We start from the raw sequence: 71,554 nt of genomic DNA, 5'->3' as shown, positions 1-71,554 counted from the left end.
TGTTGCAAAGAAATGCAGAATCCTAAACAATTGTAATGTTGACTTAATGCAACAAACATTTTTGCTTGGCCAAAAGCAATTTTTACCTGCAGGTGAGTTCATCACGTATTTATGATAATGTTTAGAAAACTTCACAGTGATGAGTCTCAGAAAGTGATTTAGGAATTTGTTCTTTTCTGAAAGGCAGTTAGACTGACATCAGTTATCATAAGAAAGCCCATGTGTTGGCCACAATGAGTTGTCACATACCACATTGTGGTTCAATAGATATAGTGGGAGCCACACATGACTAAAACAGCAGCTAAATAAAAAATGAAAAGGTTGAAAAGACTGAAGTTTTGAAAAGATCTAGTTTGGTAAAGACATCTGGAAAAGATGAACCAGAACTTCTTTACTTTCAACATTTAAAAGTTAGGATTTGTCTGATCAGATTTATGATAAAAGGTTGGAAAACAAAGTGTTGCTTAAATGTAAACCAAGATCGTGGACATAGTAAACATCTCTGCATGCTTGCATCTATAACACGCCTGCATCAGTGTTTACTTCAAACAAACACTCTGCCCAGTGCAGCCTCATACAGCTGAGCCCAGACAGCAACCTTTAGCACCCATCAAAACCTTTGACTTCTTCACTTACAGGGAAATCTTGTTTATCATAGAAGCATTTACTAGCTTTTCAAAAGGCCCACCTATGAATCAAACATAGGAAGAGAAATTCATTTTCTAATGAAATCAAATCGAAGTCCAGTTTTATCTATGCAAGATCAGCATTAAATAGATGAAACTACAAGTGCTGGTTTTAATAAAATACTGAGGTGACACCAGAGATGCAGAGATAATATCCTCTGAATGGGTCATTGATGAGCCACCAATGTGCTTTACATGCAATCACATGTTAAATCCAAAGCCCTTTTCATCAGCATCTTACATGACTTCTGAGAACGCCATAACACATATATTAGATTTGTCACTTGTGCTGGACCCTGTTGAATTGACATTTGGACAAGAGAGCAGACAGTGTGTCACTCAGCTCTTTCCCCAGCTGACCCTCTGATGGGCCGACTGATAAAAAAGATGATCATAAAGCATTTTACGTAAGAAGGAGATTGGATGGGATTATGGCAGGGACAAATGTACACAGCCTTGCACATAAACACACCGATAGCAACTGGAGGGCAGCAACAATGCAAGGAGGCCACACACACGCACAGACAGATGCGATTTGGGTCAATCAGTGGTGGACCGAGGTTTTAATTCTGCTAATGACTAAAACCTGCCTGACACTTGTGTGGCCTTTAACATGGCTTGGTTCTGCCAGAGGTCACAATCTGAGGACACACTCATTAGTAGGCTGCTAGTTTGTGCTGCTGCTTTGGCTCTGATCAAAAGGGAGATGAAAGAGAGGAGGCAAGGAGAGACAGAGTGTCTTGTTTCCTCTCCGCCAGCAGAGGAAATACTGCTTGAGCAGGAGTGTGGGAACGCCAAAGCCAGCAGCTAGGGCCTCAGCAGGGCATCGAAGGCCTCCTTGGCAGGATGCAAGCAAAGGGGATTGTGGGAAATTACACGGGATTAGAGAGGGTGTCTAATGCCCTCATCCAGCAGGACATTTTCATCAAGAAACAGGGCTGTCGGACAAGCACAAAGACAGCAAGAGAGAGAGAGAGAGAGAGAGAGAGAGAGACAGAGAGAGAAAGAGAGAAACCTCAACCGACCCTTTTTTTCAGCTCCCCAGGATTAGATTTTGCAGAAACCTTCTTTCCGCTCCTTGTGTTACTTCTGCAAGTTGGCATTTCTTTGTGCAATTGTCTGCGTACATAGAGAGAAAGGGGAAGACAACAAAAAGGAGAAGCTCAAGGGTTAAAGTCTTCCTGTTTAAGTTGTGCTTGGGTTTGTGGGCCTCTGTTGCGGTTATACCTTCCTTTTTCCTCATCTCTCGATCACTCCACATGGGGTTTCTGACAAAATACCTCTTGAAACATTGGAAGTTCCAAATCCCTCTACGGATCTCCCTGAATGAATGAATGAGCTTCATTGGAACTTAAGGGTCATTTGTATGTTGCGTCTTTCCCTACAATAAAACTTCCCAAAATTACCAACCTGTTGGCTTAATAAAAGTTTCCTTATTTCTCACATAAAAGGAACCAAAAGAGCCTGACCAAGCAGTTGGCACTTGAATTTGAACCTAATACACTTTTATCAAAAAAGTTGGTCAATGCATGTGGAGCTATTTTTTGACATTTTGCAACAAAGAAATGTATTTATTTATGTCCTTGTGCTACACAATGTATTAGGAAGGTCATCCCTCTGTGGTGCGAACACAAAACAAAACATCTTCAAATTGCTGAGGCTGCGTTTTGGGTCCTACAACTCAGTGTTGACATGTTAAACATTTAAACAAACCCACTATTTACCCAATTTACCCAAGGTTTTTGTTATTTTGGAAAAGACATATTTAGAGGAGGTTGATGTCACCTACCTCTGTGCACCAATAAGGATTTAGCAGCATCCTAATTGGAGTCTGATAACAGCTGACAGGTGAGACTGCATCTGGGGCTCTTCTATCTTCAACAGCTATCACGTCTTTCCCTTTAGCATGACGGCAGGGCGTGTATCACACCTTTAATGTGATTGTTCAGAACAGACATTTTGTAAAGAGTAGTTTTTTTCAAGTGTGCCATTGCCTTCGTTAAAAATTTACTTTCGCTGATAAACTGTGCTGGTAAATGGTCAAATCTTTGTTATTGCAGAAGAATAAAATCAAACATTTTCAGAGACAGGATTGTTCCTCAAGGAGATGAGCTTCAGTGGCACATGTATGACCCTATCCATTATGTCAATGGCTTTTTGTCACTCAGTCAAAATGTAGCACCAGTCAGAGCTACCTTGTCTGTGAGGTGAAGAAGTCCATAAAAGTGACAAAAAGAGCTGAATCCCTACTGCTTTTAAAGACAGGCTGTAAAATCAGATGACTTTACTGCCACTTTACTCATCCTAATTATTCAGGACATTTTTACACACAGAGGAGTGAAAACCAGCAATCCTCAGCATACTTGGCGAGCAAGTGTAGAATAACAGGAAGCTGCTTCCTTTTAAAGGCAAAATAAAAACTTAATGGCCTTTTTAATATTTGGGTTGCCAGGTGCTGCTTACTCTGGCATGCATTTTTTCCTTGACTTGGCCAGGCTTATTTTCTACGGGCCTCTGTTGAATACTGTGGGAGAAGCCATTCACCAACCTTCTAGTGGTTTACATGCCCATTAAATCAGGCTTAAACAGTGCCTATATAGACATGACTGCTTTGTGTAATTAGTCGTGAAGGCATAACTGCAAGGATACTCAGTGTTATTCTGGGCAGAATGATTAAAAACCCTTCATCTGTGGCCAGCAGCTAGCTAATAAGATGTTAGACCTTGAGAAGTAATGAATTAATAGGGCTTTGGAATGAGATTCACCAATGCATTAAATCTTAACCTTTCACACAGCTTTTAGCAAAACATATCAGTTTTAGGGTTATTTGGTTCTAATAGAGTTAGCTTTAAAATTAGATTTGCATCAGAAGACCTGATTATGGCATTTGATGGCAGATTTGCTCTGAATGTCATATTTCATATACAGACAGACGAAATATCTGAGATCCACAGCAGAACAAATCAGAAAATCTAACTCCAGGACACTTCAAAGTTTTATTGATATCTGAAACTCTGACTGATGCATTCCAATTACGCTTTTTTTTCCCAATCTTTTCTGCATCCCTTCCCCTCTCTCTAGTTCTTCTAAAATATACCTCAAAATTACATTTTGATTTGAAAAATTGTCATTTCAAACCTTTCTACAACATTGAACCCTCATATCAAATAGTGCAAATAAAATTTTTGCCAACTCATAAAAGAGGCTACTGTTTTCCCAAAAATTCAAATTACATTCACACAACTTCATTTTCATTTTCTAGTTTAAAACTAAAACAATCTCTATCCTCTTTCAGAAATGGTCTGCGCCCATACTAATATGTCTGAATATGTGTACATGCATGGCCATTCATGTACACTGAGCTCGCACAAACTGCGCTAAACAAGAAAAGTATAGATTTTTCTTATTTGTATTTACCTGGTTAGTCACAAAAAATATTGGAATGAACAAGTAAAGCAAAGGTAGTTGAATAATTAATTTTTTAATTAATTAATGAATTAATTAATCTACTTTTCATCCGATTGCGGGTTGTGGAGGCTGCTGGAGCCAATCCTAGCTGACTGGGTGAGGGGGGGGTACACCCTGGACAGGTTCCAGTCCATCACAGGGCCTCACACTCAGACCTACAGACAATGTAGAATCACCAGTTAACCCAAACACGAGGAAACCCATGCAGCCATGGGGAGAACAGGCTAACTCCACGTCTGCAACAACCTGCGACCTTCTTGTTGTGGGACAACAGCACTAACCACTATGCCACCGTGCTGCCTTAACTGAATAATGAACTGGCAAAATTTCACTGCACAACTGGTGCGAACAAAGACAACAAGGACAGTACCACCTGGAATTTGTTGTGATTCACTTGAAGGTGAACAAAAACTCTCAGATTTCAAGCCTTAAAATACTTCAGAGCAATTTGGACTGCAGACAAAAATGGAAAGAAAGAGATAGGATTGAAATGCGATAATTTCTACATTTTCTGTATAAAACCTTCCTTTGGCATCTTGGGGAAACAGCAGGTAGCAGAGCTGACCAGGGTGCTAGGCTTTTGCTCCATCTTATTTTAACACCTGCTGATCATTTGTAGCTCCAGCGCATCAAGGTTGGCTTGCTTCTAAAATACAGCGAGGAGGTGGTTGAGTAAGCATGAGTTGTGTCCCTTGGATGAGTCCAGATGGATCCATCCATCCATTATTTATACCATCAATCCATGCAGAGCCATGGAGTGGCTTGAGCCAATCCCAGCTGACATTGGACAAGGGCAAGGCCTCCCTAGTCTATTGCAGACTTGACAAAGACATGCCTAAATGTGAGTCTTTGGACATGGACATGGCACTCACACAGGCAAGCTTCACAAAAACACTCAGTTCTAATCCCCATGTGGTGAGACAGCAGTGCTAACCACTGTCCTGGGTCCAGATGTGTTGACAGAAAACCCCAGTAGCTATAGGCAGAACACTAAATTATAGAGTGCTATAGGCACATAAAGGTCCAAGAAACATTTAACATCAACCTGTTGTCTGTGTCAGGTGTCAGGCGACATCAGGGTTACTTCCACAGCAGCCCTCCGAACAGCCCATCTGCAGCATGACACAATTTCCACAGTCAGTTGAGAAAATGGATTGGCAAACAACTGCGTCCACAGCTGGGATTCTTTTAATATGCTATAAGATTATCATACACATAGACTGAGTGGTTTTGTAGATGGCCAATAGTCATCAATATGTGTTTTCTGCTGTACTTTATGTGGTCAAGTGGATTTGTGCTGATGCTCCTGCTTGCCAAGTGCAGGTGAAACACTTACTATGAACATGAGCCACACATAACCCCTTCTGAAAATAGCTGAGCTATCTCTTTAAATAGGTTCACTTTGAAGGTCGGAATAAATAAGTAATAATCTACAACACGGTGTGTAACCATGACAACAGAACATCTTCACTTCTCTGATTTTCCCCTGACTAACCCCTGACTAACTTCTCCATGGCAACGGCAGCTTGGGCTTATGGGTATTGTAGTATTAAGAGCCATCCAGAAACTAAAAATGTATTTCTCAGCAACAAATAAATAAATTATGCTAAATAAAACATAATCAAACTTTTTTGTAATCTCAGTCTTTACTAAAGAGGACATAAGTTAATTGAAAAAGGATATACAGCATATGGCGATTTCTTTGCAAAAGTAATTTTAATTTCAGTTTGACTTGGCAGCAGGTGAAATATATTAAATATGAGAGCAGAGCTAGTAGCCTACTGTTTATTTTACAAGTCTATAAAGTTGTACTTTTAACACCACAGAAAGCATGTCGTAAGTGCCAACAAACACAAACTTGAGGTCACATGATTCTGGTTTACTAATCCTTCCAAGAATCAAAAGCTGTAGGCAGCAGGACTTTCCAAAGCTGAACACCGCTAATATGGAATAGCCACGAATAAGGACCGGATACAGGCAGTCTCAGTGTTCACTTCCAAAGACTGTGGTTCTCCCCTGTCTCCTCAGGGCGCATAGCCTAAAACATCCATGAGGAACAGGGTCCTCTTCCTCACCCCGGTAGTCCCCCTGCTTCCAGGAAACTCCAAATCCTTTCCACGCTTAGAGCAACTGGTGGATACACAGTGATGAATACTTTGTATTATGTGATGCATGACAAGAATGATTAATCAGAGAGTAATTATTTCTTTAGAGAAGTGTGGGGAGAGACCACAGGCTTTGTCAGGAAGTGTTTCTCATATGTTGCTTGAAGTTAACCCTCAGCAACCAAAGGCAGGCGGGGGAAACTAAGTGTAGTTCTTTTGTGTGCGGAGTTTTGCATTTGCCACAAATTACTCTTTATTCTTCTACTTAATTTAGGTATTTTCCCTCAGCCACTTTTTTCAGTGACTCAGTTTCCCACCTAAGCATCAGTCTGTTTAGTGTGAAGTGTGAAGTAGTAAAATAAACAGCATAACGTGACCTCTCACGATATCAGCATTTTTAATTGATAAAGCCTAATTTCTAAGGCCTTTCATCTGCCCCCCTCCTCTCACCCCTCCTACAATAGGGGGGTTTCACACATTCAACTCACAACAGCAATGCTGCTTTGCATTGCTGCTGAGCAAATGAGCGAGTCATATTTATGCAACATACTCAAGAGAGGAAGTGGCACAATATGTTACTTAAAGTAGAAATTTTTTTTTATTATTGTGGGCGCCAGCTGTTGTTTCTTCCATTGGAAAAAATAAAAATAAATGTTATTGTTATTTAAATAAAAAAAAAAAAAAAGACATTGAATTCAATAAAGGGAAGTCTGAAACTTAACAATGGTGCTAACTTAAACAAACGTTGGTCCAGGATCTTCACGCACAGCCACCAGTAAATATACAGCTTGTCCAGAGAAAAATCAACAGTGTCACAGCTGGCAGGTTGTTTGTACTGCCCCGACAACAACCGGGCTCTATAAACAATGCTGCAGTACAGCCGCTGCCCCACAGCTCACATGCACACCCACACACATACACGCACACCACAAGTGCACTTGCTTGCATTCCCTGCTGCATGACATCACCGCTCTGGGTGAAAACCTCACAAGCGGATTGGTTGGCTGTGGAAGAGTTGCTGATCAGGTCTAAAGATCACAAAGTCATGACAAGAGGTGACATCAGTGTGTGGAGCTTAGTGAATAGCCGAGAGATGGCTGGGTGACTCTAAAGCAACATCCTATTTACACACACACACACACACACACACACACGCACACGCAAAGCAGCTTTCAGCAACTGCTACGTGCGATGTGGCCCTCGGCTACATCCAGCTGATCTGCTGAAAAGGATGTGAAGCAGCTGAGAGTGTTGAGTCGCAAATAAAAATAGTGCTGTGGTTGAGCTCTGAATCTCTGGTTCATATTGACTTTCACTTCCACTGGTTATAATGACACAATGACACACATGAGGTTTGCTGTCAACCCCAAAACACATGCATTACTACTAATGTACAATGAATTCACATGTTTTGGTATTACTCTAGTAAAGTCGACACAACAGCACAACTCAACATTTTTGTTGTTGTTGTTTAAAGTTATATTTACATTTTTTTACCTACTTTTTCATACCAACCACAGGCACTGACTGAGTAATTACAAGTCACCAATCACAATTTACATTGTGCTTCTGGTGAAGCAGCATGCATTTAAAAAATAAAAGACCTCTAACATTATGTGATTGGATATTAACTCCTGCTTGGTTTCTGGCTGAGATGGATAAGTTATAGCTCTCTCGTGTATGTTGAAATGTGATGCAACGGCCTGTTAGCTTAGTTTAGGCTAAAGATTGGAAACATTGGGAAAAATCTGGCTTCTGGATCCATCCAAAAGTAACAACTGCTTCCCAGCACCTCTAAGTCTCACTAATTAACACTTGTTTGTTTCATTTGCGCACAAGCCAATGACTAAAATGAAAAATAGTGGTTTTACAAGGTGTTACATGCCAGACTATTTGTTGGCTGAGCACTGTGACTTACTGGAGACAGCCAGCAGACACAGAGCCAAACTAGCTATACCCCCCTGTTTCCAGTCTTAATGCTAAGCTGAGCTAACTGGCAGGGGAGTAGAACCATAATTACTGTACACAGCATGAGAATGGCACCAATACACTCATCCAATTCCCAACAAAGAGGCAAACAGTTTTGTTTGTTTATTTTCTTATTACCCCCATAGGCTGACCCCATCCCACAATGTTCTTTCATGATCGGTATTCATGGACCTTTAATCAGAAATCTACATACATGGAGGGTGGGGGGAATACAGTGAATGTCAGTATGAGCCTGTGCATTACCCCACTGTGGTTGAACTGAATGAAAGAAGTCTAAACCACCAACAGAGACATTATGAGTGAGTCACTTCTTGATGGGCGGCCCGTGCTTAAAAGTTAAAAGTTCCTGGAAAAAAAAACAAAACAAAAAAAAAAAACTTTCATCAGCTCAAAGTGGGTCTGTTTCCCATTCAATGTTGTTTGATTATTCGTTAGGAAAAGAAAAGCTCACATACCCCCGAAACGTGACATTGATGAATCATTTATCTTGGAAATGGCAGTTAACAAACTTTGACTAACCAGACTCCTGGAGAGCTTCACACAAAAATTCCCAGGGAGCACAACGGGACGCCACGTTTACTGCTTCAGCAATGTGTATAAAAGCTTGGTCCCAGCGGCCGCAGTAAGGAGTCCGCAAAGACCGTTGGGACTGGAGCAAAAGGCCTAGGTGTTACTCAGCTGTACTGTTTCACTGACTGCTGACAATTTACGAAACTACTTCTTTAAAGTCTAACACAGAAAAAATACGGAAAGGCTAATCTATTTCACCGTGTGTTCATATCTTTCTCATGTAAAATCATCACATGGTTAACTCGAAGGTTTGGTGAGCCAGTGTATGCTTTCTGTCTCTGCCTGTCCCCTTCTCTGACATAAAATAACCAGATTACTTCATATAGTATGAACTCCTGTCATGTTTAGGGACTTTTTTACTTAGTTGTAGTTGGATATTTACCTAAATTTTTGTCACGCTGGAAAAGTGATGACACACTGAGAAAGGGGATTTTGTCACAGTTATTCCTGGACAAAACCCCACTGTGAAGATGGCTAAGAAACACACTTCCTGTTTTTGCTTTCTGTTTCTGATTTTCTATATATGTGTGTGTGTGTGTGTATAACAATAAGCAGGTGAGCAATACAAAACTGAAAACAGAAGACAGGGAGTTTACTCATTGGCTGGTGACATACACTTTGCCCCCACATTTCACAACAGCAGTGATTGTTGAAGGCTGCAGAAAAGAGGGTATGTGGTAAGGCGGCGTTGGTTTAGTGACAGGGCTAAACAGTCATCTTCTGTTAGTCATTGTACATCACTGTGAAGATGTCTGACTGCCTGGCACGCACTCCACTGTAAAAGAAAAAGCGTGAAATCCCATCAGATGGTACAATCGTGTTACAAACCCTCATTTATAAACACAGTCATGTCAGGCTGTTTTGCCTGCTGGTAGATCGCTTGGTTGGCAGCCCCTAGTGAGAGGAGTCTGTTGTCATGTCAGCTTAGTGATAGCTTTTTCTGGCACTGAACCTGAAGGTGCAGAGGCAAACAATGTTCCTCTGAAAGTTCCCAGGCAGACGTGTATTTAAAAGATGGCAATACCTTTTAAACAAAGGTAATGGTTACGTTCGGCTTCACTTGGAGTTTGCCCTTCAGTTCACTATATGTAACTGGGAGCAGGACAGTCCCCAAGGACTTTGGGTCATGATGACTATCCCCCCATCAAAACCTGACTTCCATGAAAAAATTTGAAAAGTCATCTTAAATAATTGTGAAGTTTCAAATTATATCCTCAGAGGATTTTATCTTGATCCACACCTAATTATGTAGTCAGAGCAGATGTTTTCATCAAATCTCTTTTTTCAAAAGAAGCTAAATAGCAGCTGCAATGCTGCTAACTGGTTAAAGTTTTAACTTAAGTTAAAATGGCTATGAAAACATTCAACTTTTAAACATTTTTAAATAGATCAAATGTAGGTGTATGTGAATGGTATTGGGAAGACAAAGGCTATGACTTTACTCAATTCCCCCAAGCTTTCACGAGCATTTTCGCTTCCTGCAGCATTTCAGTTTGAGTTGTTTCAGCAAAAAAAGCATCTAAAATTTACTGTGTGTAAAATAGTGAAGTGCTAAGAGCCAGATATTTTTTCAGGAATGCTTCACATCAAAGCAGAGCAAATTGGACAAACTTTAGTATTTACATTTATCAAGTCAAGTTTATTTTAATTATGTGGCACCAGTGACAACAAGCCCACTCTTTATAGTCTTTAGTAGGTAGTGATTAGCAACATGACATGAATTCTAAAAAAAAAAGGAGCATTGCGAGGTTCTGTATTTGGCAAATTTAGAGGTTCTTGCAGTTTTGTTTTGTTTTTTTCCATTGCAAGTTCATCTTGCGATTATAATTAAGTCGACAGCAGTTTCATTTTGCGACAAAGAAAACCTGAAGATGTAATTGAGCTTCTTCTGTTTGATCTTGTTGCCCATTCACTGTGAACAAAAGTATAAGTACCTGTAAGTCTTCACTGAAAATGGAAAATAGTTGGATGAAGTGAGACATTTTGCAGCTTAGTGAACTCCTGTGTGGAGAAATTACTGGTTGTCTCATTTAATATGATTGATGGCGTCTGTTACTGCAACATTATGTCCCTGTCAGCTGTTTAATGGATGTTTTTAATAGGTCTGACTTCGTGGAGGCCAAATAAACCTGCAGAATAGACACTAGTTGGCAGTTTTTGATAAATATGCGGTGGGTTTATGAGGAAAAAAAAATCTTCCTTTCGTGGGCAGTTGGTTAATGGTTTTCTAAGTTATATTCTTTATAGATAGTCATCTGCAATCCAGTGTAAAACTTCATAGAAAACTTTTTTTCCAGGAATGTGACATTTATCAAAACTTGTTTTTTACAGTTTGTGTACCTCCAGGCTGTCATGATATAAACTGGCTGGCGCAGCTGATGTTTTTGGCGCCAAAGACAGTAAACTTTTTATCTGATTGTTGATAAAAATCTCTCCCTTAATATGATTTTACCCAACATGATGAACTGTGTGCTGGACTGCACTGTAAAATATTTATTAAAATACACTTCAGTCATTGCTCACCTTAAATGTTCATATGAGAGATGAATGTTTCCCAGATCACTGGTTTTTCCTGCATCCCTGTATGTTGGCTGTGACAGCTGAGCTGAGACGGGGTTGGCTTTGAAAATCCAATCATGTACATCAAGTCAGAGCTGTAAATATTGTACTGGCAGTCAGCAGAAGGATCCCTCTGGGATTCAATGTGTTGCAGGACTGCCGCTGGCGTGACTCTTTATGTGACAGGATAGCTATCAGGCCTCTGTCAGGTGTCCCAATGTGTTTTGTCTTATGTGGTGAGGGGGTTTAACCCCAAATCCAAAGCCCAACGCCAAATGCATGGCGGCTGTGTGAGGCTGCTATGACATGTCAATGTGGGCATGTTATCATGTTCTCTGTCAAGATTCTAATATGTTTCGCAATAGCAGTGTTTACCATGTTCACCATTTTAGCAGGTATTGAGGATGAAAACATCCCTGCCTTAAATGTAACAGTTACATGAAGTATGATGCAAAGAGACCATTTTGAATAACAGTGACTATGGAAAGTCAAAGTTTTATACATGGGCATAAATTATTGGGAAAGTTCAAATTCAGATATGATAAAGTTGAGAAGTGAAAATTACAGTTACACTCTAGCAGCTGTTAAAACATTTCACTGAAAACCATAGACGCTAACCTTATGGTGGCGTTAAATAAAAAGACAGCAGATCTAAATTGGTGGGACCGACCCTTTTGCCACGATTAAAATTTGTGCCAAATTCCATAGCAATTAATCTTACAGTATTGTCACGGCATATGACAAAAAGCCACAAATGTGAACCTCGTGGTGGTGCCAGAGGAAAGGTCAGGAGATCAGTTAGCCAGCAGTAATTCTAACCAAAACTGAAAGTCTTCAGTTTCATGTTGGTCTTAAGGATTAGTTTTCAAGAATCAAAAGAAGAGTGTGGTACAAAGCTGACCTTTTTCATTCACTGCGGAATGCTTTTGGTTTTCTCCTAAATGTGAAATACCTGAGGAACCCGACCTCGCCAGTTCCTCTACAGTTCTACTCTGTTCCTCTATGTCTCACTTGAGGCTAACACAGTAGTTACAGCAGAAATTGGGTACTTCATTGGCTCTGCCACTGAGACAGACAGAGAGAGAGAGAGAGAAGTGAGAAAGCTCTGTAGGCTCTCCACCAGCCTTTATCTGAATTAACCAGCCGTCAGGTTTCTTCTGTCTGTCTCAGAGGATTGGACACAAGTCTGTTTTCCCAATCTCAGTGAGACTCTTACCCATTTCCACTGTAGTGGCTGCCATGAGGCCATGACAAGGCTCCGTTTGTGTGATAGTGGCAGGTTTTTTTTTTTTTTCTTTTTTTTTTTTTGAGTGCTTGTGTTGTGAATATTTTATTTTAACACTAGTTGATGGAGTCAAAACATAACTGCAATTTTCTGCTTCACGCTGGAATTCAGTCTAAGCTGTGATACTTTTTTACTTTCAGCAGACTTTGATATGGAGAAGGCAGCCGTGTGTTTTGACAGCTTTCAGACTGTGATGGAGGAAAAAAAAAAAAGGGGGTGGAGGGGCAAAGGGAAAGAGATGGGGGAGCAAAAGGGTGTTGGGGGAAGGTGGGTGTGGCTGAGAAGGAATCCAGGGCTGCTCAATGTCACACAAGGGAGGACTGCGGGGGGAAGAAAAGGATGGGGGAAGGTTAGAAGGACAGGCTTATCAGAGTGTTTGTGAAGACAGAGGGAGCAGACTGGCTGCCTAAACCACAACAGGATGGAGAAGTATTCACAAGAAAAGGAATACACTGAGGAGTGCAAGGAAAGACGTAAAAAATATGTACTGTACCTCCCGCTCTCTTACACACATTATGTTGAGTAACACTGCAGAAAGGCTCGAGGTGTATGGATATTTAATGAAACAACCCCCCCACCCCCTGCACTCTCATCCTCCACCAAATCTGCTCACTAGAACAGCGAGTCCAACGGAGGAGGAAGAGGAAAAGTAGGGCACGTCTGCAGATTTAATGAGGCAAAAAAGCGCTGTATGACAAGCTTATGTTTTCTCCTCCAGCAGAGCTACTTCCTTCAAAAGAAAGCCTCCATTCTCTACTGACACTGAGCCACAGAAGTCTGCTTTATTAAGGCCATCCAATATATGATTTTCTTTCAATTGTAAAATGTGGATTTTTGTGGATACTTAGCGGGATGGGGGCCAGAGTCCCATCTACTGCATGTCACCACAATCATGTTTGATCGTTTTTAGAGTGTAATCCCATTGAGTAGGCTTACAGTGCATTAAATTTCAAGCCCCTTTTCATTTCCGAGGCGTATTAGGTGGAGGCACAATGCAGTGTTGGAGGACAATTACTCAAACATCATTAACTCAAGAGTTCTCCTCGTATTTTGAAACCAGAAGGCAGAATAAATGCTTCAAATTTTGAACAAGGCGGGACGCTAACTGGAGCTATGAGCTTTAAATGCAGAAAGGACAGGAGAAGTAGTTTTCAGATGATCATGAGGCCTCGGGGAAATTCAGCCTGCGGGTCTACTGGTGCTACTCCCTACATGGCTGTCTCTGGCCCACCATTGAGCTCTGAAAAGAGGTTCTATTTTAGTAGCCATTCGCTAAAGCTGATTTCACCTGAGGGGATTTTGGTCGTTAAAACAGGGACGCACAATCATTCTGTCTCCATTGGCCTGGTGAATGAGCACACCCACATACAAATAGGCACAAATGTAAATACTTAACAGCAAGTGCACATACTTGAGAAGCAGTCTGTGCTGGCCCCCGGTGAAGACTGCAGACAACACAAGCAGCCATGTATCCAGAAACAGCTGAATATGTGGCAAATTACATCTTGAGGTATGTCTTGTTTTGCCAACTTGTTTAACTTGTGCAGCAGATTTTACACCAAGTCACTGTATGTGTAATTGGAAGTGTGTTACTGACACATCATGCTCATCATGTTTATTGGGTGCCTGTGAGTCTTTGTCACATGGTTTGTCCACATTCTTACTACCGGGAGTCATCGTGGCTTGGTGGTTTGTGGTCAGGGTGATACAAGTTTCAGTCTCAAAGCAGCCATGTTAGAAAGACCTTTGTTGAAAATACAGTCTCACCATTCTTCCTCACCATCTCTCCTGATTTATCTCTCCTGTCTATCAATCATCCCCTGTTTGAACTCTAACGATAGCCACAAACTAAGGAAAAGCATATTTTTCCATTTGCAAGTTTTAAAAAATGTCATGTCAGTGTGTGTGTGTGTGTGTGTGTGTGTGTGCGTGCGTGCCTGTGTGCGTTTCTTTCCCTTTCGCCTCAGTCTAAAAAGAAAAATGCATCTCATCACATCGCCTTTAAATGTGTCTGTTATTTTCACCGTCAGTGAGCTGGAGGAAGACGGGGGGATGCAGGTAGGGACGGGAGAGAGAGAGAGAGAATCAAAGGGGGATGCTGTTCAGAGCGCAGTTGATTGCTGTCTGATTACAGTTGCTCCTGGTGAGAAGGGTTCAGAGTCTATCTTACTAAAATGCACACTCACAGACACACACATGCACACATGACTGGAAATCAGATAGCTGGATCTACATCTCCATCATAGCTGTGAATACTTTTATGGAATGTGCTCAAACATCCAGAGGGATTTTCAAACCAATTGGAGACACACTGACGTGTGTGTGTGTGTGTTTGTCTGTGCTTTCCCAGCAATTATTCTTCGATGTAATGCATTCAGTGCCTCATGGGACAACGGGATCAAGTTGAACCGCTGTCCACTTCTCATGCATTCATATTCTATACAATGCAACTTGCTCTTTTGTTTCTGCTAGTGGTTTTCCAATGGCTTTTTGCTCTGTCGGGTAGATATGGATGAGTCGAGCCTTGAGAAAGAGAGGATGTGAGTGCACGTGATTTAGAAGAGAGCAAAGCAGGCCTCAAGGTGGAGGGGCGGGTTTGGGGGCAAGTGGGTGGAGGTCTGCGGCCCCCTCCATGCCACTGTATCCCCAGGCAACCCTCTAAAGTTACCCACTGTCTATGGTGGGTCTCACATCGCTACTTTCACTAAAGGCCCGTTGTAACCAGATAGGTCTAAGTGGACCCACATTGCCATCATATTTTGGTCAGTGTGCAGTTGTTCACACACACACACACACACACACACACACATACACTCTTCATGCATCCTTCCCGCCTTGTCTCCTTCAGCTCCTTTTACCGCAGCTAATCCTCTTTCCCATACCACAGTACAGGCCAGTTTATTACAGGTCCAGTGTGGTTATTGAGAGATGTGAAGTGCCAACAAGGGAAATCATTTATCACTAGCTTGAGCTGGCACTGTGACAGCAATCCTAATACTGGCCGGTGTGTGCTGGGCCATTTACTATTAGAGAAATTCACTCGCAAAGACAGAAAGGAAAAGGGTAAAGGAGAGGAAGGGGAGTTAGTTTTCTTTTGTTGGTATATGAGTCATCCTCAGAAGGCTTAATGCTTCCTGTTGTCACACTTTTGCTCAACATCCTTCTCTTGTTAAAGACTGGACTGAAATGTGTAAAGACCTTTTAGTGTGCATGCCCTTGCTTCTATGTCTGTTATTAAATATCGCCACACAGCTAGGAAATGAGCATCCTGAGTAATGCTGTGGATGTATTGATTTTCTGTCTCCTCTCTCCCACGACCCCCCTCCCAATGAAGAAAGCCTCGCCTGAGTCTGTACGAGCCCCTGTACTTGAGGCGCTACTGGAGACCAGAGCTTCCTAACTTCTCCACCCCACACCAGGGCAAAGGGGGTTACTGGTGGAGTCCCCAGAGGTACCAGGATGTGGGGTCTACATGGAGGGACACGCGCCACCGCCGCATAGTCTTTCCTGGAAACACTGGCTTCTCCGACCTGCCCTCGAGTCTGAACGCAGGCTATTGTAGCCTCCGCCCCACCCTGGCGTGAGTAACCCACTGAAGATACAAGCTTAAGGGGCTCACTAGCACACCTACCTGCACACATGCACGTGTGTGTATTGTCATTGTGCTTTTTGAGAGGCCTTCTGTTGACGAACCTCTTTGTAAGTAGAAATTTGCTGTCAACACTCCATGAGGAGCAGATGACAGATGGGTCAGCAGTCTCTCAACACTCGGCTGGCTTATCAGGGGCAAGGTGGGGAGCCACAGTCAGGAGCCCTGTCAGAATGCTTGGATGTCACCAAGGCCACATCTTCACATTGGGGCCATTACGCCTGTCATAAAGCATGCTCATCCAAAGGATCGCCTCCTCATCTGAGAACTGCGCCGTCAGAGCCGTGCTTGTCACTGACCTGTACTACAGGAGTTTAAATATGTTGACAGGAAGTGGAAGGAAACATGAGGACTGGATGTTTTTATTCTATCATACAGTTAGTGTTAGGGTTGTGTCACTGGTAGAAAAAAAGCTGTAGTTCCTCTGTTACTCACCATTTCCACTATTAGATGACCTTTACAGCTATCGCCATAAAGGTCATTTAATGGTAGCCATTTAAACCCATTTAAGCTCACACAAGAATAAGAGTAATATTTTGAGTCACTGTATATATAAATATCTTCCACCACCCCCCAGCTATTGTAAACCACACCCCCTCATGTTACATCCATCTAGGACCCAGACAACACTGACCTAAATGGATGGGCAGAATAAAAGCCCAGAGCATCTTGTTGTCATGACAGCACAATGGTGGTAACCGTCTGTGTGTTCCCTAACACTGATCTGATTTTTTTGCCGCTCTGTTGATTGAAGCGATAGACAAACTGAGAAAGGAGGAGCAGACTGTGAAGAGGTGTGATGGGCCAGGAGGGCCTAGAGGGAAGAAAGAAGTGAAGTGACCCGATCAGCAAGCCGGGACAGGAAGGAAGTGGAAAAGGCAGTAGAGCAAGAATAACTACTGAAAAAGTTGAGATGTTTGGGGAGAGACGTGAGAGATGTAAGATGTGCTCTGGAGAGTTCAGGAAGCAAAGAAAAACATGACGCTTAAAACAGGAAGAGGTGTTTTTGAGTGAAAGAGAGAAAGATTGATGTTCAGGGTGAAAAAAAAGAAAAAGAAGTGGAAAGAGAGAAAAAGCCAGGGGGCTAATGGGCTCATGGTGAATCAATCCTGAGTGATGGCCACTTTAGAGTGGACCAGGCTGACAGATGGAGACCATCCCTCTGCTTTAGCTCTCCCCTGACTCTCTGACTCCTCAACTCACAACACCAGTGTACATCAGCACCCACCCAGCTTATCCACTGCCCCCACCCTCCAAGAGGACATTACGGGCATGCAACACACACAGAGAAACACTGTCGCCCTGCCAGTGTCCGTTAGCTCAGCGAATCCATTCGTCATGTAAGAAAGAGAGGGACCATACCGTTATTCCCCAGTTGTAGATTGATTCTCCATAAGGATTGATTGGACTAAATGAGCATTGGGATTGATTGCTGGGGATAGGAGGGCTTGAGGATGAATGAGTTACTACTTAGCTGAGTACATGATACTTTTGTGCACTTGTTCCAGGCAAGGCGAAGCTTTTCCATATATACAAGATTACTGTATAAATCAGTGATCTGCCATTCGCAGCAAGAGAGGCACACATTTTCCACATGGCTGTGCAAACCCTCAATATGTGGACAGAAATGGACACGGGCATAATGAATGGAGAAAAAAAAGGGAAAATAGATTCTGCTTTAAGATTTTTGAGGCAGTGTGGTTCTTTGAAAAATGCTCAGGGATGCTGGGATGCTTTTCAGTAATGCTTTAAACTAGTTGTTGTCCACGATGAAGCAGTCACCCTGTGGTGACAGTTGACTGAGCAAATGAATGGCCCAGCATCGCAGCTATAGCCTGGACATTTGAAGTTGTTTACAGTCTCCTACTGAGACCAAGCCAAGATCCAAAGTGGCCAAACAAGAAAGCAGTGTCATAAATTGCACTCTGCTGGCCCTGTTAAAAAAGATTAAAGGGAAGAAAGTGCAATCTAGTGACAGGCTGCATGGAAAGGGTTTGGATGGAGAGCTGCTATCAGCTCCTAAAGGACAGCAAGAGGGGGAGGAGGAGAGATGGAACAACACTAAGGTCCTGGCTGATAGATATTCAGCAGACAGTCACTTTCTGTCCACACTATCAGCATGGATGCTGCCACTGGGTCATGCTCACAGACATACAAGCATCTCATGCTACAATTTCAACAGCTGCAAGACTCCAGTAGCTAATGTGCGCTTGCTTCTGCGTGCCCTTTCGTCTGTGCGCACATGCATGTGTCACTCACATTTTCACTAAATCAGAATTTCACACAATCCAGTATGTTGTTTTTCCCGCTCTTTGCTAGCCACCTAACTGGGTAGCAGCTCTGATTTCCTCGCCCAGCTGTCACGTCAACGGCCGTTCAGTCAGTCAGTAAGGCGTTTAGTCAGGCAGCCTTGCAATTCTTCCCCTTCACCCCACTGGGGCTTTGAGCCTTCACTTCCTGAGCCATGGAAAAGGGCAAGACACACACCACAGATGGCAGAACGCAGGCGGAGCTTTGGAGAATTCCAACTCTGTCCAACTCTGCCCATGGTCGGAGAGCTAGAAGGTCGAATAGCCAGAGAAAGGGGAAAAAGAAATGGATCTGGCTGGAAATAAAGGAGGAAACTGAGCAGACAGAGGCCATGAGTGGATTTCCACTGCACACACACACACACACACACTGCATCACATCCATTAGGATTACGCCAGAATCTGTGCTGTACTGTATTGAATTATTCTCTCTAAATGCATTCATTTTCATACCAACAGTAATTTCCAGGGTTAAGCATTAGCAGCGCTGACTTAGCACAGGTGAGATAAGTAGCATTCAAATATGTCTTCCTCAACAGTGAATGGCACCTTTGAGAGCAGAAGCCTCTAACCCATTGACATTTTGAATAGTCTGGCCTGTTGCTGCTGTGACCAAATCACCCGCTGAGCTTGGTAATTGAATGACGCTGTTCTGCTATTATTATCCCAGTTCACCTCAGAGAGGCTGACATGTTCAATAATGAAGTCTTGAAGTCTTTGGTAATTAAGTTAGCTGATTGGAAGCCTGATATATAATTATATTCACAGGGAATGTTTATGAGTATCGTTTCTGTTTCACTGTTTGCTCTTTTTAATCCCAGAAATGGAGTTGAGAATATGGAATTTTGGCCTTCAAATATTTTAACAAATGGCCAACAGAAAAGGTTATTATTTGTAGCAGCTGCTCAGCACAGCTCTGCAGTGGTTTGGGATCATTTCTTAAATGACACAGAAACCACTTTTACTCTAAACAAATGATTCGACTTGGGTGCTCTGGGGTGAGGATTGGAAATTAGAGTGTGGAGCGTCCAGTGAAAGATGATGCCGGGCGGCAGAAGGCGACATGCTGAACAGGTGACAACACAGCCCCGGTCCCTCCCTGAGACGGCAGGCCGGGCTCAGTTTACTGTCGAAAGTCGAAGAGCAGATGGTGTCCAAGGAAGTGAATTAGTTCTGAGAGGCCATGTCCACACACACCAGATGGGTGTAGAGGAACAGACAAAGAAACACAGGGGGAGAAAAACAATGACATAAAGGCGAGTCAGCCAAGGTGGAGAGGGGGCACGAGCATGAAGGCAGTATGGCTTCTTTTTTCTAAAGGCTCATTTGTTTGTTTGCTTGTGTGTGTTTGCGTCTTTGTTGGCCCAATGCAACCCTCAGCCAAGTTCACAGGCTGCGATTAAACCCATTCACCGGCTCATTAATAGTCCAGATCGCATGTTTAACACTTCTCATTTTGATGATAATTTTGCATGTGTTGTTCAAAGCAAAGCTGGTCAAACATGCTAAATTGTGTTTTGTTCTCTTCTTGAAAAGGTGGCGCCACCGCTGGCAAAAACTGAGGGAGCGGGTGCCTCAAGTGCTGAAAGGAAGAGAGTAAGAAAATGAAGCTTTCAGCAAATAAAGCTGGAGCAGATGTAGGCTCCAACCTGTTTCTACTCTGGTTTCTTCTTTTTGTCCTTTTCTCGTAACTTTATTGTCCTATGAAATTAGTTTTGCCTCCCAGAGAGAATGCTGCACCCTGACACTTGATACATACATATTACACCGGTGACAAATTGCTCTTTGGAAAATAGAAATGACTGCTGCAATTTGTGTCGGAGTTGGAGGCAAACAGCCATGTTTTTGTCAAGGTAATCTCACGGTGTCAGTGGCTCAGGAATGGGCTGTGGAATGTTAATAAGGGGGGAAAAAGGGCAACATTACTTAAATGCCACACAGATGTGGCCTATCAGTGATGCAATCTCGCAAGGAAAAGAGTTGTCGCACACTTAGACCGTGTTGGAAGCTGTTAAATTCATGCGCTGACTGTGTTCGAGGCTGTGAATGTAACCTAACTCTGAAAATGTCCCCAGCTATCTTGTTTTTCAATCGCCCTCTCTCCACGCCCCTCCAGAGCCCATCTGGCTGTGATTATTGGTCATGGTCTAATCCAGCATGGTGTCCCTTTTGACACAACGGGGAGGGCCAACTCTTGGTTGTCTCACTCATCCCTCTCTCTCCTCCAACCATTTCTCTGTCGCTTTCCCTCATTCTCTCTTTCTTTTATCAATCTCCCTGCGTTTTTAACTCTTGCTCCTATTCCCTTCTTTGCCTGACTGCTGCTGCATCTGTCACTAGCCGAGCGGCAAGTGCCTGTGTGGCTCGCTGCCAATGCTGACAGCTGGCAGAGTGAAAGAGAGAAAAAAATAAATGGTGGAGGGGAGAGGGCAAAGAGAAAGGGGAGGGTGCAGGGAAAGGGTGGGTGTTCGATAAATATCAGCACTCCAATATCACCTTTTTGACTTCGCATAACACTGCAGAAGTAGCGGAGGAAATCAATGTTTGTGTGACAGGAAAACAATGCAAAGACCTGATGCATCAGAAAACCAAAAGCCTGCACGAGGAAGCAGGTGGCAGGGCACCTTTTGTCTTTAAATTTCTGCTTTTGCTGTTTACGCTTTCTCATATTACTCCTTTCATTCTGTCTCTGACCAAAAGGAAAATGGTGTAAAGACGTTCGAAGGGACTTGTGCCCCTTGCTTCTTTTCATGTTTCACGTTTCATGATGAGAAATCCAGAGCCCATGCTCCATTTTATTGACTGCTGTTTGTTTACAGGAGGAAATAAATAATAAGCATATTGATTTCGTGTACAGCTGTGGCAGAATGGCAGCATTAAGGCAGAATGAGCCTTAATGCTGAAATTTAGCTCATCATCATAAACAAGTCCTTCAAATGAAACGACTAAGTGCATCCTTCAATGCCAAATTGTGTGACACAACACTCCTGTTTCAAGCCAAACTACAGTAAGATGGTGCTTCTTATTTCTGCTAATGTCAGCTAACTTTAGATAGATATTGCAGAGTAGCTGCCATGACCAGCTGAATGACATGACTTCTTACCTTACTGGTGCTACCGTATATGTTTTAATGTATCCCAAATAAATATTTCAATAATTTAATCACAAATTAAATTTTTAGAAAAGGTTGGATTTTATTTTGTTGATGAGCATAAAGACCTTGGTTTAAAAAAAAAAATCAGGGAAATATTATGGTTTTACTTCCTTAAAGTCAATGGAAGGTTATTTTCCTATTCATTACCTTCAGATACCTTCAGTTTTCAAGACACTTTGACTTGCAGAGCTGAGGAGCCAAGGAGTGAAACATCAACCTTCTGATCAGTGGAAAAGGGACTCCACCATCCCATTCCCATTCAAACATGATGGTTAAAATGCAGTTCTCCTGATGTCGTCCAATAGTGTGGAGATTTTCTCTACCGTCTGTCTCACATGATGTGAATTCAGCATCAGGCCAGTTGTCCTGTTTCTCTCTCCAAAAAAAACAAAAAAACAAACGATTTATAGTGTGATGGAGGGACAGATAGGCTGAGTCTGATAGGTATGTGTGACTAAAAGAAGTCCCAGGATGCATTGCTGCTCTCAGCATACTGCTGAAAGACAGGTTGCAGCGGGCTAGCTGTATGCTCACAAAACTTTGGGGTGGTCTGAACCAAATTACCAGCTTAGACACAGTTTCACTGTTGCAAAGCTCTGATGACACAGAGCTATTATATGTTTATTTTGGCTAACTTTGCCGAAACAGAGCTTGTATTAAACTTTGACAACTGTGCGAATGCAAGAGACTCCACTTCATACAAACTTGCCGTGTTCTGATGCAGAAGGTCTGTTGTGATGCAGACAGTTCTGGTGAGCCAAACCTACAGAGGCAACAAAACAGACGATCGCCAACCACCCTGATGCAGCGTTCTTGTGTTTTTATTTAATCCTATGTACTACATCAAGGGAACACTGTGGGTGATCCGTCTTATAAATATCTGCAGTTCATTTGGCAGCACAGTGCTATTCTTTCACTGCTCTGGCTGCAGTGTAAAAACAGCAGTGGCATGTTTATAGTATATACATACCGATATATGGGAGCTAGTGGAAAAATATTTCAGTCTTTCACAGTCTGGAATCTCAAGAATCACAATGGTCCTTATGCTGACAACAGAGAGGAGGATTGAAAAGGCAGTTCATGGGTTTGGTGAGGGGGACGGAACAAAAATGCAGCAGTCCACCGAAGAGGATGCCTTTTTTTTTTTTTTTGCTCTTTTATTTACAACGTCATTTAACAGAATATGTTACTTTCATAATAAATGCTACTGAAACTAGGAGCGATTTCTTGTAAAGATAGACAGCAGTTTGGAAAGAGGAATGGAGAAGAAAACTGAAAGTGGAGTTTTATTCCCACCGTGGTCATCAGCATGCACAATAAGCAACATCACTTGAGAAACTAAGCTTTTCCTGCACAGAATACATAATGGTTCAGTCACACTAAGGAATGAGCTAGTCGTAGTAAGTCTGATTAAATGGTGGGGAGGTAGGCAGAGAGAGAAAGAGAGGAAGAAAAGGAGCAAATCTCCATTTTTCTTTTTTCTGGAGAATGTATGTCAGTGGGCTGCACTATCAGCCCGGCCCACATCTATCTCTCTCTCTTCCTCCCTGCCTCTCTCTCTCACGCACACACACGCACGTACACATCTTTCAGACTGTGAGTGGCGCTGATTCGGTGCAGTAAAGTACAGTAGTCTGTTGCCAATGCAGCTAATTCATATTCAGAGTGCGTACTCTGCACTTTCACACAGCGCACACTGCTCACTGCCATTGACTGGCAATTGAACGTACTAAAGGAGTCTATCTAGGCAGCACATACTCACTTCATTAGACTCGAAGTAGGTATATTCTAACACCTTTTTTGTATGCTCCAACACTGTAAGGGAAATCCCTAATGATTAAGATGTGTCATCTTAACATGGCCAAAATTAGGTCAAACTGCATCATGGTAAGTCAACATCCTACTCATGAGTTTGCAGATCACCTTAAAGTTAAATCATGGGCATTAATAGGCCACTATTACAACCTTCTCTTCTGGAAATTTTGGAAACATCTTTGGAACCTGGCTGTAGGAATTTGCTACATTCAGCCACACCATCAGTTTTTTTTTATCCTCCATTAACATGAGCATTCAGACTAGTTCTTCCCAAACATCCCAAACAAATTAAATGGCGCTGAAGTCGGTAAAGTTATTAACCCACCAAATTCAAAACATTTGTCTTTGGCCATTTCTTTGTGGACAGAGGTATTGTCATGTTGGACAGGAAAAGGCCTTCCCCCTGTTGTTACACAGATAGAAGTGTAGCCTCACCCTGGTATTGTCTAAAATAATAATAATAATAATAATAATAAATGCCCAAACCATAAAAATATCAACTAAAGTACATGGACAGCTGTGCTCTTTGTATGACTAACGTATAGGCTATTTGAGGTAGAAGCTCAAATTTTCCCAAATATTGAATGATTCCTTTCTCCTCATGAGGCAATTGCAACTAACTAGATTCCAAAAAGCAAGCTATAGAAAGTTTAAATAATTAGACTGTGGCGGTTGAGTTTGAGGGGACTTTTCCTCCCACATCACCCAAAAGCAGCACAGATTCAGAGGCGTGACGAAGTGGGATGCTGCTCCTCATTAGGTGAAAAATTTGCAGCCATCTGCACGATCAATAATACCCTTGAATGTATTTCCTGAAGAGTTAATGGGATTTCAAACAGTTTAGATTATCAGAAGCACATGGGAAAATCCCCTTGGGCACAAACACAAGCACTTGTACGTCTCCCTCTACCTCCCCACTCATGAACTGATAACAACTGGTGCACCCAGGTTGTGTGTAGGTTATAAGTATAACAGACAGACAGTGATCGTGCCAGAGCAACGAGGAGCTGCGCTTATGCATCTCAAAAGTTTGCGCTCACTCTGCTTCCTGTGTTGTGGTTCCATTGCCAACAGCTGTAGGGGAAGTCAGAAGTGTTTGTGAGCTAGACACTTGTTTGTGTGTGTGTGTGTGTGTGTGTGTATAGATATATTTATATATATATATATATATATATATATATATATGTGTGCGTGCCTGTGTGTCTGTGTGAGTGTGTGTTTGAGCATGCACAGCCTTCACTTGTATCTCCCTGCTGGGGCTGTTCTATTTCCTGGTTGCAGGTGCTGTTGTGAGATCACTTCCTGGCGGCTCCCCCCTGTGTGTATGAGCCTGTGTATCCGTGGACTTTGGTCATTTCCTGTCCATGGGGAGGAGGAAACTATAGGAAACAGGATGAGCATCCCGGGTGGGAAGGGTCAGAGAGGGACTGGGCGAGGTGGAATCAAGGGGGCAGTGACCCTGGAAATAGGGGTGAGGACCCACAGTATGCACCATATCAGGACATATAAGAAAAATATGTGGGTGTGGAGCAGGAAAGACGTGACTTTATCTGCCATCTGTAGTGCACTACGGGCCTGACACTGCAGTAGCATCTACTAGCATAACAAACTGTTGCTAAATACGCTGTATTCTGGTTGATGTAGGTACCATGTTTTCACAAGAATGAGGAATTGTGCGTTATTTTTTTCTTTTTTTCTTTCGAAACTAAAATCTGATGCCATGCAGTGCCAAACTGGAATAGCAGTCTTTTAACACGCATGGATGAGAGGCGTGGGTTTGGTGCCACAGCCCACAGTGCCAGCTTGCCAGGATGAGCAAAAGGCCAAAAGTTATGATGACAGTAACGTGCAGCCTGTCGTTCCAGTCACGTCTTTAACTCTGTCATATTTCTTCCAACTGACAAGAAACTTCCCAACATGAAACTCATCATTTACCAAACATAGGTGTTACTCACGCATACTTACAGGTAATCACACATACTGTACACTTTGACGCACACAGGCCCATTCATTACCCAAGGCCACAGGCCATGTGAAGGGCAAGCCCAGACAGGAAAGTCTGTCCTTTGACATTTCCGCTACACTTCTCTCTGTCTGTCTTTCTATTTCCATTTCTGGAAAAAGACTGGAATCTTGGGGAAGACATTTTTTGTGGCATTACCTTTTAAAATCGCTTTTAATGTGGGTTGAAAGTTGTAGCTTCTGAAGTTTCAGGAGGTCATCTCTTTAAAGAAGGTTACTCTTTATCATCTTTCTGTAGTACAAGGTTTGACTCTAGTCAAAATAAAATTGGTGAGGAGTTCCTGAGTGCCCTATAAAGGCTTTTACTTTTTATTGTTATGATCAACCGCTCCGTGTCGACGGTGAGATTAACAGGTCACCTTAAACATTACACACACTTTGTGTAAAAGCGAAAAAAGAAAAGAGCTGAGCTTTCATGACATCTGATCTGCATCTTTCCAGGAAATTCCACTCCACTTAACGGCCTATCTCAGCTGCATCTGAAGATGAAGAGGATACATGCGAAGTCAAAGGAGGAGTTAATCCCTATTTTTGCAAAACCCTAAAGCCACCCACACAGATCCCAACTTAAACTCATCTCTCAGATGACCTCTGACCTTTTCATTTCCTGTCAGAAGATGCTGCACCTCTGCCTGAAATCCGGGGAATTAATTTGTTCGGAGCTGTGGTTACGCTATGCATTTGTGTGTTTGTTTTCAAGATTTATGAATGAACTGACGGGCCAAGCCTGGCAGACCTTCCTGACTTGCTGGTGTGTGTGTGTGTGTCGATAGCACTTCCTCTCCAAAGATGTGCGATTTCCCGTCCTCATACAGCTGGGCTCTGAAGCTCTCTGGGAAAACACCCTTTGCTGCAGGGAGCGCTTGGAAAAGCACTGTGAAGTAAATATCCCACACATATAGTAAAATATGATTGAGTTATGAGTGTTGTAAAAGAAAAAGTCCTCCCCTCACCAAACGTTTACACCCCTCTCATTCTCACTGGTGTTGATTAAAGGCCCAGAGGTTCACAAGGAGCGGGACACTCGGGAGTCTTTTAAACTCCCTCAGCCAGCATTCTTATGGGCACGTGTCATCAGTCTATTCAAGCATGTCAGGAATGTGAAGAAAGACAAGCAGAAAGTTTAAACAGTCTTCAAAACAGCTCAATTCAAAGCTCCGTGAAACCACAAAAGGCTTCTTTTTGCTTCTCTTGCTCCAATATCAATTTAGCTGGAAAGTATGTTGTTCTGATTGGCATCAACTTAGCTGTGATTTAATGTAATGCTGACCTGTTAGCCTTTGATTTGGAATTTTTGCGAAGGTTCGGCTCCTTTTCGGATTTTAAAAACGTGCCTATTTGTGTGTCATAAGATGACTGAAGCAATAGTCACATGCAGTCCAGTCCAAGATGGCTGTGTGTGTGTAGAGATCAATTTAGATGGATAGAAAGAAAGATAGAGCATTCTGTTTCATATAAAGCCTTCTTCTTTATCTCTCCCCTTCCCCTATGATGTTAAGCATGCCCTTATCCTTATTTATGAGGTCCTAATTGGTGGTGGGCTGCCTTTAAAAGGCAGCCAGGATGGGGCCACATTCAAGAGAAGGACTCCTCTGATCTCTCCTGGGGGTGGGTTAATGGGGCAGCATCAGGCAAACACACTGACTGGTCAGGGAGTTAGCCACAAGGACGAGTGTGTCACAGGGCCATTAACACTTCAGCAAAATTGGTCGCTTTATATGAGGTGTCAAACCTGGAGGGACAACATACATATGAACTGTAAAAAGGAAAACACGCAAAAAAAAGAGCAGCTAAATTGACATGTCAGCTTCTTTAGAGGTATTTTAGAGCATTCTGTGGACCAGCAGCAGTGTGAAGCTTTGATTAAGATAGTTAATCTACTATCACGGTATTACACTGTCTTGTTAGACTCAAGTGGAGGCCCATTTGTTTTAAAAGGATTTCCTCTTTCTTCCCAAGAGGAGTGGCCGGAAGCACTACATCCAACCTCAACTGCACATCCTCATCTTTCATATCTGCCACTTCAGTGACTCCACTTATCTGGGTCGTTCATTTCTTTTGTTATTGAGAATGAATGGCCTTCTATCAGTGTTTGGTCTAAAGAGGGTCATTAGTTTGTAACTCAGCCTCAGCACAGCCATTATTAGCCAACATTCTCCTGTCCTGGCTCCTACCAACGCTGTTAATTCTTTGAGCATCTATCAACCCGACTGTTTACATTTCTGTCTCTGACAATTCTTCAAACGTGTGTCATCCCTTCACATCTTGGGGAAAACACGCAGGGGTACTTCCTCTTCCTGTGGGATGAGCATCACAGCATCCTACATATGCCCTGCTGCCCAGCGGGGTACTGTCACTTCCTGTGTGACCCGGGGGCAGATAGGCCATTTGGGAGTGGAAAAGGGAACTGAAAATGGCAGAGAAGTAAAACCACCATATGATTCTAGCTGTTATGTTTGACCGAATGTAGATCCCCTTTCTGGCATGATACGGATATCATTTCAAATCCCCAAGGAGTCCAAGAATAAAATAAATAAGTCCCCACTGATTCCATATTCACATCCATGTGAGTCATTTCCATTCAGCATCATTTTGAAAGATTTTGTCCCATTTCAAAAGAAATCGTAAGAAAATCATTCCAGCTGAAAAAAACACAGCTAAGTCACCGCTGAGTCCCTAATGGAAAACCATATAGGGACATCCACAATAGTTTTGTGACAAAAGGCTCACACTTGAACAAGGATGCGGAGAGGATGGCGTTGTCACTTTATGTTTGAATCTGTTTTGGCAACATTGAGAAATACTCACTAAAAGATTTGATCAGGATCTCAAAGTCTTCTGTAGCGGTTAGAGCGCAGCGAGTGCAGCAGGAGAGCAACACAGAGTTCAAGGTAATTACTGGCTCTGTCAAAGAACCTCAGGAAATAGACTTTTACAGCCATGTAGTGTAACTGTCCATCATGGTGTTTGATCCACTTCTGATGGAGGATCCCTGACCTCCTTCGAACTGCACCTTGAGGAGAAGCTAAACACTTAAGTAGACTATTCATCTTATCTGATTCTAATTACGAGTCCCTTCTGCTGTGTTTTTTTTTTTTTTTTATAGGTGTACGTTTTGCCTGAAACTGTTTCTCGTCTCTGTTTAGACATCTCTCCAAGCCTGGCGTGAAACCTTTGCTAACGAAACCACACCCAGCTTGACTTGTTCATTAGAGGCAGGGCTAACATCATTACAGGCTTTAGCAGGGGATTCAAACTGAAAACAGCCCAGTGTTAAAACAGCACTGCAGGCTGTGTTAGCTGGGTGTGTTGTTTAACGTACTTGTACCAGTGAGACAATGAAATACGACCCGGCGAGCTGAGCTGGGCCAACAGTTTGATGTTTTTAAAGGCTTATCGCAAACCAGAAAGCGTTGAAAGCCGCACAGTGGCTTGGGAGACTCGCCGGCAGGATTTCTACAAGTCTGGAAACTATCACAGCCATACCTATTTTATTGTCCATCACAACATTTGTGAAGGTAGAAATGAAGCATTTTTATAACAAAGCCATTCACGAAGAATGTTGGCTTTTCTGGATGCGATGGGCCCACGCAGCTGATGTATGCAAAGCTGAATCTTCGCACAGGGCATCTGGGTTTCCGTTGGCACAGAGTTTAGGAAGAGACCAGGCATAAAAATGGGCGTTTGATGATCATACTAATACAGACATTCAAGTATTGATGTGAGAAGTAAGGATGGAGAAAAAAGAAACTGAAGAAGCGTTGCAAAGAAGCAAATATAAGCCATACTCTTCTTGACTTTGAATCAATTGTCCATCCACTGTTTCGTATGCAATATGAGGTTGTTGAGGTTTGGCCAATCATCATACAGGTTGAACTAGAAAAATTGAGTCATACATCACTTGAACAACATCTGGGCATGCTGCTAGTTAGCTGTTATGAGACATGCACATAAGCCCTTAAAGATACCAGCAGCTGGCCTGAAAACATTGGATGGTGACCATGTTGCTTTGTAAACTTATTTGTCCTGTCAGATTTTTGTTGTTTGTGAAATTACTAAATTTGTTCACACTTAATTATTTCATGTTTGTGTGAAGAAACTATTGAAATGAATCTCTGTTACAACTGGGAAAAATGTGACTACAACATAATGATTTCACCTTATCTACTGGGTGGAGGCTCAGAGCCTGCCTGCTGCAAATCCAAAACAAAGAAGGAATGTATTTACAGCAGTGCAGTGTAATTACTACACAACGAGCATCTTCTCCTCTTCATAGTGAGAAAAAAATCATCACCGGGCGAGTGAAGATTACAGATTTGCATTCTTAGGAAGTGCCACAGAAATGACACTTCTTCTGACAAAAACATGAAAAAGAATGTATCAGACATGCACAGGCCCGCTGTGGAAATTGGCACCCCGAAAGTGGTTGATTGTTTGCACTACATTGTTATCAGTATGTGTATGCAGTGTGACTTTCTGTGCATTTGCAAGCATGTGTAAACAGTACCTAACCCATTGCTTTCATAGCTCAGATTCCTCTGGTTGTCCTTGTTTACAAATACATAGATTCCCCTCAGCTTGTCTTCCTCCATCTTGAGATGAAGCTAAAAGAATGCTGAGGTTTAGATAGAGAAGGCATTTAACTAGAAGTTGACGCCAGTGAGTTCAAGTTTTCACGGCTAGGCAAATTGCCTCACATTTTTCTCCGGGTCCGTTTGAGGTAAGAATTCATGCAGGAGTGTCTTTGGTGCTCTTTGTTTCCTTCATCGTCCTCTCATCCATGCGTCTGTGTCTTCCTCCTCTTTTTAACTTTGTCTGAAGCTCGTTCTCTCTGATTCTGTCTCATTTCTGTGGAGAGCGACAGTATTTGAGCTGGAGCTCACGGGACTCAGATAAAAACAAACAAACAAAAAATGTGCATGTAGGCGCAAAGTTCGAAATATACAAGGACAATATGAAACGCTGACTTCTCTGCATCTGCTGCATTGGCCTGGATTGAAGTCAGGGGCTGGAGAGGAGAAAATAAGAACACCAGAGTGACCACATTGGAAAGTCATCGATCGTTGGTGCTGAATGGGTCAGTGCCGATCAAACTATGTGCACTTTCTTTCAAAACCTTTGCCTTCGTCCACACTACGACATTCAGGTGAGCATTTTAGCAAACAATCCATCCACACCACTACACTTGAAAGTGCATACACACAGTACATGATCATGGACAGCGGGCAAGCATGAGCCAGTGTAAACAGGAAACTGAATGTGTACTCCCAACTGTTGTATTCTGTCATTTAGCTTCAGAAAATACTGCTTGCGCGGAAAGCAACGGCAGTTAACACAGCAGCTCCTAGCAGACAACAAAGTTGGTAGCACTTGTATTTCATTACTCATGATAATTTCCACTGGTAGTGGAGGCCGATAAGACACATTCAGCGAGCAGCTGCGTCATTGTTTCCAAAGGTCGAGTTCTGAAAAATGGGGCAGACAATGTTTCCAGTTTATTTTCTGGGCATGAAAATTCCAGAGTTACGTGGCAAAAACAAAGAGAGAGAGAAAGAGAGACAGACTGAGGTGCGTTTTAAAGCAAGAATGCTGTTTTGTGAATGTAACCTTTGCACTGCACATAGACAGCATCTGTGCTGAGAGGAAAATGTGATAATAAACATGATCTGGCACATACACAAAATGATTTCTGCAGTGTCAGTGAAAATGCCCAAACTGCTGAAATAATCCAATACCTCTGTGGGGCCTTAGTTTAATTCTCAGCTAAGAGCCTTGAAGCTATGTAGTCCACAATACGAACACATAGCAAGCAATGACCCAACATGCTCCGCAGCTTCGAGCTCAGATGTTTTGTTTATAACAGGTTTGTCCTCCATGCTGATCCCTGTGTGTTCCTGAGCATGGAGTCTTTTTTGAAAGCCAAGATGAGGCTTACAGCAAAGCCTGAGGGAGACTTTTGAAGAAGAGGGCAATGGTGGAGGACCATGTCAGGGCTTATTAAAAGGATCACGTTCTTTTCTGAAGAGGGGGGTCAGCTACTTCCTGTGGCCATGTGGTAAGCACCAGGCCCTCTAAAGACAAGACCAGACAGATGGACCCAACAGAGCTCAGGGAAATGAGCATTTCCTCTGAAACTGAAGCAGCTTCTCTGCTTACACATTTCATTTCTTTGGTTTCACTTCTTTATTCTTACACAAATATCTGTTCAGCTTTTCCTCCTTGTTTAGTGTTTTCTGCATCACATACTTGCGTCCAAACCTGCCCTTCTTCGCCTTCTTCTGCTCCTCTCACCCTTACATATATTTCTTTCTGAAACTCACGCCCCATTTCTTTTGAACCCACGTTCATCTCATGTATATACTCAAGCTCCGCTGACATACAGAGTTCCCTCACGGCTCTGACAAAATATAGCCCTGTTTCCCTAAGCTCGCCAAGATGAGACATTTGAGGGACAGAGGTGTCAGATCTCTGACTATGAACATCTGGACAGTGTTAGTGCAGTCAGCGCAAATCAGATTCCTCTAACCGTCATTGGCAGGAGTTCAGGGATCAGCAGAGGGAGATCATGGCTTGGGACAAGTGGAGCAAAAAAAAAAAACAAAAAACGGAGAGAGTCCCAGTGAGGTGAGGAAAGAAGCAAAAAAGGTTGCTGGCTTGTGTCTCAGAGATTTAAACCGACGTGCTGGTGGCTTGAATCTTTATAACTCGCTCTGATTTTTTGCTCATGGACACAGCCAGAGAGATTAGAGAGGAAACACTTCTACAGTGAGAAAATGGGGCCCACTTCAAAACAGCAAATGAAATCCTAATGCAGGAGATGTATGATCATGTATCATGGAGGAAAAGGGAGAAGTTCACGGTCGCAGTGCATATGTGTGTGTGTATGTGAGAGAGAGACCGCTATTAGTGAGCCTGTTGAATGGCTGAACGTGAGAGTGAGCCATTTGTAATGGTAACCTTTGACACTCTCAGTTCAAGGCTGTCGTAACTACGTTTCCTCTCCCCTGGGTAACTGTGTGTGTATGTGCATGAGTGCGTGTTTGTGTGTGCACATGTGCAGTCACAGAGGGGAATCAGACGTATTTCCTGGTGCAGTCTCCCCAAGGCCCAGAGTAGTGTCTGACTGGGAAAATAACGATAATGCAGGAGCAATGAGGTCAGACTCGCTCTCTCTCTCCCAGCCTCGACTGACTGACCCAGATTGGTGTAACGGCGAAAGCAGATTTGGGTTCCAACCCCAACACCCACCACCGACCCCCATGGACAGAGCGTGGCCCCCAGCCCTGCATATGAGCAACACGCTCCTTCTACTCATGCTGCCTAACGGTATATCATTGTGACTCTGTCACTGAAAACTACAAGGAGCCGTAACCACAGATGACAGCTATGCATGCTGCTACTGTACGCCTTTCTTGTCAGCTCTACAATAAATAAAATTTTAACTTGTGCTGTCAGTATTTACCTTATACTGTATTTTCAGTAGTCCGAAGAATAAGATAAAGAAAAAATATATAGTGTGTATTATATATAGCTTGTTTATGTTCTTTTGTCTCACCTCCTACATGTTTTTTTCTCAATACAGACCAAAACAAGCTTGAAAGGAAGAGGAGCAGACGAAAGAAGAATCAAGACAGGGGAAGGATGTGAAGGACAGGATGAAGTGAAGAAATATACTGGAGGGAAGCCTGTAAAAAAAGTATTTATACCTTCCCATTTAGCCGACTAAAGGACAGACAGGGAGAAAAACTAACAAGCATACAGCCAATATAGAGGCAGAGGAATAAAACCAGGTTGGGGGGGTTACAGATAACACAGAGAGCTATTATTTTTTCAGACATTTCACACACTAGTACACTTTATTGCACTGAATCTACACTTGCTTAAGGAAAAGCCTGAGCTATAACCGATGTAATTCATGCTTTATGGACCAAATACTGACTAAAACCAGTGATTACTGACTGGATTCTTGCTGCTGCTTGCAGCAAGTTTTTGCAAATATGTTCCCCTAAATGGGCAGTGCTATAAGTTTATTCCTCTTAAATAACCTCAATGGCACAAAATGTGTCAAAATATAATTTAAACTACAAACAAGGACCTACTGTGGTGTCTACACCCTACTGCGGTGTAGACATTTTAGGAGCCAGCCCTAAGAGTTAAATAAAAAAATGTTTTTCTCACGATTTCCACATTTCATATTCTGCTTGGACCATTTAATTTAATGCTATCGTGCTGAGCAATATTGGTTATTAGGCAGATAAAAAAAAGTACAGTGACATTAGTGACAGTGGAAGCATATCAGAAACACTTGCTTTTAAACAATAGAGGCCATTAGTAGTCACAGACTGTTTTTTTTTTTTTTTTTGATGGGGGAGGGGGGTTATTTTGCAGCTATGAAACTGCGTCCAATTCAGCAATGGTTGTCATCAGAAGAAATATGCTGCTATGTTGTTTAAATAGAATAATTATAAAAGTAATAATTAGCTGTGACATTAGACTAGTACAAGTTGTTTACCTAATGGAAGGGCTATAAATCAAATAACATTTTCAGAAATCTGCAGTAACCTGACAGCATGTGTATTAAATTATGTTTGTTTGAGGGTTTTTTTTTTTTGTTGTTGTTTTTTTTTTTTACTTTTTTGGTTTTGATGACTAATATAATCAGTGATCACAGATAGGAAAAAGAGTTTACTTCTTCTTATGCAGAAATACTCAACCATGTCCATGAATTTCCACATTGTTACTTTTTTTTTTTTTTTCATGTGTTCCCTCAGGAATTTCTCTCAGCTTTGCTTTTGGAGGCCAAAATGGAGAGCAACAAAGAAACAATGCTGTTTCAATGTACCTCCATTAGAGTGGATGTGGTCTTAGTAGAGCACAGAGGGCAGGGAGGGTCAAACTATCACCTTTCTGCCTCTCACTTCTCCAACAGCCACAGCCACACATCACAAAAAAACTACCATAAAAATGCCTTTGCTACTTACTACACACACTTTTGCTTTCTCAGTCACACACACACAGACCTGCAGCAAACCAAGCGGGAGTTCAAACAATGTTTCTTAGGAATCACCAAACGTTAGCTCTTTTCTAACTGGAGGCTCTTTCCAACTTTCTTTCTCTGTAATCTAGGAGAATTTTTTGTGAGCTCCCACAATTCACCAAGGGACACTTGTGATGGGTCGGATTAATGTAGACATACTGTGTGGCACTCTGTGTTGGCACAAGGCACTTAACCTACTTCCATGAAAGCATTAAGACCCAGTCATGTTAAGAGTCTAAGCCACAGGCCAGGAAAACATCAAGCATTTGATTTGATGGACTTGCCTGATGAAATTCAGCACTTCCATCGGAGCAGTAACATAATCGTAACAGTGTTTTCATAAATGGAAAATCACAAGGTGTGATAAGACTTGACTGATGAGAAAAGGCCAATTGTAATGACCCATGAACTTAGCAGGGAGTGATAATCAGCTTAGAAGTTTCCAACAGCTCCTGAGAGCTGTATGGTAAAACCACGATGCATTATAAAATAAAGAGCTCAAGGCATCCCCTAACAGAGTAATGTTATTGAGTTATCCTATAACAGGCTCAGCCAAATCCGCCTGCTGCACTTTGCTTAATGTACAACAGCTGGTGGCAGCTGGGACCTGTGGCAGCCATGATGGATGTGATGTCACTTGTCAATGCCCGCCCATCCTGACCTCCCATGATTTCTCATGTATGGCTTGCTCCAGCCGGGTGGTGAGTGGAAAGGAGATTGTGCAAAATCGCATTACCTTGAAAGCTGCTTCTTTTTCACCGAGAAGATGCAGAGTAGCTGTCAGATGATTGTCATTCCGCTTTTGCTGAACTTCATCATCTGTCTTATGTTTCACTCATGCTCTTTGCACTCTCATCTCCCCCCTTTTCTGTTGAAACCAATTTTATATTAGGAGTGTATCCTATATGTTGCACAGTGAAAAGTAGGTATTTGGTGATCCTGGTTGTAATAACAGGGCAACTTTAAAAAACTTTCTTAATCCTTACTATACTTAAAACATTGCCGTTTAATTGCTCTAACTGTAGAGGATCTTTTTTTTTCTGCCAGTGAACAAGATTTGAACAAGCTTGTGGATGAGATTTCCACTTGACTAAAGCCTCAACCATAGCCAAGAAGTTGTAGCACACCCACTGCGCAGCACCATTTCTCAGGGCAGATTGAAGACCACTATTTGAAAATGATGAGACAGTTAGGGCTAGCTGGTTAGCATGCCGAAAGAAAAGAAGTGAAATAGAGAAAAATCAACATTAGTTTAGAATAGTTTTCTACCACTGGAGGCTCTTGGCAAGAAAAGGAATTCATTTTCATCCTGAACTCAATAAAGTGTCTTTTGGATTGGTAAGCTGTTCATAGCAATTTTGGAGAAATAGTCCGTTTAACCACAGAAGCCGTGAACAGAGAAATGTGTCTGAGAAATGTTGCCATTGTATGTGAGGTTGTCCAGTTAATGAGTCTAGAATTTAAGCTAATCAAAAAAACAGCAAACTTGTTGAATTTGTCTTCAAACACCTGACTGTTTAATCAAAGCATTCTCAGTGTCAGTGCAATGGGGTAATGGGTTTTACATTCTCACCCTCCACAGACAGAAACCAGACGTGAGGTTGTGCAGGTTGAAACTCTTTCATTCATGTGATCCCCACGCCAAATGAATTCCATCACTGTTGTCATGGCAGTGTCATGGCAACCACTTAGACCCCTGTCACTGATGCTGCCACTCAGTCAACAGGGAAAATAAGACGCAGACATAGAGTGAGAGAAAAGCAATGTAAGGGCAGGGGGAGGGGGGTAAGACGTGAGGTTTGAAATGACTAGATTTGCAGTGGAGGACAAGATAGAGCAAAAATATTTCATTGGATGTGACCACTGAAACATTTTCATAAAGTAGAGAAGCTATGAGCACTGGCTGAAATGACCACCACCACCACCACCACCCTCCTGCAGGGATGCTGGAAAAGAGCTGGGATGCACAGCAGGTACATGGTTTATTAATGATCATGACTCTATTTTGGGACTCCATGTGAGGAAGTGTCGCCTGAGAAGGGGAAAAAAAAAATGAACAGCAGACATAATTAATCTTTACAAAGTCACAGGCAAATATGCCACTTTTTTCACTTTTCATCTGTGTTAAGGCAGAGAAAAATAAACATACAGAAGATCTGCAAATATTATCATCATATAACCACATGTTGAGTTTCATCACTCTGGCACTCTTTCCTTACTCGTTCAGTCTCATACAGTCAAACATAAACTGAACCCTTCTTCCTCCATCTGTTTCCCTCTTTCTGTTTTGGTTTTTGGTTCACCTATTACGAACAGACACACATGGGTACACACACACACAGTAGAACAGATATGCATATTTCACTCTGACCCGACACAAGCAGACCACTCTACCCTCCCTTCAGACTGGGAGGTACAAGACTAATCCATTTGCACAGCAGCTGAAGGGAGAGAGGAGCGACCAGAGGGACCAACGTGGACAGAAAGAGAGAAGGAGCACTGTTGGCTTTAATTTTACTGAGACAATAATATATATTGATGGCAGTTACAATGACAGTTAAAGTGTGCAGTGTAAAATGACGGAGACAGGGACCCGTGGGCATCATCGCACAGTCTGCTCATCACATGTTTCTTATGAACAATTACATCGTTAACACACTCTGACGACTAAACTATTTTAGCAACAAGACAATGTGACTTATTTGTGTGTGCAAAGGCATGCAAGGCTGATTACTCTTTGATATATCAGTGGATGATGAGTGACATTCAATGATGCAAGCTGATGAAAAAGGGAAGGGAAAGCGCTCCCCATCTGCAGAGAGCACACCAGTGCTGATCCGAGCTGTCTTAATCTACACTGGGTAGTAGCTGAGTCTATGGGAGGTGTGTAAACAACTAGAAAAAGAGATAAGAGACTATCTGTGACAGTGGATTGAGTTAGATACGCTGATATGGAAAACCAGTCAGCCTGTTTGCAAACCTCAGCAGTATTACAAACACGAGGCAGTCAAACATGTCGCCCGTTTGAAATCCAACAACTCCTGGACTGGCTTTCGTCGCTGTTTTGTGTTGACTTCCTATGCAGTTTCTAGAGGGGCCCAGGCCAAAGTAAAGATAAGTATCTTTCCATTACAGTGCACTCCTCTCAATCTGTTATCCCCATCTGAAAGGTGCTTCTTCCTATTGATTTCCCCCACCTGCCAAAAGCTTGGTGAACAGCTGCCTGGTTGGACAGCCACATTACTTAACCTGGACACTTAGCAGATATCAATAATCAGCTGTTTTCCTCTTCTCTATTCGCAATAACAAGGCCATACATCAGGTCCAAAAGTCACCAGATTACTGCCAAACAGCTTGAGGCGCTATACTCCCTCAGCCCTTATAAAGTGATTCAGTCTGTGGCTGGACAAAGGAAGCAGCAAAATGGGTCTATAGGCTGAGACATTATAAGCATGCCCAGCAATGACAGTTACTGCTTTTCTGAGTCCTATTTGAATGCTGAATTCAAAATATTTGAGCCATGAATGCTGAGGCTTTCAGTTCATTAACCTTTATTTTTGCCTATACTCAAACCATTACCGCCCTAGAGCAACCTCCTGTTAGACCATGAGACAGCACCTTGGGAGCTCACACACATAAGACAAGCCATTGATCAAACTGAAAACTGTGTCCTTGAACAGCCTGAGTGAGTGCAGGGATGGTTGACCGGTGTACACGCAGGTGTGTAGTGACTTGTTGTGTTAACTCAGAGTGAAGCAGGACCCTCTTAAGGTTTGATGTTTGTTTGATGATAGCACAGGAGCCGAGATAAAGCCAGTCAAAGTGTTTGGCTGCTGCTGGTCATTAATTACACAGGATCACCCTGACCTTGAGGAGCCCGGGGTCACTCAGCCCATTAGCAGACAACGTGCCTCCACCAAGGCAACTTTTCCATGACGTCCCCATAAATCTCCTTTAAAGAAACCTCGAAATGCTCTGCAGAGAGAACAAAACCAGGCAGCACAGTTCAGGAAAAGACAGCATCCTTTAAAAACATTTTACTACCAACATATCTTCCAAATCCTACAATAAAAGCTTCTGAGAATTGTGGAAACTTTTCAAAGTCTGTCCACATTTAGACTCCTGGAAGGTAAGAGTATAATCTTTTTGGGGGCCTCCATGCAGAAAATCGGACACCATGGAATTTTTTTTGAGAAGGATCCACTTTTGGGCAAATTCTTAAGCAAGTGAAAGGAGAGCTGCCCCATATCTAGTCGCATTAACATCCATCATATTCTGCAGGAAGAAATCGTGAGCTCAAATAGCCTCGGTAGTTCAACAGTCTTTGCTTACCAGAATGCAACCACCACTCTCCCTGAGGGCACCCTGCTCCAGAAATAAGGCCACAATGGACAGTGATCAAATTGCTCCTGTTGTGGATCACTCCAGCCATCACCCAGTGACACAGGGTATGCGCTTATGTTACACGTCTATAGACAAGTCCCTGAGTGATATCAATAAAGAACTGACAATCTTATCAAATGATAATGATATATATGATATATAATGATACATATATATATATATATATTCATTGGGTTCAAGCAGATTATCTCCTGCACTGTCCTGAATGGAGGCTGATCGGCTTACATGTTGGGTATTGGAGGATGTCATGGAAGTCCACTGGGAGCACCTGATCATATGGCGCTCAACCCCTTGCACCAGCCAATGCCCTTGGCCCCAATACCTCCTGTCAACCCATGTTCTGCCTGATGGCGAGAGCTCCATTGCGGGTTGATGCTTAAAATCTTCTCACTGCTTTCCAATTGTTCAGTCCCAGCTCATCAGCGACCCATGATAACCTTGTTAGTAAGCCCAAGGGGGAAGACACACAAAAGCGGCATCTCCCTTTGGAACTCACAAATGACCAAGACTTCCCTCAGCTGTTGTTAGAGCAGGCGTCTTCCATTTTGTACTTGTCAGCAAGACATATATTCATCCCAATTTTTTGTTTGTCTTTGGCTCTGATAAACGGTGAATGAACAGAAGAATAATATGGGGAAGCTATAAATCTTTGCCCAACTTGACTGTGCTCATTTCTTGATGAGGAATCAACATAAATAACTGCCACCAACCCCCACACCCTTAGCTTGGTGCACCTTCCCGTCCTCTCTTACCGCCAATCAATCACCAGTCAATCTTTTTCAACCAGTGTGAAGCAGTAGCCGGAATGTTCCTGCCTAACCACTCCTAGGATGGCGGGAGGTTAATACAGACTCCACAGGGCTGGTTGGTCAAGCTAGAATAGATCAATGCTAGCTGTCTCAGCAGACCAATGGAGATGAGGTCAGTGCTGCACTGCAAACACGGTCAAGCAATTTAAATCAATTAAAGCTCTGATAGGGAAGTAGTAAGCATGCTGGCACACTTGGAAGAAAAGGCAAGCTGGACTGCCAGAAGTCTCACTAAGTGCAATACTACTGACAATGTGATGATAAAGTTGTGAAGCCTGGCTGGAGGTCAACACCAGCAAGCTGGGTGAGATTGCGACAAGCAGCGTCCTTTGTCTTTGTTGCCCTGTAGCCGTTAATCTAATCAGGAGAGAGAGAGATGTACACTATTACACCCTTGAGGCGAGAGACTCCTAACCGCATTTGCATGACTGACGTCTGAAGTTTTCAGGCAATCACCCAAACCCACAGATTCCGTTTAAAAAAAACGCTGTTTTCATGGAGCCATGTTTTGGTAAAGTAGAGGGCAAGATGGGTGAGTGGGGGCAAGAGATAGAAGGGGTACGTTTTAAATAGGTCACTCACAAACAAGCGCAACACACTGCAGTGATGGCCCACGACAACCCAGCTGCAATGGCAGATGGATAAAATGGAAAAGTGGAGCAAAAATGACAAGCAAATAATGAACCGAGCCAAAGCAGCGTGAAGTCGTCTCCATACCTCTGTGTATGTTCTTCTGCATTCACACAATTTGGTGTCATAAAATAAAAAATGAGCATTCAACAACAGGAGTGAACTGGCTGTCTCTTTTGGTGCGGAGTCAATGCATCTATTCCTCACATGGCTCATTAAAACACAATAGCCGAGTGTTGACTCCAGACATTTATTTATTTTCACTACAGGCCTTTTTCTGTTGTCTACCATGTCTGCCCCATCACACTGGAGTGTGTGAGTGTGTTGGTGGGAGGGGTCGGGTGCATTGTGAGAGCAGGGCCAGCTCTTGGTAAACACTCATGGTTTGACTTCTTGCCTCTGTGTTCGGAGAGAGAGCAAGAGAGAGAGAGGCTGGATTACACTCCGACAGCTGCGACGAGTGTGGATGCAGTGTAAGCTGCAGACATAAGAGCTAGACAGACACCACATGCACGCACACACACTGACTATGCACGTACTAATACACTCCCAACACACTTGCAGAAAAATTCAAACTTACTACAATGTTTCATGCTGCACACAAGTCAAACATTCTCTGAGAGCAAATTTGTGAGATTTCAGTCTTGGCTTTACTGCTTCCATACAGATCAACACTAAGATTAATATTCTGCAATTTTCAAATTATGTTCACTATTCATTTTCCAGTTAGTTTGACATGGTATAGGGAACAACAACATGACCTCAGTGACATTAAGCTCATTATGTCTAGACAGAACAAAATGCCATCCAACAGCCTATTCTTCTCTGTTCCACTCCTGGATGAGATTACAGTTGAATTAAGATTCGAGGGGCGTCTCTTCAATTGTTTATTTCAAGATGAGGCTGGATTGTTGATATCTGATGTCTGAGTCATGTATACAGGCTGGCTGATAACCCCTCGAAGCGCTCGCTCGCTCTCTCTGGTTCCCCCTCCTCCCAGCCCACGCTGGACCGCCCGCTGAGGCACAGCAGGGCTGCCAGGTCATACTTAACACTAACCACAGCCTCTCCACAAACCTCATCTCTCCCCATCCCCCATCCGCCTGCTCCCATCCCCCACCCCATCCTTAAATCTGCATTACAATGAAGATGGTGAGGGAGGAGGAGAACAAGGAGGGGGGCAGGGGTTTGGAGGAGCCGAGGAAGAGGAGAAAAATGTCGGGGGCTCAGAGAGAGTGAGGATCTCACAGACTGGCCAAAAAAAAAAGGTCTTGATGAGCAGATAACCCAGAAATGAGCTAATGAGCCCATGTGTGTGTGTGGAGCTTTGGTAGGGGTCAAATTCATTTGCATGCGGTTGCACGCAAGTGGCTGTTGTCATATGTTTGTCTTTGTGTGTACTAAACAAACAGCACTTATGCTGGCAGCTATTTCTGAGCAACAGGGTAGACGTCCATGTGGTGTTACAACCACTCAGGCTTTTTCTAAAATATGCAGGAATGCAAAGCTGTCATGAAATGTAGCCCATAATATTTTATTGGCTACTTTTAACATTGTGGAGCGTGTCAAGCAATCTGCCCCCCTTCTTCCAGACCATTAAACTGATTCCACAAAGGATAATTGATTTCCGTCTGTCACAGGGCATATGATGCTTTGTGATATTTGACAGAAACAGAATCGGATTTGAAAAATGGTGGTGATAATGTCATTGCTCCTCTTTTGAGATTGGCAGGCCCTTTAACTGTACTTCAACCCTTTTTGCACAGTACCACTACTTAACAAAGCACATTTTCCAAGGATTGTGAAGACTACAGCTACACAAATGTGTTATAGTTTGAAAATGCACAACCTTTTCCACAATTACACTGGCAAAAATGTTTCAAGTCCTTTTGAAACACTGCTTCAACACCGCATCTTTACTAGCAGCTTCTGTTTTACATTTTACATTTTAACTCTGCAACTGCATTTGTTGTGATTTTCTAGAAATTTAGGGCAGGCAATCAGTGTCATTTTAAACATGAAGATGTTACAAATGTGACATTAAGAAAGGATCGTAGGCAAATGCCTTTAAACATTGAAGCCTTTATACCTATCTGCAAGGAGAAACTAATTTACTATGTTGATAATCTTAATTTAGCATGTTGGCTACCACCTTTTCTCATGCATCAATCCAACATTTGTGAATTATTTATTAGAAATGATTTCATATGACTTCTAATATAAGTAGTCTATATAGAAGAGTGACTTTCCAGAAAACGGTGTCTTCCCTTCTAAGTATCTGCCCACACTACATGTGGCACAGGTGAACATCAAAACACGCTCAGAACTGCTCAGTCTGTTTGGTTTAACTTTCCGTTCTGTGTGTAAGGCTTGGTGTCTCTCCCATAGTGGTGTGTGTATGAGGGAAGAGGAGAGCAACTGCAAGGAAGCGTGGGAGGGATGAAGAGGGAGAGTGGAGGAGAAAGAGCAGAGCTGTGATAATGATGAATGAGATGATGGCACACTGACCTAGTAATGCTGCAGTGCCGTTGACAGTGGGAATGAGCTGCCCTACTACTGTACTGGCACATATACACACATGCACACACACGTTGGCTCTGCCGGGCCCCTGTCCACTCCCTCTATTTCACTCATCAAGACTTTCAGCACTTCTTAACCCCTCACCCTCTCCTTCTACTTGTCTCCCCATCTGTTTTATCTCTTGCCACCCTCTTACCTGGTCTGTGTGAATTGGAGTATAATGATTCGAGCCAGACTAAAGCAAGATGCTAGAAGCAAACACACTGAGAGGATGGGAGGGAGGGCATGAGCAGTCCATGAAAGTGAGACAAAGAATTTATGATGAGGAGGCAAAAATAGAGCCTGACAGGGAGGTGGTGAGGGGAAAGGTTAAAAGGAAACCACTCTTCATTTCCCTGTGGTCACAGAGGTTGAGAGTTGGAGTTGCATAAGTGGTGGGAGTTAGAGTCATCTCAAATAAACACGCTTGAGATGATAAGGAAAACAAAAACAATGGCAAAGCCACATCCTCTTTCATTCTCACCCTTGACTGGTTTCCCACCAAGTCACGTCCCACTGTATCATCAGCCGAAGATGTCGATAGAAGCTGTGGTAACCATAGTAACCAGCTCTGTGGCATGTCTGCACGCACACAGAATTGTCTGCCACCATGGAGGAGAGGAGAGTAGTGGGGGATGTGTGGGGAAGCCTACACGCATCAGCACGATAGCATGAATATTGTTGGTTCCCCCTATTTCCCTCCAGTCTTTACTTATTTTTAGAGAACATTCCATCAATGACTGAGTTCAAGCAACGCAAGCCTGCCTGTGCATTGGACATCCCAGCTAGCATCCCTTTCTTCAGAGCCTCTGCCAGAGCCTGACAGACAGCTACGTCTGCACAAGCCCCTGGCCAAGATGGCTGCCATGTGCAGCTTTGTTGGTCGCCTGCTGGTGAGGTCCTTTTAGCAGTCAATAAGCCAGTTGATCGAGTTCATTTGCATTACAAAAGGCTTTCTTTTAAGTCAGCGCACCCCCTATTCATGCCAGTGAAGAGGGCTGTGCACCTGATTCTCCTTGTAATTAGGTTCTTGGCAATGCAAATGCTCTATTTATGCCAGACTAAGTCAGACATATAAAATCAAATTTACATCTCAGCATACAAACAAAGCTTCTTCGCATTACCTGTATTGTTGCATTTGCATTTGTGGCACATTCAGAGGTGGCAAAAGTACTCATATTCTGTACTTAAGAAGTGTATCTAAGTAGAAGCAGATACATGTGTAAAAGAAGTACTGATTCAACTCCTTTACTCAAGTCAAAGTAAGAACGTGCAGGCTCTGAAATGTACTTTCAAAGTAAACAGTACAAATGAGTTTTTGCCGTTAATGAAACACAATACATCCTTTGATCATTTCTGCTACAGTACAACCACTGACGGCGGGGGGCTGGGAGGGCTTAAGCCCCCCCAAAAAAGTCTTAGCCCCCTCTAACCCCCCTCCCGTAGCAAAAATAAAAATACTGTAAGCAGCATCCACAATCAACTGCTGCGTTGCTATGCTGTTGCTAGGAAAGTTGTCAAATCTGTAACATATGTATCAAACCAATCAAATCACACATTATGAAAAAATGAGTGTGTGTGTCTATGTGTGACCGACAGACAGTTAAAATTCGTAACCCCCCCCCCCACCAGCTCCCCCAGTTTCTGGTGCCATTGCTGAGTACAAAGTTCTCGGTTCTCTCTCTACCGTCCCCTCACTCACTCGACTTCTTCCCGCAGTAACATGCCATCCCCCCACCTCTGGGGACGTTAAATGACATGTTTTTATTTGAAACTGTGTTCACACGATAGCTCAAACACTTGAAGCCCGACTTACTTTCCACACATTATATCTTCAGATAAAACAATTTTATGAGTATGTCTCATAGGATGACATTGCATTAGGTACTGATGTATGTGGGCCATTAGCTCCAGAAAACAGCAACAAACTTTTAGCAATAAGTGTGTCACAAAACCATGGCACAGCACACAGGAAACAGCCTACGCTGTTGTTTTGGTGAATGCCTATGCATGAATTGCTGACCAACTAAGGAACCTTGGGAAATCACATATTCATCCTGCTAATGTTCCCAAGTAATCTTTTCAAGGTGACTCTCATAAAAGCCACTTTTCTCATCCCTGAGCAGAAGGAACCCCAGAGACATACTTTTGATTCCCCTCCTCTCACTGTCACTTTTTTTGCTATTTTCTATTTGTGATGTTCATCAGTTTGGCTCACAGAGAGAACGCTCGAGAGAGAGAGAGAGAGAGAGAGAATGGGGCCCTTTGGAGAGATTTCAGAGCTTGTCCTGTATCGGGGCATGAAAAATTGGCAACCACACAAACAGGGATATTGACAAGCTCAGATGGGAACAAAGTGTGAAAAGAAGCAGGAACATTAAGGTTGACATATAAAATAATTAGCCAGGTTCGTTCTGTGAGCGATTCATTCAACAATAAGGGAATTATCACCATCAGTGTGTGTGTTGTGCAGAAAATAAATAGGTGTATTTCTTTGTCAGTATTCATTATTAACAATTTGGCTCTGCTAAGTCATGAATACTGAATTGGTGCGCATTAATGCATTTAAAGCCATATCTATATTAAGATAACATCTAAAATTTTATTCACCTTCTTGATAAAATCTGAATCCAAAACACTACAGCAAAACGATATAATCTGTAAAACTGAGATGTAAAAAAAAAGAGATTTCCCCTTACTTCCTGTTTCTAAGCTAAACCAGCTAGCTGTTGTTTCTATGTACGCATTAACGCTAGGCAAATCAGAGTGAAAGAGAGTTTTCCAATCTAGCTCTCAAGCAAGAAAGCTGTCGAACTATCCCTTTTGAACTATTTCATGTCCAGATCCAGGGGCATCTCTGTCTCAAGCGCTCATCCTCTGGACAGATTCAGGCTATCTGTCTAATGCTTCCAATTCTTATGATACGCAAAGCTAACTGGTCCATTTTTGATCCATCTTAAATTTTGCTGAATTGGAAAAAAATGTCAGTGTTTTTCTGACTGAAAAACTGGAGTTTTAAGAACTGAAAAGTTTTTCAGTTGTCAGAGTGGCCAAATGTCACTTTTTTTTTTTACTTGGTCCTCATCTATGTCGAAATCTCCTGAAACTGTTAATGTGAGCGTTAAACCTGAGGTCAACCTTGTCAGCAGCTTTCCTGAAGGGTTATGGATGCCCTGCTGTGAAACTTGTCTTTCTTGTGCTGATCAAACCAGAAACATTCACTCATCTTCGCTTATCCGTTTCCTGATCGGGGGGGTGCTGGAGCCAATCCCAGCTCACATTGGGTTAGGGTGGGGTACACCCTGGACAGGTCACCAGTCCACCACAGGGCCAACATACAGAGACCAATAACCACTCACACTCGCACTCAGACCTACGGCCAATTTAGAGTCACCAGTTAACCCAAACATGATGTCTTTGGACGGTGGGAGGAAGCCCACATTCAAACTGCACAGAAAGGCCCCAGGTCCAGGAACCAAACCCATGACCTTCTCATTGTGGGGGCAACAGTGCTAACCACTATGCTGCTGCACTGCCCAAGCGAGAAATATCCCTTTGAAATGTGACAACCCCAATTGTCCTGATGTCCTCATCATAACAAGGACCTGACTCAGGCATCAAAAATGAGACCCCAGGATTGTGCTAAGTGTGCAGAATTTGGTGAGAGGAGGATTAAAAGCATCTTTCCAATATGCGTTTGTTCTTCATGACTGAGTCTGGGTGAATGTATGGAGTGTTGGTGGTTGGTAAGAAGGGTGAGGGGGTCAGATTTTGAACCCCTTAGGGTATATTCCAACCCTGGGATCCTCAGCCCCCTTGAATGAATGGAGCTCATGCTCTCGGTGGTGTATGCATGCTTCACATACCACAGCTGTGACATGTTTGTGTGAATGTGTACATGTGTGAAGGGGGATGTTCTGCGAGCGATCGGTTTGGTAGAGATCGAGACTTCAGAACTCATACAATCTTGCCACAAATGAATAGTTAAATAGGAGGAAATCATAAATTTCACACAATGAAGTCTTGTAAAGTGGCAAAGAGGGGCGTTATGTTGCGGAGGGCTGATCTGTGAGATAAAAGGGGGTCTTGTTAAAGGCTAATTTGGTTAAGCTTTCTAGAATTAAGAGTTCTGATTTGAAAATTAGGCAGCTGGCGTATAAAAGTGCATGTATGACCCCGTCCCATGACTGGCTCAGCTACTGAAGCCATCCACTGGCTCTCATAACTCAGCTTAAACGTTTGACCCCTGAACTCACTGGATCACAAGAGAAACGAAGCTCCCAAACATGCAGTGTCATTGATGTGATCATGGGATTCACTTGTCTGGCCGAGAGACCTCATTACTGGCTGACAGTCTGATTCACTGTCTCCCTGTCTGTGTCAGTGACAAAGCAGCCCCACTGCCATCGCAAGGTTTCCACTGAGTGTGAGGCTGACAGTTATGTAACTACTTTACTCTTGGAAAGCTGGACCTGTCACTCAAAATCCAGCAGGATCCATTAAAATTCCCGGCCTCTCATTCAAATATAGCTTTTTAAGGATTGATTATAGCTAAAATGAGTTACTGAAAAGCTTAGAACCTATATTTTTCAGCCTCTTCCCAACTGAAAAGATGCTCCTTCGCAACTTGTGGTCAGGAGTTGCTGAGCATTCTAACCCAAAATGTTCTGCTCTCAGATTGGTGGGTTAAGAGGACTGGAGTGACCAAACTGCGATTTTTCCTGAAAAAGCTGGGGTTTGACAAATTTGAAAAAAAGAAAAAAGCTGAACTTTGCATAGCAGAAGTATTGTTGATTTTCTTTTCTAATTTCTGGTTGTCTTACAAATGAAGATCGGTGATCACCGTTGATCTGAAGAAATGATGATGACGTTTGCTAGAATATTTATGAAGAAATCTGGTGTCTTTTCACCACCCACTTCTGCATTTCAAGCAACATTTACAGGACTATTTGTCTACTATTCTATCAATTCATCATTTCTAATTAAAAAACTTTAAATGACGCTCTCATAAAGTGACATCTTCTCGTCTGAGAAGATGTCTCTCGTGTAAGAGACATGTGTCTCTTACACATGTGCAACAAGTGCTGAGTAAGTTGATGAATAAAGTTAAAAAGAAAAATCAATACTGTCCAAAAAACCTCCAGAGATGTGGAAGAATGGGAAAGGTCTGAAGATGGGGCTGAGTGAAGGAGGCCCATCCCCCGGCCTCAGATTGGACGAAGCCCGGCTGCCACGCCCATGGGAGGAGACTCTGGTCGATTTTGAGGCGCGGTTGAAACACTCACAGTCGTATCCCTGACATCCTCTAATTTGAGCTCATCCGCCGTGGGGTTCGCACTCACACAAGAGGGGATCTTCTCGTTTCCAAACCCAGCTAGGAGAAAGGAGATCCGGTCGGATTTTTTTTAACGTCGTTGGCAAGATTTTACCCATCCCAGATCTGGATTTTTAAATCTAAAACAAACAACAACAACAACAAAAAAAAAAAAAAACAAGAAAGAAAACTCCTCAAGGTTTTTCTTTTTCGATTTTTTTTTGTTCAGAAAACCTAAAGGAAAAAAAAAAAGATGGGAGCCCAGTTGTCCAAGGGTGGAGTATCTGTGGAGGGGAAAGCCGCCGCTGACCCTGCTGCTGCCAAAGCCAACGGCCAGGTGAGTCCGTCCGGAGGGCCGGCGCGCTGAGCACCGGCGGGGAGCCACATGGCTCCACCGCCCACGGGCAACATGGGCGTCCCGGCGATGTGAGCTCGACTGCTGCCCCTCCAGACTAATCAGGGAGCGGAGGAGCCCCGTTTATTAGAAATCGAAGTGATTGAGATTAACAACAGGTCGTATAAACTGGGGGGGGTGTATGGAGGGCGAACCACTGGTAGGGTGGCCGTCGAGCAGCAGCGCACCTCCCGGCTCAGCGCGTACCAGACCTGCCTTTTGTTAAGTGTGTGTGTGCCGTCCAGCATGATGGCAGATCCGAGTGGAAGTGAGTGTTTGAGCCGTGTTTTCTCTCATGAGTTGGCTGTAGTCGGGCAGTTGGTCGCTCTTTCGTCGAACAAAAGATGCGAGGCAAACGGCTGCAGAGGATGCAAATGCGCTCCGCTGGAGGCGCAAACAAAGCGGCGCCAGTCGACCCCCCCCTCCTACCCCCACCCTGACTCTTCCACAGCCGAACCGCTTTGTTCGGTTTTAGAGTTGATTTTGAGACGATTAAATTGTGCTGGGGCTGATCTCAGTGCATGATACTGGTTTGTCCCCCCCCCCCCCCGGTTCACACATGTTGATGAACTTGACTTGTTTTGAGATGAATGAGCTCTGAAAGCTTCTCCGATCACGATGAGCGCGACCGACTGTTCATAGGAGTCTTATACCGACTCCGGCTTTGTCTGAGCTCACAGTACTGTGGTAGATATGAGCAACAGCTCGGGATGAGAGCAGAAACCAGACCAGGTTTCTCGGGGATTCCTTTGTTCTCCAGCTCCCTGGCTGTGTGGACTTGCAGATGCAGCGCTACTGCCCCCACGTGTCCGCTCACAGTCCTGCAGACAGCTGTTGAATCCCCTCTGAAGCAGCTTTCCCCAACTATCACATGGATTAACTGTGTAAATGGGCTAATGCTAATCTGTCCATGATTTGTTTGCTATGCTGAAACACATTTTCATCTACAGTTGATCCATCTGTATATCTGGAGTAATTTCCTGTAGCAGAGGCGACGTGTTTGTGTTGGCCAGCTTTGAGTGCTTTAATTCCTGACTAATGAGAGTCTCGTCTTTGCAGGAGAACGGCCATGTGAAAACCAACGGTGATGTGTCCGCCAAGCCAGACGGGGAAGTGGCTGCTGCAGATGGAAACGGAACAGCTGAACCAGCCAAAGAGGGCGAGACCAGTGCTGGGGATGCTATCGAACCTGCTCCCGCAGCCGAGGGTGAGGCCACCAAAGCAGAAGGCGAGGCCACCAAGGATGGGAAGAAGAAGAAGAAGTTCTCTCTGAAGAACTCCTTCAAGTTCAAGGGCATCTCACTGAAGAAGAGCAAGAAGGGCAGCGAGGAGGGCAAAGAGGAGGCCACCTCCCCAACAACCGAGGACAAGCCTGAGGAGAACGGCCATGCGGCCAAGGAAACCAAAGAGGAGACGCCGGCTGCCGAGGCCAAAGAGGGCGAAGATGCTGCCGCTGCTGAGGCTGCTGCACCCGAGGGAGAGGCCAAGGCAGCAGAGGAGGCCCCAGCCACAGAGGCTGCTCCAGCCGAGGAGGCCGCCGCCCCCGCCGAGGACACAACACCTGCAGCCTCTGAGGGCGAGGCCAAGGCAGAGTGACTGCACCCCGCCAAGGCACCCGAACTGATTTTCCAAGATTAAAATATATAAATATATATATGAGAGACTTGTGCCACGTTCTTAAAGTTATAAACAAAACTACAAAAGAAGACAAAGGATATATCACATTTGCTGATTCAACCACCAGTTCACTGCCTTTTATTAGTTCTTCGACAGACGGAATCTCACCGGGCCCTCTCATGATGAAAGTGTCGCCAGCCCCCATGGTACACACAGGGACAGGCGTGTGGCAAAGGTAATGGATTGGATGTGGAGCGAATCAGGAATACTGACTTATTTTCCCAATTCATGGAGAAACATCCTTTTAGCAGCGTGGCAGCCCTATAACATTTTATTTTTCTTTCTCATCTTTTTGGGATCTAAAAATTGTCACCATTGCAGAGTGGGGTAGACCATCTCCTTCACTTGAAATGACTGTTATATGGACACATAAACCTTTCAAATGATCTTATTAATTTTTAGAATTCTACATTCCTATGTTTTACCCCCAAATATCAAGTATTTTGTCATGTATAGAAAAGTAAAAATCGAGGAGGGGAAGTGGAAAAAGAACTATGTCTTTGTTCGTGCATTTTCATTCTTTTTCTGGCTAAAACCACATTCAAGCTTCATGAGTATTGCAGTGTTCACATTTCAAAGTTTATGACACAGAGGTTGGGATTGTCTACAAAATGTGAGCTTTTTCTCTGCAAACTGTCTCTGTAAATATGTTTTGGCCAATATTTTTGGTTCTCTTTATTTTGCTATTGTTTGAAGATGTTAATGGTTTTATTGTAACTTTTAATAAGGGTAAATAAATGTTTGATCCCCTCCGTCTGTGTTCTGCCTTGTGTTTCACACCATAACACACAAAGCTGGCCCAACTGGTGCAACTGGCGCAAACAAAAAAGCAAAAATAGCAGTTTATCCATATAGCACTTCTTAGTGCTTACTGACAGGAAAATTTTAATAAAAACAATTGTGTAAACAAGACAATTACATTTAAACAACGTAAATTTTCATACATCTAACTAGAGCTTCATATAAAATTTAAAGCGAAATACATGAATATATTATAAGGCAATGCAGACTGTTCCAAGGCTTGGGGACTCACTCTCCTAATTTGATTATTCCAATCAACCAGAATTCATATTGACCAATATAAACACATTTTCGCTTATCTAGATTATGAAATTTCATTTCATAAGAACCAAAAAAATGTTTAGCCTGTGACTTTAAATGCAAAGATCAGGAGTGGTAATGTAATCCTACGTAGAAGGTGAACCACTGTATAGAGGCTGAATTGGCCTGAGTCATCCTGGGGTTGTCCTATATTGTACCTATATTTATATGTGCACCAGTATAAATACGTCATAGAAGATTAATAATTGATTTTCAGATTTTTATACATTCTTTTACATCAGTAATACACCATAATGTGACTCCCTGACCATAAGCGAATGAACACTTAGATCCATATGATGTCTCCGGGTGTCCTCTCAGCTTTCATAATGAGCTCTCTCACATAATTCTCGGTAATTAGGATAACATGTTGGAGCTGCAGCCATCAGGCGGCAGAAAGCACACACTCCTGGTCTGACGGCTCACCCGGCTGGTTTTCATGTGTCGGTCTGTGTCTCCCTCTGGCGGATCGTGACTTTGCACCCTGATCCGAGCAGACAGTGTCGGTGACGGATCATCGGCGCGCTTTCCTCGGGTCGATGAGCACCTCAGCAGAGAATTTCCGGATCCACAAACGCGGAAAAACCATTGAGATTTGGTGAGTGGGCGCCCAAGGGACGAGGTGGCCGAGTGGTTAAGGCGATGGACTGCTAATCCATTGTGCTCTGCACGCGTGGGTTCGAATCCCATCCTCGTCGGCTCATATATTGTTCAGTGAGTTTATGTAAGTTTATACCGAGTGACGCATATTAATGCAAATGTTAAAGGTATATTTAAATACTGGCAAACGTGGAAAGTGTCATACAAAAGCATTTAAAGGCAGGATTGTGCAAAGTGTCTACAAATTTTAGGAACCCTAGGCAGTGCATATGAGCAGCTGTGTAGATTCCCTTGAAGAAGCAATGCAAAAAAAAAAAAAAAAGAAATTGTAAACCGCAAATAAGTAATAGTTTTCCCTTGCATCTTTTTAAAAAAACGTGTCCACTTTTTTCAAAACATACTTTTTAGACAAAATTTAAAAAGTTTAAATTACCCTTGCAAAGATGCATCGTTTGTGTACCAAGGGCATTAGAGCCCCCTAGCGGTAAGACAATTAAACTATTTCCAGACCACACATTAAAATCAGGCATTGTTTACAATAGCAACTACAACTTTAATTTTTACATTAAAACCTGGTTCTTAGTTTAGCTTTTTGTTTTTTTTTGTTTTTTTTTTTTTTTGGAACATTTTCTTTCAGTGATAATTTGAGTAATGCAAATCCTGTAAATATGTAAAATTAAAAAAAAAAAGACAAACAACAGTTAGGAGCTTGATCAGCTTTCTGTATTTTACAGGCAATAAAATGTATTGTATGAAACAACTTGACCACATCATTAAACAATTTTTGCCAAAACAGAAGTAGTCCACAGGAATTCGACAAAAATGAAAGTAGAAATGACCTCACTCCGTCAGCTCAATTTAATTCCCGTTTACACAGCAAGACCACAAACCTCAAGCCCATCCTCATGACTCATATTAAATAATAAAAAGTGTAACAACTGTACTCTAATATAAATGTTAAATTCTGATCATTGAACAACTAGAACATGATCCACTCAGGAATAAGCTGTTTGTCAGCTATAGAAGATATGAGAAACAACAATCCACTCAGCCTATCTGTGCTGAAATAAAAGTCCATTCATTACGCACAGGAATTTTTACGACCAAAAAAGTGCAAGCAAACAAAAGGTAGGTTTAAACCAGCTCTCTTGGAGGACAAACTTAAACCTTGGTGGAAAGCAAGCACTCATCTAATTTACTGGTGCCATTTTGTAGCTGAAGAAATATTGACACATAGAGCAAAGAGAGTTTGGAGCCTAACAAGTGCTGTCGTGTACAAAATGTGGCATATCAATGTTGATGATGAATCAACAATCAGTCAAACAAACATAACATCGGACTCCATCTATGCTGTCATTGCCTCCTAAATGTCTAATAAACATATCTATGGTAAGTTAGAAATGTTAAACACATTGCATTAATATTCATTTTCTTTAATGATGCCATTTAACATGCAACCAGACAGTGTTGGCGATCCTTCCAATGCAGAGTCATTAATTTTGCATGCCCAGCTGGATCACAGGAGCTCTATGTGCAGGTTATGCCATATATCAGTTCTCCTCCTGCGCTCCTGCTGTGTGATCACCCGTCAGAGACAAACCCATCGCTTGTGTATCACTGTGTCCTACAATGTTGTGGTTGTTGTTTCTTCTCTGATCTTCTCCCTCACATTTAGACTGAGCCGGCTCTCTGCAAGTGTGGGATCTGTTCTCCGATACTGGGACCTTGGTGGGGCTATATTGGTGAGTTCATGTTGGTCAGCAAATATGAGTCTCTGGTTCTCGTGTCGGATCCTTAACAGTTTGCTGATGCGCTTCCCTATGAGATACAACATCTCACAGATACACATGAAGATGCACAGTGCGCTAGATATAACCATGAACAGCATGAAGATCTTTTTTTCAGTGGGACGACTAATGAAGCAATCAACAGTGTTGGGGCACGGCTCCAGTGTGCACTTGGATAACCTAAGGGAAAGGAGTAAAACAAGTTACAGTGGGTACCAAATGCGATGTATTCATTTGAAAAGTAATAAGACACAAGCATCACCTGGGAAGGTCGTATCCATGGTATATCCTGTACACAATGTAGAGAAATGATGTGTCGAATCCGGCTTTGAAGACCAAACTAAGCAGATAGGTCCACCACAGCCCACCCCTTTTCTTTCCTGGGTTGGCATACAGATGACAGCCCTGGTGCTGTTCCACATATTTCTGGTCCTTTCCCTCGCGGTATTTTACATGAGCTATGACCATCAGAGACGGACAGGTGACAAAGATCAGCTGCAGCGCCCACAGACGGATGTGGGAAATGGGGAAGATGTGGTCATAGCAGACATTGGTGCAGCCAGGCTAGAAACAAAGAAGTAAAAGATAAAGATACATTTTTTCACTTCCTTAATGACTGTACTGTTAACTGCAAGTGATAACAAGTGATTATTGCTTTCAACAAAAAAGAGGAAATACTTGTATTTTATTCAAGGTATTGTACTTGCCATGGGATAACGAATACATAACAAGAGCACCAGTTTGCTGTCAGAATGAGCTTCAGGTCAGAGGCAAGATAAAAACTTTAATACTTTTAACTATATAGTAGCAAAAAGTAACAATTCACCTAGATTAGTTTCAGGCACTTTGAAGGGTCAATCTCAAAAAAAGGGGAAGTTCAGAAATATAGCATTACACTTCTGTTAAGATTAAGAACTCACAAGAGACAGAGTAAAAAGTAAGAAAGGAAAAACTGATAGCAGAGCCTGAGAAAAGTCCTAAAGCTAAGTTCCAAAAGCAATGGCTCCTACATTTCCCATAATTCATCTTCATGATGTCTTTCATTTCCTCATAAAGACCCACCTCCCTAATCTACAGAAGCTTTATAATATGAAATCATCTAAATTAGATCATCTGAGATGTTTTTGCAGAATAATCATGTTACTGTTTTCACAGGTTGGATAGTCTAAACTAATCTGTGACATGCCAGCCCTGGCCTCGGTGAACATGCAGGCTCTGTAATCAATGTTACATTAAGGACTATAAGCAGATGATTGAAGGGCTGGCTACCAAGACACTTCCTGCTGTTGTTAAGGAACTGTTTACTACAAACTGGTCCTGCTATAGACGAGTGGCAACCTGACACAACATCACCCAGTGGTTTTTTTAAAGCCTTGGGTATGCAATTTGGCCATTTCCATTTTCATTTGAAGAAGAGAGCATATTTGGATAAGAACGTGTAAGAAAGAGCTTTTCTGAACTCTTGCCCTGATCATCAGGCAGGTCACGGTGTGGCATACAGTCTCTCACTGCAGCTACATCCTCATACTGCATCCAGTATGTGCAGCATTACTGTCTTTTTTCCTCTAAATTGAACTTGAAACTAGCATCTGAGGCCATAAAGCCTCGAGGAAAACTATTGCTCTGTTAATAAATCAAGTAAGCAGTAGGGTCATTTTTACATAGACTTACTCATCCTTTTTTTTCTGCAACCAGTGGTTCACCCCTCATGGCCATTAGATAGACAAAAGCTTTAAGGCTCCTCAGATCTGGAATCTACATCCATTTTATGAAGGCAGCACCAAAATTAAATCAAAGTGAGCACATTACACCATAGCTTCATCTGTAGAAGCTTTCAGTTCTTGTTTTTATAGGAGTGAAACTCATTAGTGAGACTACACATATCAATTTCATGACTGTATCTTGCACGGTTGACATGCTGTTGTGATAAACACACCCCTTTGTGGTGGTTCCTACTGTAGAATGTGTCTCCAGCATCACATTTTGCAATGATAATACACACAACTGTACCAGCTACACTGTAACGGAAGCTCAGACAATGTTGCTCCTATATCTTACCTGCCGGGTGTTACACACAAAGTCTTTACTCTCATCACCCCAAACCCTCTGGGCTGCAACCACGAACACCAGCACACGGAACACAAACACCATGGACAGCCAGATCCTCCCAAATGCAGTGGAGTATTTATTAACTCCACTCAACAAACTCTCCAGCCCCGACCAGTTCATCCCTGCTGCTACACTGGCCTGGGTGAAAGATGCAAGTGCACCCTGTGAAACAGTGAAACAAAGAAATTTGTTACATTTCCACATCCATGTGACAAGATAAATGGTATATATTTTTTACCTAGATTTGATTTTAAATGTATTTTCTATTGTCTTCATTATTATTCAAGGGAGAGAGATGGGAAGGCAGGGCGAGAGAGATGACATGAAGCAGGGGGATATGCCCATAATGCTATTTGTGCTGCCAGGAAAGACACAAAATAGCTGTAGATAAGGATCAACCACAATGTGGCGAAGTCAACACATACCAGGAAAAACTATGTTACACGTGCTGCAGCCTAAACTACGGTGTCTGAACTTGCAAGAGCTTTTAAGTAATTGTTCATGCCCACCTACATTACGAATCTGTTAGGCACCCATGTGCACAGCTAATGTGCAAAAGCACCGTTTGTTTCCAGTAAATACAACTAATTGTATTGAAAGGAAGCGCCCATTGGCTAATACTTTGCAAATTGGTGCTCAGGTTTAATAAAGTTATTGGGCTCCTCACTAATGAAAACAGCACTTCAGTAAGATCAACAAGATGTACACAGACCACAGAAGATTGCGTGATGTTGTGCTCTGGGTGGGAGATGAATGTATTTATCATATGGCTGCAGTGGTTAATGGATAGATAAATTCACCATTTGTTTCTTTTAATGCTGATGAAAAACATATTTCATGCTCCATGTTTAGCCTCCACTGGTAGTAAAGGACTGTAATCCCAAAAATAGATGGTAATCGAGTGCTCCCCATTCGAGCAACTGTCATTTGAAAATCACAAAATATCAACATTTTCACAAATACTCAACCTGGCAACATTCGTCTGTCACAGTCAAAGATCTCATTTTAGTTTTCCCCCCTTCTGTTTGATGTTAGGATTACTTAAAGTATGATTGGATGATTACACGCATGTGTACAGGTATTCCTATTGAAATGCTCACTGAGAACAGTTTTTGAACAAGCTTTGTACCTTTAACCAACCGGAGAAAGCCAAACTTCTCTTCCTCAAAATGAAGGTACGGATTAGTTGTTCGACCTTAATGTTATATATAAAGGCTATAAATGTGAGTCACGCTTCAGTACGTACACAGGCTGCTGGAATTAATCTCAGTCATTGACCCTTAAAGCTAAGCCATGTTTTTTTTTTATAATAAATCAGTCTTTTTATGTCCACATGCTTTAACAGTGACTCACTTCCTGGTTGTGCGCTTGCGGCTGTTGCTGTTGTTCGGTGTGTCTATTGCTGCTGAATGAACACAAAGTGAACAAGAGTGGTTGTATGTGAGTTTGTGAGATCAGGTTCATGAATGAAACAATCCAATATCATCGGGCCAGTTTAAATAAAACATAAATCATAGAGCTTTTGGTATGTGTGGGTTTCAGAGCTCATGTTGCCAAGATACTGGGTTGTGTTTGTGTGTTTAACAAATGTATCTTTCATTGAAAACAGAATCCATTGTACACAGACAGTTTCCATGCAAACATGTAGCTTGAGAGAATAATTTTCAGTTTCATGCAGCACATACACCGTTCCTATCAAACTCCAAACCTCTGCTGACAAGATATGCAAAAAATGTCAGCTGGTGAAGTAAATGGTAATCAAGCAGGGGAAGTTGTGTGAGGGAGGGGTCCCTAACATAAAACAAAAGAAATAAAGGAATTTGGTTTGGAAAACATAGATAGTAGAAGTCAGAATTGCCGTGGTTTCATACTACGTTTCAGGAAAACTAAAATTAAATGCATATGGGATCTGTGACGTCATACCCACGCCTGTACGGGCTCAGTGGAAGATCACTCAATGTTTAGAAAGGAGTAAAATATTTATATCTCAAAGAAAAAAAAGGGGAAAAAAAACAGGAGTGGTTCAGCACAGATCTATTCTGTGTTAACTCTTTACACTCCAAATGTAGATAAGTTTTTCTCTTTTAAACAGGCAAAACGAAAGTTTTCATCACCAATGAGACTTAAAGTAATTACTGTTGTGACTAAACATTACTCAGTGCTAGCTGTAATAAGACCATGTATATTTCACATAAACGTGCATTTCATTAAATAAGACAACAGTCTTTCAATTGTGTAAATTATATACATGGTAAGTAGAAATGTATCTTTAAATGGACACTACGGAAATACCAATCTGAGCTACAATCAGTTAAATTCAAGGAAGCAATTATACTCCTTGTAAAGTCAGAGGCAATCTGGAAAGTTTTAGTGTATGTTACACTCCACCATGCCATTGTCTATGTGTTGAAGCTTCATTTTATATGAAGACTATCATTTGTTTATTGCTTATTGTTTATTTCTTTAAATTGGTTGCTCAGGGTCCTCCCACTCTTGAAATATTTGTATCTTAGTGACAGGAAAAGGAGAAGTTACTCCCATTGTCTCTTTTTTTTTTAGCTTGGAATATAGTTTTCCTCTTTATTGATAGCTTGTAGGCATCTTGTTTTATAGTTAAATAAACAAAGGAGCACTATTGTAACTATTGTAACTAAGTTTGTGCATCATTAAAACACACTACCAGCTACAGTCTTTCGCTTACCCCTCATTCCAGACTTTAAGGATATGAAACAGCAGAATATATGAAAATCAAAGAAGAGGAAACTTACCCAGTCCTGAAACCTCGCTCAAACTTCAGAATCAAATATGTCGACACCAGCAAGTAAAAGTATGGGCAACGGTCAAGTTAACTGTAGTTAAGAAAAAACAGAATGAAGTATTCCACTCCTTTCTCTCTCTCTGTGAGTCTGTTCTCTCCGTTTCCTTCAGAAATCCTGCCAAACCAGATTCATCAGCTGCTACGTCATCACACGCACAGACTTTGCATGCCCTGTCTCGTCAATTTGTGGAGACTCCACTCCCCAGAAGTCATGCAACCTAACACCAAATAAATAAGTAAAGAAAGAGACACATATGGTTCATTGAGCAAGGAAAAAGGACCTCCAGGCCTGATGACCAGTATCCCTGTGTTTGTGTGTCTGTTTTATTTATTTATTTTTTGTTTGTTTTTTTGGACGGGCTCATTAGTAAGAGACTAGAGAGAGAGCATGAAGGGCCACACCCTATGTTGCATACTCGTTGAAAAAGCCTGTGGGGAACAATGCAAATGTATATTTACAGTGTGCAGAGTAGTTTCAGTGTGTTATTACAGCAGTTTATTTGAGGTGACATGAAATGAGATTAAATAAATGGTGTCATTTGCATTAAGGGATTTGTTTGGTCTCTTTAAATAATTCTATAAAGTTTGGTCCAGACCTACTGTATGTGTAAAGTGCTTCGAAGTAACTCTGTTATGATTTGTTCTTATATAAATAAATACATTTGATTTGATTTGATTATGTAAAACAAATTCCACCTGAGAAAAATGCAATCGATAGTATGTTGTTATTGAAAATGTTGTTAGGTCAACAGGCAAAAGGTTAGAGGTTAAATTAGCAGCTACAGTAAGAAGCACGTTTAAATATACATTTAAACGCATGCATTGTTTTGTTTTGTTTTGTTTGTTTTTTTTTCAGAAAAAAAAACAAAAATAAACACAATGTATAAGTCGTTTTGGTTTTTTATTCTTAGTGCAAAATAATTTTAACGAACGTGTATTTTTCGGTGAATTTTAATACCGGAAGTGTAGAGTGTTTTTTAACAAATTAAAAGGGTCCCAGCCCGAAACACCGAATCAGCACGCCTGTTGTTATGCTTTATTTGTGAAAGCTCTTCGCCGGAAGTTGTGGCATTCACTGTGATTAACTCATTTTTGTTCAACATGTCTCCCTTGCAGGTTTTTCTCCGGCACTAAAGGATTTTCGTGAAACTACTATATCTGGTAAGCGTTTTTGTTAACTGTGTGTTTGGCACTGACGTAGTAACTGTTACTAGTGTGTGATATTGTGTAACTAATGCCACTGTTGTTAAATAACACACTGTCATTGGGGGGAAATAAAATCTGCGGATGCTTTAGCTTTGCCAGTGTTAGCTTGCCGTTTATTCTGGGAACATGGTAGTTGACCCGCTTTCACATGGCATAAGGCGATGCTGAGTCGTCTTGGGAGGCGACAAAGGTTATATCCTCCACTTGAAATATTGGTTTTTAACAGAAAACGACATAATGCGATTGTACAAACCGTAAGTGTCATTTTTTTCTTTAAAGTTGGTCACAAGCAGGTTGATCGTTTAACGTTAGAAAAGCTAACGGTAACAACCAAGCCGCTTGTTTCTGATCACAGCCGTCTCACTGCAGGCGAAAAAATAAGTAGCTAGCTAAAAACTGAGCTTTTAACAACGTGTAGCTGTGCTGTGATCTGCTCCTTAGCTCAAAATTAAGGACTGTAGACGACTTCCATGCTCAAAATCAGCTGTCTGGATGAGTTTAGCCAAGGGAACCCGGCGCCTTTGAAACGCTTGGTTATAGTGCGCGTTGGCACAATGTCATTCCAAAGTCTGTGTAAAATGAGGTCGAACATCGTCTGCTCCCTTATTTTGAGATATGAGCTTAAACCGTGATTCACACTGGGCGGTGGGCATTATCTGTTCTCATTACACATCATCTGTTCTCGTAAACAGATGATCCATGGAGCTAGTGCACCGTTAACGTGTTTTCCTCCACGCTGCAGGTTAGCAGCAAGCTAGCGGGCCTTTGTCAGCCAGGACCCAGAAAGCAGCAGCATCATCATCAATGGTGTGTCTACATCCCGGAGCCGTCACATTCTCCTGTGTACGCTCAATGAACTGTCTCCCCAGCTCTCATCACAGTGAGTGTTTATCAGGAGGCGCTGCAACACAGTCTGACCTGTTGATGCATCACCAACCAGCAGCAGGCCACCACACTTCACATTACCGCAATCCATTACTCCGTCTGTCGTTCTCAGGCTGCACATGTATGGCGTTTGCGAGGCTTGGAGGGGAGTTTTGCCAAGCCCAGCACCTGCTGCTTATTGTGGACAAGTGAACAGGAGACGTCAGCTAGGCACAAACACTGCCATTTGGCCAGAGGTGTGTAGCATAAAGGCCATTCACAAACATCCTGTAAATATTCTCCATGTTTAATGTGTTACAGTCCATTAAGATGGAGGTACTGATTTATATGTCTGTATGCTGTCAGTCTTTGTTGCCACCTGTGTTGGCCTATAAGAAGGCGGCATTAAGCACATGATGTTTGAAGACATTTTCCCACTCAGAAGTTTGCTTATCCACACTTGAATTGCATTTGAGATGAGCAGATGAGAAATATCATATTCACTATAAAATAAGAAGGGAGGAATGATCAACATGGTAAGATAAGGATTGAATTATGTTAAATTATTTAAAAATTACTAACTATCTGTAGGTGTGTCTCTCAGGTCCTCCCTACCATCTTGTTCAACCCATATGAGGAGAAGCCACCCTTCAGTCTGTCACCTTTACTGGGGAGTAGGGGAGGCTTCGGTATTCAGCCGGGAGTTTCCACTCTGCCCTTCTCCTCTCCTGCTTTTCCTTTTTCTTCATCTCTGCTGAGTAATACAGGTCTTTGCTGAATGGGCTAAAAGATCTGAAAGGATTGAACTTTTTCTGTCTTCAGTTTTTGTTTCTGGACATTTGGCATCTCTCTCTACTTGATCACAATCTGCTAGAGTTCCATTTTTGTTTTTAACCAAGCCAATTTTTCTTCATTGCCAAGAAACTTCCCAAGAAATTAAGCTGTTTGTTTTTTTTGTTTTTTGTTTTTTTTTTGTTGTTGTTTGTTTTGTTATTTAACCTTCACCGCCAAACAAGTAGAATATTTCTCTGCCCATAAATCTTTTTCATTTTTTTAAAGCACAGACTTTTTCATCTTTAATTATTTATTAATAAACTTTTGTTGGTCTAAAAATGAACCGACCGGCTCCAGTAGAGATCTCCTATGAATGTCTGAGGTTCCTCATCACGCACAACCCCACCAATGCACAACTGGGAAGATTTATCGAGGTGATGCATTTTTAGATGAAAATTGTTTTAATTGCAGTATATTTATCTCATTCTATGTATAGCTGAAATCATAGCAGCGTCTTATCTAAAAATCTCATGTTTTGATAGGATCTGAAGGCATTTGGAGTTAACACCCTGGTTAGAGTGTGTGCTGCTACCTATGACAAGACACCGGTGGAACGAGAGGGCATACAGGTTCTGGTAAGTGATGAATGTGTGCAAGTCCTAAACCAGTAATTCATCCAAAGGTCTGTCAGGCATGTATAACTTGGAACCTGCATCACAAAAACCTCTTAGAGATTTCAACCACAAAACCATTAAGGTGATGGAAAGCTCTTTTTGCAACAAAAAGAGTATATCAAGTAAAGACTAGAATTTCTTTCCAGGACTGGCCATTTGATGATGGCTCGGCACCCCCAGACCAGGTGGTTGATGACTGGCTGAACCTGCTGCAGGCGAAGTTTAGAGATGAGCCTGGCTGCTGTGTGGCTGTGCACTGTGTTGCTGGACTAGGACGGTCAGTATGTGATAGACAAAAGATTAATTAAGTGACTTCCTGCAGTAAGTTATTGAGGGAGTTGTGGGGAGAGGTTTTTTTTTCCCACTAGTCTTATCATCTCTCTAATATTGTAATTTATAGTCAGCTGTGGTGAAATGTGATAGACATTTTCTTTGTTGCCCTCAGAGCTCCTGTGCTGGTGGCCCTGGCTCTAATTGAGTGTGGGATGGAATATGAAGACGCAGTGCACTTCATAAGACTGTGAGTACTAAGTCATGATTTTGCCACCCTCCATTTTATTTGACTGCACAAAAGATTTTTACAATCTTTCTATATAGTATGCAGTGAACCATTACTGATTTTATAAAGGTTATGTCTCATGTTGAATGTTGTCTCTCTTTTCCTCTCAGGAAACGCCGTGGAGCGTTCAACTCTAAGCAGCTGCTTTACCTTGAAAACTACAAACCTAAACTTTGCCTGCGCTCCAAAGATGCCAATGGTCAGAGCTGCTGTGTACAGTAGGAATTTACAACACTACACCTTCCCACTGTATAGGAGATGTACATCTTTTGATGTTAAATTAAAAGTTGATGCGGGTTTGGGATACTTTTTTTGATAAGTCACCCCATTGATTCAAAGCACTTCATGCCATTTTGAAAAGTCAAGGACCTTACAGCGAAGGTCTCTAAACATTCTAAAAAGTATATTCAGCACAGTCAAAAATTTAAATGTTTGAAGAGTTCAGCTCCTTTTTCTGTGGTTTAATATAAATATGTAGCTAAACTACACAAATACATTGCCCACTAAAGGGAAACCCCACAGTCAAGTAACAAAACTGTCACTCTGAATTCAAGTTTTTCAAAAGAAAAAATAATAAAAATAAAAATCAATTACACTAATACAGATGCAGCCACAGTAAATTATGCTAATTTTAACAGGCTTATTCTAACCAATTATTAATGTTGGGATCAGTAAAAAAATACTTGATATTTGATCTCAGAAACAACCCTACAAAAGCTGAGTAGTTGGCGTTGTGTGCTTTCAGAGGCTTGCCGGTTTATTGCACATCAGTTCACAGATTTATTTATTCCTGTCTTTGCTCACTGACCAAATTAATGTCCTGCAGCCAGAATGTGGTGCACACGAAGAAGAGCTCAAGTTAACGAAGTTAGAAAACATTTAAGAAATATGTTAAGAAGATGAAAATATATATATAAAAAAAATGTGTCCTCAGTTTGATGCAAATGTGTGAAGCTGTATTAAACAACACTACAGTCTACCTACTCACTGTATGTCCTAGGTAGGAGCCATAGTTGCACAGTCTGCTTCTCTGGAACTAGCTCACGTTGGCCACACATTTGTCACCATGTTTTATATAATCACCAAGGCAACGGGGTCCAATTCGTTAAATCTGAGTTGGTGAATGTATTCATATAGGAATATTTAAAAATTTTGGTAGATTATCAGATATTAATGTTGAAAATGTTGAAATACCATTCACTTTGGCTGTAGCCCCTTTGCTTTGTCGTACACAGTGTTCACTGATGCTCGACATGGCGTATGATTGAGTGGTAATATCTGTCTCTCTGATAGAACCTGACTGGGGATTGGCATGATAACAATCCAGAAGTTTCTGTACAATAACAGGAAGTTGCATGCAAACACATTGTGCATCTACTGTTATAGATGGCAGGGAAATAAGCTGGTATTTAACAAAACAGGAAGAATGAAACACGCACACTGAGATCATCTGGTAACCTTGGTGTCTTGACAATCTTCCAAATACTTTATGTATTTCCATTTATGACCATAGAACAGGACTGTGGAGCCAACATGGCTGCCACCGAGCACTTAATAGCCGTTGCCTCTCTCCGGCTCTGTACCTACCTATCTGTCTGGTCAGCTGCTGTGTTTGTAAGATGCTGTTGGTCTTTGTGTTATTATTTTTCTATAGGTTATATTTTCTTTACCTTGTACCTTTTTATCTATTTGTACCTCTTATTTATTTATTTAGTTAATTATTTGTTTATTTATTCCACTGTGTTTCTTTGTGAAATGTCTGTCTGCTGGGAAAAAAAATTATCTATTAGTCCTCTTGGAAATTAAAGTGTTTAGTACTGTAAGTGTTGGGGTTGTTTTTGGAACGATTTGGAAATTCATCCTCATTAGAAACAAGTTCAAACATACTTTCATTTTCAAGTTGTCAAACAAAATCATTTGTAATGCATAACTGTGAAATTTAATATGTTGTGAATGAATTCAACCTTATCAGCTACAGATCTGCAGCGGTTTGAGGTCAGTGACTGGACTCTATGTAGCACTTACGCTCCAACCTGGCAGCTGCCCACCATGAAGCTGAACCTGACCCCAACCTCAGTGAAGGGAGTGTGTGTGTGGCAGACAGTGAGGGATTGCCTGTGGCTGGAGTGATGCTGTGAATGTGTTCGTCAGAGTGGAATCGCATCATCACATGGAACCAATGGATGATTCAAGGTTAATTGGTTTTATTGACTGACCTAACAACACATACGCACTAGAACTAACCTTGAACAAAAGAACCATGCTAAATAAATAGAATAAATATCCATGAACTAAGCTGTAGACCCCAAGTTTTTAAGTGGCGCTCAGTGAAAAGTCTCGAGCTACAACCTTTAACCAATTAGAATCCCCAGAGGAGTATGGTAATTGATGAATAGTTTAATTATGAAACACTTAATGAAATTATTTTCTGTCTTCTGCCATAGTTTAGCAAAATAAGAGGAAATGCAGATTTTATAGCATGAAGAATTAATTTTAACAAATAATAGATTAATGAAATGTAATTAATTGGAGCCCAAGCTCAGTGAAATTTCTAAATATAATGTTCACATTCTTCAACAATATAAATTTTAACATAAGAAAATCCAATCACATGAATCCAAGTACATGTTTTCAAGACAAGATTAGTTCAAACTTATTTATTGCATAGAATTATTTGCATTGCAATTCAAATGCTGTATAGTCATAAAGCAGTAGAAAATACATCAAAACATCAATGAAGATATGCTTGAACAAAAAAAAAAGTATCTGAAACAGCAATCAGTCTTTCTAACAGATAAGCATTGTTTGTTGGAGTGTTTGTAGCTTTATAAATCCAACTGAACAACATATAACATAATTTGTCTGCATACAATTTTTAAATCAGAACAGTACATAAAAAGTACATAAAAAGTTGGAGCAAATCCTTCTAATCACCTTTTGTATTTAGCAAACAATTGCAATTGAAATAGCAAGATTGCTGAATATATAGGCTTGTTTCTTTACATGAAATGAAGATCAAAAAGACATTACATTAAGCATTTATGTAACTATGCATTAAGTGTAAAAACTGCCTGTATGCAGCTGGTGCTTTGTCTGTGAACAGTAGATGGCGCTAACCTATCACGATGCGCTCTTAAGTCTCGTTAAGTTAAAATGTGTGTGATTATCATGTTTCCAGTTTTCTGTTAAAAACACATAAAACTGTCAGCTGTTTACAATGTTTCATTTATCCATGGTATGTTCAATGAGCTATGAAAACACACACACACACACAAGCCCAAAGAGTCCTTGGCAGATGAGGACAGCTCTCATAATCTTCTGAATTTATGACAGCTGAGCATTTCTAAAGCGTGTGTGTGTGTCCGTCCGTTCACCATCTACATTTATGTACATTTATACAGAACAACACACAATAAATGCCTCAGTGAAATCCCCCATGTTGAGTAGCTGGAGAAAAGTGACATACAAACACTTTAAATCAGAGTACTTCTCCAACCCTTCAGTTTATAAGCTTATTCATTTTCACACAGCCGACAGGGGGCGCTCCATTCATTCAAACTGCGTGAATGAACATGTCCGGAAAATAAGATTGATTGTTGCATTGGTGACTGTTCCACCAGTCGTTTTTTCCTATAGATATAACTGAAGCTGTGGGCTATTTATCGTGATGATGATGAAGGGGGGAGGGGCAGATGGGAAGGATGATCGGGACGGTGACCCAGTTCAGCCTGCAGTCTGCACAGATAACCGCAGATGATCAAAGGATGAAACGCACTGAGAGTTCACCAATGAAACAACAGCGGGTGTTCCCGGGTGTCTCACACCCAGCTGCATTTCCTCTCTGAGCAGAAAACAGGAGAGAGGGAGGAAGGAAGAGGGCGGGATTGGAGAGAGGGAGAGGAAAGTAGAGAGGAGTTGGACTTTTTGGTTTTTTCAGCATCTGGATTTTTTTTTTTTTTTTTTTTCTGGGGGGGGGGGCAAGACAAGAAGAAGAAGAAGGGAGGTTTGAATGTATGGAAAATCACCAGAAGTTGAAGAGAAGACGAGGAAATCTTTGTAGAAAAGGAAGGCGAGGAGGACAGAAGAAGTTTTTTTATTTATTTATTTTTCTAACGGGACAGGAGGACAGCCGAGCAGACCTGCGGGAATGTTGCCGGTGAGTCTGCATTGATGATCAGCACGTTTCCTGCCCGCTGGAAAATGACGCTTTCTTTGTGTGTTTGTTTGTTTTGGGGAAAAGTTTGAAGGGTAAATAAACTTGCAGACTAGGCGTGTGAGGTTACTCGGTAGAAAGTGGACCCAGTTACCTGCCGCCTTCATCCACTGTGTGGGCTGCAGTCTGAAAGGTGTCCCAGAGGACCCCGCACAGTGATGGACAGGCAAACTAAGATGGTGGGAAATTAGGGACAGGCAGGCCACATTCGAACCAACTCCATTCATAGTTATGGAGGAAACTTTATTTATTATCAAACTTATGCTATGGGGTATGGGGTAGAAAACAATGGCAATTACACCGGAAGTTGGGCTATCAATTTTTCAAAGTACATCATACGTGAATAACACCCTCAGCAGCACTTTGAAGTTTCCCTGCTTGTCATACGTATGTAGTTGAAAGCATATATATTTATATTTAAAAAGTGCTCATTGATGATATCGTCTCTTCTCCCCCAAAGGAAATGTTGCTATATGAATCACAGACACGAATAAAAGCTAGCACGTTTCAATCAATTAAACACGTATTTTTTTTTTTTTTATAATGGTAAAAGGGTCACCATGCCACCACCAACCTATAAACAGTACCTAGTTTTTGAAAGTAGGAAAGGCTATTGAGTTGAGTTAATCATTGCAGAATGATGCATTTATGGTAAATACACAACAGGTGTGTTATAAACTTAACCATTTAGTCAGCTCCACATCCCTTCAGGTTGTTTTCAATGTATAGGTATATACAATTGTCCATTCTAATGTAGTCTTGAATACTTTATATATATATATATAGAAGGTTGTGATCAGAAGTCCCAGAAATGTTTCCTTCTTTTTGTATTTTCACCAGTCTGATGTGTGTTTTTGTGTGAGTGAGTGAACGACTGACAATCCAGAGCACACCCGCACTTGCACACATAACACGTTTTGTGCATGTGTTGTGCATTTGCTCATCATCCATGGCTCGCTCAGATGTCTTGAACATTTCATCCTGACCATCTGCACTATTGACGTGTTAGTATTCAGATCAAATCCTGGATCGTCTTGATAAGCATTAAACTATCACTGTCAGTGGATGTTAGGTATATGAGTACAGTCTAAAGTTGGTAGATATAACAGAAGAATTGTGAATTTGTATACTGCAATAATCTAAGTCCTGAATGAAATCTGAATCTGTCTGCGCTGAAATGAGTAAAGCATTAGTATTCCTCCTTCCACCCTGCCCTTCCTCTTCGCTCTCTCTCAATATCAATCTCTCTTTCTCTCTTTCACACACGCACAGAAAACACTACACTCCTTTGTGGCTAAGCTGGGCCGCTGTCAGCTCCAGACAATACGCTGAAGATATAAAGATGTGTTTACTGCTGGGACAGAGAGAGGGAAAGAGACAGAGAGACAGAAACTCAGAGAGGACTTTTACCATGACCTGTAACCCCACCCTGAATGTCCTTCCTGATTTAACCCTTTTTTAGCTTCTGCCATTGTCCACCCATTGTTCATAGCCATGTGAGTGTAAATCCTGACTTCTCTTGTGAAAATATTTGACTTAGTGTTGTTACCAACACAGCTACCTATTTATTTCAACTGCTGCAGGAGAAATGGAACAATCTTTTGGTGTTCTTCAAACAGCCTTTTACCAGCTCATGTGATTGAGCTTCCAAATCCAAAAAACGGGTGTGATATCTTCACACAACTTCTGAGATGTTGAGAATGCTAAAATAATCATTTTAGCCACACGGATGGCAGTTAATGTTCCCCTCAGGATGAACTGCAATCACTTTGGTCACAGTCACCTCATCATTCAGTGGCCTGTCCTTTTTAAGGCTGGATTTATTTTTGGGAAAACTGAAAAAATTAATTGCCATGGCAGCTCCATGATATGAATAGATGTCTTGCCGAGAATTTTTAAATCCATGAACAAAGCAATTTGCAGACATAAGAAAAACAGGAGTTGCAAAGGCGTTTCTTTCTCGGTGAGCTGAAGCTCACATTTCTGTGATCACATGCAGTGTATGTGTGAGTGTGTGTTTGGGTTTGGGCAGTGGAAGAGAAGAAGGGTGGGGAGGTCTGGAACGCAAATCACCTTCAGCTGTCACTGTGGTCCACTGTGGTCATACACACACACACACACAGAGGGCTAAAGACCAGCCAGGAAGGGAGTTACTAAGAGTTTGTATTTGCTTTTCTTTTTTCATTTTCTTAAATTTCTTTCAAGTTTTAGTCATGAGCTTTAAACTAAATCAAAACTTTTGATTCATCATCTTGTATTTGTTTTATCACAGCTTAACTCGAGGGGTCTGCTACCAAAGATCAACCGTATCCTAGTATCTGTTACAGTTAATATTCTAGGTCTTTTGTCTTATCATAGAGTTCTGCTTCTTAACTCGGACGTAAAACTCAAATCACTGAAGTTGAGGATTTCCTTTGTGCATTGATTTATTTCCAATAATAGAAACTAACAAAAAAATAATGTAAGGTGCCCCATTCCACGGTTGATTGACAAGAGAAAACCCAACTTACACTTTTCTCCTAGATGAAAACAATTTTGTGGGTTACACAGATTGTGCGTCACAATGTGGATCAGGAATACAATGGCATTCATTTTAACATAATGAATGGCTCTAACAGTATCATATGGTCCTAAAGCTCATTCCATAGTTCACACATTGTGTCTAAGTGTGAATGTAATGCAAGGTAGACTTATCATCAGTCTAACTTCAGTGAGCTCTACTACATATCTGCCTCCATATTTAATCTTGTAAATCCCCTAGTTTATTAGCAGCTGTTACTTGGAGCTGCCACCTCACTGGAGAGACTGGCTTACACTGCTATTTTCTCCACAGCGTGTAATACTTTCCTAATTTTGGTTGATGCACCTCCTAAAAAAGGAGTGAGATATTTAAATGGCAGCAGTTTCCACTAACTAGACCCACACAGGCTGTTCCTCCTGCCAATGGTTTATCATCACAGGAATTAAATCTAAACAACATGGATTTTCGCTAGCTGCTCTGAAATCTGTCTCTAGATTTCATGTAAAATTTAAGTCCAGTGCCATGGGCTGGATTCAGAGATCAAACGCTTGCTGGCCAGTCAAAACACCAATTTGACAGATGGCACAGACCAAAACTCGTTCCTCTGTCAGGACAGCCTCTCTCCTTGAACGGTTGGTGGAGCAGTTATAAACTGACTACAGCCCCAGATCCCAGCACAGTACATCATCATTCAAAATGACATACAACGCAGCTAAAGCAGGCCAAACAGCATTCAATCGTCCTTGTTACATAATTCACATTCGCAAAGTGACAGTTACACCGTCCTCACCACTAATACAAAATTTTGTTATACAACACACACAAATGGTGAAACTCCATTTTTATGTAACTGTCACAATCAGATTGCTGTTATGATGGAGACCGTCATCTCCATTTCATCACAGAAAATACAAGTATTAATGTGTCAATTACATTTTTGAAAGAAACTTGCATTGTTGGCACTCTAGTTAGTTTAATGAGCGGATCATACCAGTCTCACGTCCGCACACAACACACCATGGGCTGATTGGCTTAGCACAAAAACTGGAAACAACCAGCCTGCTTCTGTCCAAATGTAACAAGTCCAACAATCAGCAGCGCTACAGTTTATTGATGACCATGTACTTGCAAGAATGTCAGGAGCCAGCAGAGATAGGACAGGTCACTGTAACTGCAATCAACCTGAAAACTCTTTGTTGTATTACTAGTCACTTTGCCAGTCATCATCTAAATGAAAGTAACGGGTTAAGTAGTGGGGTTTACAGACACACAATAAAGTTATTTCCTTTTTTTTCCCAGTCTTTGTGTTGAGCTAAGGTAATCAGGCTGTGGCAACTGCTTCGTGCTCACTGTCGAGTGGTAAGTGAGTGTGGTATTAAACTCACCAGAACATCTGAGATGGAGGTTAATTTCCAAAAATGTCCAAAATATCCCTTAGTTTTATTGTCATTAATTCATGATAAGGTCGCTAAAGGATGTGACATTAACCAAGCTCTACCACCCTTTGGGTCATTTATATGATCATTGTTTGCAGATTTAGCGCTGGTTAACCCAGGTCTATAAAAATATCTGCTCAGCAAATTAAAACATGATTAGTGCTGCTTTGGAGCATATTGTATACATTTGTCTTTTCAGTCGGCAGCTGGTGACAGCTGGTGAGGGTGACATACCCATGTGACCACAGCTCTGAGTGTGTCTTAGTGACACACACACACTCAGCTCCCTGTGTAGAAGTGTTTAAAACTATGGACAGTCATCATTTTATTCTTTCTGTGTGCTGACCTCACTGTTTTAAAGTTGCACGCGTAAGTGTGTGTGTGTGCATGTATGAATCTCTGTTTTGTAGTTGCATTGTCTGTAGTGGGTGGAAGCACAGTACAATCCCTTTAAAGA

General features: G+C 42.0%; 3 protein-coding genes, 1 long non-coding RNA gene and 1 other non-coding gene across 6 annotated transcripts; 4 read left to right on the top strand and 1 right to left on the bottom strand.

Moving 5' to 3' along the window:
• Positions 1-30,237: 30,237 nt before the first annotated feature.
• On the top strand, positions 30,238-33,553 carry LOC115036324 (uncharacterized). The gene is made up of 3 exons (XR_003840378.1): positions 30,238-30,331; positions 32,793-32,937; positions 33,194-33,553. It is a non-coding gene; the product is annotated as an uncharacterized LOC115036324 (long non-coding RNA).
• A 14,806-nt stretch (positions 33,554-48,359) lies between these two features.
• On the top strand, positions 48,360-51,187 carry marcksl1a (MARCKS-like 1a). The gene is made up of 2 exons (XM_029493469.1): positions 48,360-48,701; positions 49,818-51,187. The coding sequence occupies exons 1-2, from the start codon at positions 48,618-48,620 to the stop codon at positions 50,352-50,354; spliced, it is 621 nt and encodes a 206-aa protein (XP_029349329.1). The 5' UTR covers positions 48,360-48,617; the 3' UTR covers positions 50,355-51,187.
• Positions 51,188-52,152: 965 nt separating this feature from the next.
• On the top strand, positions 52,153-52,234 carry trnas-gcu (transfer RNA serine (anticodon GCU)). Its single transcript has one exon. It is a non-coding gene; the product is annotated as a tRNA-Ser (tRNA).
• Positions 52,235-52,840: 606 nt separating this feature from the next.
• On the bottom strand, positions 52,841-58,999 carry gjb9a (gap junction protein beta 9a). The gene is made up of 4 exons (XM_029493468.1): positions 58,801-58,999; positions 55,982-56,194; positions 54,186-54,487; positions 52,841-54,103 (listed from the first exon to the last, which is right to left on the bottom strand). Exons 2-4 carry the CDS (start codon positions 56,150-56,152, stop codon positions 53,761-53,763), a joined length of 816 nt encoding a protein of 271 aa, XP_029349328.1. The 5' UTR covers positions 56,153-56,194; positions 58,801-58,999; the 3' UTR covers positions 52,841-53,760.
• A 936-nt stretch (positions 59,000-59,935) lies between these two features.
• Positions 59,936-65,896, top strand: LOC115035716 (protein tyrosine phosphatase type IVA 2-like). 2 transcript variants are annotated; one of them, XM_029493679.1, is made up of 8 exons: positions 59,936-60,011; positions 60,799-60,936; positions 61,054-61,177; positions 61,525-62,128; positions 62,237-62,329; positions 62,515-62,645; positions 62,814-62,888; positions 63,038-65,896. In XM_029493679.1, the coding sequence occupies exons 4-8, from the start codon at positions 62,033-62,035 to the stop codon at positions 63,147-63,149; spliced, it is 507 nt and encodes a 168-aa protein (XP_029349539.1). In that variant the 5' UTR covers positions 59,936-60,011; positions 60,799-60,936; positions 61,054-61,177; positions 61,525-62,032; the 3' UTR covers positions 63,150-65,896. The 2 variants fall into 2 exon arrangements, with proteins under 2 accessions (XP_029349539.1, XP_029349540.1); XM_029493680.1 differs by having other exon boundaries at positions 61,512-62,128.
• The last annotated feature ends 5,658 nt before the right edge of the window (positions 65,897-71,554 follow it).

This window comes from Echeneis naucrates, chromosome 22 (genome assembly GCF_900963305.1).
Source record: "Echeneis naucrates chromosome 22, fEcheNa1.1, whole genome shotgun sequence".
Classification (NCBI taxonomy): Eukaryota; Metazoa; Chordata; class Actinopteri; order Carangiformes; family Echeneidae; genus Echeneis; species Echeneis naucrates.
This window is presented reverse-complemented; position numbering and strand designations above follow the sequence as displayed.

Bases quoted from the DNA above. Each gene is read 5' to 3' on its own strand.
- gjb9a (XM_029493468.1), bottom strand. From the start codon at position 56,152: ATGAACTGGTCGGGGCTGGAGAGTTTGTTGAGTGGAGTTAATAAATAC. The intron at 54,488-55,981 runs GTAAGATATAGG...CTTTGTTTCTAG, and splicing joins TTGTGTGTAACACCCGGCAG to CCTGGCTGCACCAATGTCTG. The intron at 54,104-54,185 runs GTGATGCTTGTG...CCTTTCCCTTAG, and splicing joins CATGGATACGACCTTCCCAG to GTTATCCAAGTGCACACTGG.
- marcksl1a (XM_029493469.1), top strand. From the start codon at position 48,618: ATGGGAGCCCAGTTGTCCAAGGGTGGAGTATCTGTGGAGGGGAAAGCC. The intron at 48,702-49,817 runs GTGAGTCCGTCC...TCGTCTTTGCAG, and splicing joins CTGCCAAAGCCAACGGCCAG to GAGAACGGCCATGTGAAAAC.
- LOC115035716 (XM_029493679.1), top strand. From the start codon at position 62,033: ATGAACCGACCGGCTCCAGTAGAGATCTCCTATGAATGTCTGAGGTTC. The intron at 62,129-62,236 runs GTGATGCATTTT...ATGTTTTGATAG, and splicing joins AACTGGGAAGATTTATCGAG to GATCTGAAGGCATTTGGAGT. The intron at 62,330-62,514 runs GTAAGTGATGAA...ATTTCTTTCCAG, and splicing joins GAGAGGGCATACAGGTTCTG to GACTGGCCATTTGATGATGG.